Below are 72,089 nucleotides of genomic sequence, written 5' to 3' on the forward strand. Positions count from 1 at the left end.
GAAAAACCACAACAAAAAACCCTTGAGCATGAGGGTATATCTACACACTGTCATCCACAATGGGCTCCCAATGATTAGAGATCCATTTATGAAGATCACCAAGACTAGGCCAAAAACCCCTAAAATGACCAATAAGCCCTAAGGCAGAAAAAATGAACTCATTATGATCGACCTCTTTCTCCACTGACTTTGACAAAGATACAGTAGTAGGCTTGGCCATTGTAGCCACAACCACAACCGAAGTTGAAGGGGCCCAAATATCTCTACCGTGATGCAACAACAACCCTCTTGGTAGTGAAGAAGAATCCACCCAAACCAAAACTTCTTTATTTCATGTTTTTTGCACACCTGCCCTCTGTTCAGGAATTGCATGGGGTTGAGATAGGGGGCGGAAACTAGATTCATGACTAACAAGGACATTTGAAGCAAAAGCCCCAAAACCCTATCAAAAACTTGACAACCCAAATCTGCCATGATTCTGAGATCTGCCATCTCCCCCTTCACCATAGACACCCAACTGACAACACCACGCTCAGGAGGAAATCCACCATGACTCGTAGAAACCCTAGCCCACGGAGCCACATGAAATGACATCGCAATCTAATTAGTATAGTTAGTAACATGTATCCAGTTAATTATTCATTATATAGTTTGACATTCATATATAATTGTATCTAATTACCTATTCATTATATAGTTTTACATTCATATATATATTTGTATTTGGTTAATTATTCATTATATAGTTAGTAACATGTAAGCAAATATTTCGAGCCAACTTGTTTTCTTATCATGGCTACTTCTGAAGGTGCAGATATCCCAAATGCCTTATGTCTGAAATGTAGCAAAAGGAAATGTTTCTCATCTCAATTTACAACTGATGAATTCTTGTGTTCTTACCAAATATCATCAAATGGGTAATTTCTGACTTGTTTGTATTCTTAATGAAGTAACTACACACTTTTCTAGAATTTTAGAATATTAATACGGACTACTCACACCTCAATCAACAATGTCATCATTAACATATAGTCTTTTAGTTCCACAAAATAACTTGAACTTTGATCCAATAAAGACCAAAAGGAAAGAATTTCCACTATCTAGATTACAACACATTAGGGAAGATGAATGTTGTACAATAATTCTAGTTTACTTTGTTTGCAAATTTTAGATAAAGAAAATAAAACCTTATCATTCAAATTTAATTGTAGAAGATTTTCAAAATACTTATAGAAAATAAAATCATATTATTTAGATTTAATTGTAAATTGTTTTTAAAATACTAAAAAATACAAGGTTATATTAGAGGAGCACGAGCTATAAGGAAAAGATAGGCAATTCATTAGATGCTTAAATAACAGAGTCGCAAAATAGAACTGTGTATCCAAACATATAACTGTAAAAAATTGATTAAGGAAAACATTTTTTTTTCTAATGTAATTTGTGATTGCTACAAGAAGAGACAACACCAAACATTCCAGGACCTATTTTTATCCATAAACTATAATCTTCTATGTTAATGTATGTGGAGAAGCCATTAGTAAATTTAACCCTCAAAGACATCTCATATGTTTGGGCACATTCTAGATGACAACCTTTTAGTACCATATTTTCTTCTTGTTCAATATCAACAAATATTTATTAATTTAACTTTTCTTTTAGGTGTCAAATGGAGATTTTACCACATTTCAGCATCTGGAAAGTCTAAACATGCAAGAGCCCACCTCAAAGAAATATATATACTCCATATCACACATCTACATATACATATTGAGGTCTCCATGTAAATTGTGGTTCATATCAAGCAGTTGATAGCTTTGAAAGAGGGAGGAAGATCAATAGAAGGAAGGAAAAAGATAAAAGGTCCTTGTGCATGTGTTAATTCTAATTATGGGTGTTCAACTAATGGAAATTGTACCTATTCTAATTGCAGGTATATAATTGATTTTTTTTTTGGTCAAATGATTTTATAGATTTAAGAGACAAAGATATAATAAAGGATCACAAAATCACCATCCTCAATTTGTTGTATCTCATCATTTTTCTGATCAAAGTTTATCTATTTGGTAAGTAATCTAGGAATAAAAAATTCATTATCATCTCTGAAGCAATGGCTTGGAAGCAAGAAAAGAAAATCAAAACAAAGGATATAATTAATTAAAATATTTAAGAAAGAGTGAAAGTTAAAATCTTACCTATGTTAATGCTTTTGATCAAGACAAAATTGAAAATCTACTATTATTCATTGAGAAGAAGAATGATAGAGAATAACATACATTTGATGTAGAGATGAGGGTCATTACTTTAAATAAAAGAAAGAATGGGGAAAATAGATTGTCAGAAAGAACAAAAAGAAAAAAACAATGGGAGTTTAGATGATTGATGTCAGAACTTCATCTTTTATTTTGTCTTTTTGTTAACTATTGCCCTAAATTTTTTCCAATGCAATATTTTCTCTTTGATTTTGCATAACAGATGAAGACGTTTGGGAAGGAATTAGTAGAGAAAAACTACACCAACCACCGCCATGAGGGGAAGTAGCACCCAAGAAAAGAGATGCAAAATTTCTAGTCATTTGGAGGCATTTCATGGTGTGGCTTAACTGCATAACTCATCTTGAGTGGATTATAAATAAGGTTTGGAAGGATACTTTCCTCTTGATATGGAAGAGAATCATCTTGGATGGAATAACAAGTGTTGGTGGGAATGTCAAAGGAAATGAGATCTTGGTAAAATGTTGGAAGGGATTGGATATTTTTTGAATTTTGATCTTGATCTATTTTAGGACTTGTTTCTTCATACTTTAGATTATCCTCTTAACATGGGGTAGGAGCTGGGGTAGGAGTATGGGGTTTTTTTTGGAAGAGTTCAATATCTTGACACAAGAGAAATGGATTTTGAATACAACCCTAAGGGGGTTTTCTTGGAAAATGGGCATATGGTGGCATTGGATATAGGATTTCTAAATTGTACAAGGGATTTGCATCAAGAAAGGTATTAGCTTGGATTTCTATTATAGATATCCCTTGGGGATAAACTTGGAAGATGTCATTATTGGATGTATTGTTTGATGGAGATAGTGTTTGTGAATCTTTAGGGGATGAGGGAATGGTGGGAGACATGGAGGCTACTTGAGGGCCAATTTATTCATTGGAGATAGATATGTCATTTGTTTGATTATTTTGGAATGAACCATTGATAGACATGGGTATATGATTTTTATGTTTCTTTGAAAATGTGTCTTGGAGAGCCATTGTGAGAATGTTTAGTACATATGCAATTATTTTTTTGAAACATATGTGAATTATTTTGAGGCTTTGATATGGTTGGGTTTTGATTTTGGATTTGGTTGAAAGGGATTTGGTTTTCATTCGGGATTAGGTTTTGATTTGAGATTTGGTTTTGATTGAATGGGTTATGATTTGAGATTTAGTTGAATGTGTTTTGATTTGAAATTTGGTTGAATTGGTTTGAGATGTTTTATTGTGACATGTCGGGTGGAATGTTGAATTGTGGGTAGAAAGGATTTTTGTTTGCTAGTTTTTCCGGTGATGTGGAGGTTGTGGCTCTACTAATTTGAATGTTTATCATTTGTTGTTTTAAGGTTTCCATTTTTAGGCCAACATTTTTGTGGGAAATGGTAGAATATAGATAGTGTTTGTTGAGTAATGGTAGGTGTGATTCAAGTTGGTTGATATGATTGATCAATTGAAGGGATAATTTCTTCTCCTTCCCTACGAAATGTGTAACACCAATCCATGATGTTTGTTTGAGTATTTTGGAATAGGATCAAGGATGTTTGGGAAAAATATTATGGTACTTTGGATGTGAGGTTGACAGTCATCTTTGATTGATTGTTTCATTTTTTGTGATTTTGTGGACTTTTTTGTGGTTTTGATGTTTTGAAAATGCTTGGAAACAAATCCATGATAATGCAAATGAGCCACATTGTGTTTATGGGGATTTTCAAGTTTTGACAATGAAAATTGAACTAATACAATGCAACCTTTAGTTTTTGAGACTTTGAGATTTTAAGAAACAAGGCCCTGCTTTGTGAATGCAACTAACAATGACAAAATGCAATCCTATGTTTTTATTTTTATTTTTGAGGTTTTGAAAAATGCAACTAAGGGAAAGACTATGCAATCCTATGTTTTTACAATTTTTTAAAATGTTTGAGATTGGAAACTAAAAGGACAAAGTCAAAGTGACCAAAAGAGAATCTAGACCTCAACAGGATGAAGATGATGGATTAAATTGATAAAGTTTTCCCTTTCATTAGAATATTGAGCTACGGGCTCAACTTGTTGATGGAATTGATAAAGGATGGACACTAAGGTCAAGACACTCTAGAAATCACTAAATATTTGACTCGACACTTATTTCCCTATGTTTTTGATATAATTTTGGATTTATGGATGCAAGGATAAAGTAAAATTAGTATGATGAAAAACTAGAGATTAAGATGCAAAATTAACCTATGAATTGCAAGTTAAACAAAATCTAGGCTATGACAAATGATAACCTAAACTAAAGATGATGATCTATGTTATGCATTAAAAATTTATCTAAATTCACTTTAAGCTAATGACTTGATGATGGGTTTTGAATAACATGAATTCTAACCTAAGGTACAAAAACATAAGCCTCTGAGTGCCGACATGGTTTTCAAACAATTATAGTGATCTTAGAGATTTGATAGCCTTGTTTGATGATCCTTTTGGTTTTGACTCAGATGCCTAATTTTGCTAATAAAATGTGTAGGTTTTAGCCATAGATGTGATACAAGATCTTACAATTGTGTCATACTTATAGACAAATGAATTACCAATTGGTTCAATTGGATTGAAGGATAGTTCAATTACATTGTTTTTAGGAACAATTGTGATGTTTGATAGTTTTTATTAGATCCTAGTGTTTTCTAATCAAACAGAAATTGCATACAATCTTAAGACATAAAATATAGTATGGTTGTTGACTCATACACTTTGAAATTCAAAGTTGTATAATAAGGGCCTAAATCAGCCCAAAGTTTCAACTAACTCTACTGATATAGCACAAATGAAGATAGTTCAAACACTCTTTACAACCCAAGTGTCAAGTAGGGAATATCAAGAAAGATTAGGGCCACACTTGGTATCTCAAGATGGTAGTGCATGACATCATTATCTTTTGAGAGGATGGGTAGGGGGCACCATGGTCAGCAGCATGATCCAATCACCCTCTTTAAGGAGGCTTCAATTAGCCTATGTAACCAAAAAAAATTTATCTCAAATCAAGGAGATACAAATTATAAGTATCTTCAAGGTACGTTCCACATCCCTTTTACCAATCTATTCGATGATAAATAATGATAAGGCTTCTAAGAACAAAGGCTTATAGTTAGATTTGGGGACACTTATGTGCATACATTATTGGTGTGACACTGAAGTCTCTAGTCAACTACTCCAGGGCCTATACATCCCCTTCATAATTGATACACTTGATATGTAATCATGAGATTGAGCTACAATTTTTTCTCTCACCCTTTTTATATAATGACCCAAATGGAATACTACTCAAGGTCAAGCCAAGGGGTGATAAAAATCCCAATGAAGCCTCTCCTCAGAAATAATGTTATTATTTATCTTGCACACAAGTTCCATAGATGAAAAGTGAGAGGATAATTTCATAAGAATCTTAGGATACATAACACACAGTGTACAAAGCACCAAATAATCACATAAGAATTAATTCCCTTAAGAGATCATAATGTGATTTACATTACCAAACAAAAACATGAGAAATAAATGAAAATGGAATTATGCAAGATCCTAAAACACAAAGATTAGTAGTTTTAGTTTTCAAGTATTTATCCTTCAATCACCACAATGCTACAATAGACCATGACTACCACAAAATCTCCCAACTAGAGAATTGAAACAACAAGCAACAAATAGCAAAATTGTGAATTTCAATGAATTTCTCACTAGCCAAATGTGTGATATAAAGCATCAAATGTGTTAGAAATAGAGATAGATGTGTTTATGTTTATAGACAAATGGGTGACACATATCCCCAAACCAAAGACTCAATCAGATTGTTGACCAAAAAGATTTATTTGCAAAATTAGATTCATTTTAACCAAATTGATTTAGATTCATCCCTAAATTGTGAAAGTTTGATTGATTTGAAACCCTAATCAGGCTAGATTGTAAAAGATTTCCCAATTGATCCTACTAATTAGACTAAATTAATAAGAGAATTAAAAAAAAAAAAAAAGATTTGTAGTCAATTCAACCTCCCGCTTAAACTATATTTGGGTCAATTTATCCAATTAGGCTGAGATTATGAATAAATTTTTTGATCAATTTAAATGTCTAATTAAAATAGATTGAAGTTGTGATCCATTTGACCTCCTAACTAGAACAGTATTTGTAGACACCCAAAAATGGTCAACGCTTGCGGAGTCATACTTTAACATTTGCGCATTGCCTCATTTTAGGTTTTTGCGTCGCATTAACATTTCTCCTATGATTCGCACTTGGTCTTTATCATTTGCAAGTATAGAGTCATTCTTCTACATTCTTCATTCATCTCGCTCTCAAATTTGGTCTTGTCGACAACACTATCCAGTCATGATTTTGATCGATTTTATCTTGTCGCATCAATGTGCGTGCTAATTTGTCATCATTTTGGACATCGTCAATCCTAATTAGGGTTTTGTCCTCTTATCAATCTTGTCAACAATCCTTATCATTTTCAATCTTGTCATTTTGCGATCAATTTGTCATTGGTCGTTGTCATGTTCGATCTTGTCATTTTGCGATCGATTTGTCATCGATCGTGGTCATTTCCAATCTTGTCGTCTTGCAATCTATTTTGTCATCGATCCTCATCCTCTTGTCAATTTTATCATTTCGTGATCATTTCGCTATCGATTGTTGTCATGTCAATTAGTCATTGTTCCTCATCAATTGGCGCATTTTGTCAATTAAATCATTTATTAATTCAAAATCATGATCAAATCAAATCGACATTAATTATCTTTTGTCAAGACCTAATCTTCTAAGGTTTTATGATTTATTCATTTAACCTAATTTGTCATTTCTTCCTCTAGGATTAATAAATTATTTATTTATCCTAAGTCTTCTCATCGCAATTAAATATTCATTTAATTGGCTAATTATTCCTCTTTTTGTGAATTAATTAATAAATGACAAATTATTAATTAATTTACCTAATTTCCTAATTTTCCATCATTTCTAATTCCTAATTTCCACCTATTTTCTAATTTCCTAATTCTAATTTCCACCTAATTAAGTTGTCTTTAGTGCTCCCTAATTTTGTGCTTCATGCGTCATACTCTTAGCATAGCAAGATGTCATAGGGTTCTAGTCCTCTAAGCTTTGCATTGGCAATATGTCATAATTTATGACATAGAAGGTGTCATAACCTTCTTCTTTTCACTCATTTTTCCCATTTTGAAATCAATTGCTTCTAATATCCATTTCATGCTAAATTTGATCCTATCTCCAATTTATCTATAAATTGGATGATCTTCATCAATCAAGGAATAATTGATAATCAAACTATCGATTTCTAATCAATCACATTTCGAGTACTCTTGATCAATAATCTTGTCTACTTGCTTTCAATTATGTTTGTGCACTTGTAGGTGAGATCCACAATAAAAACTATTTGAAGAGGAAAGAAGAACAATGGAGCCGCATGGAAGAAGCATTCAAATCGTCATCTGGTTTGCATAATATTTAGTTTTGTATGCTTTGTTTTCATGTCTCTATTGAGTGTTGTTTAGGATAGATCATTGCAATGAGTGCTTTCGTGATTGAGCTAATGATTAGTATTTTGATTATGCTTGTGATGATTTCCTATTTCCTAACGTACAGTATCAATTTCCACCTAATTAAATGATAAGATTGTCCATATGCATTAACCCATTATCATTAATTGATGTAGAACAAATGTGTTAGATTTAGAAACAAATGCATTGTAGTTAGGATTTAAAACATTTTTATCAGGCAAATGTGTTAGATTTAGCAACAATTATGTTAAACATAAAAGAAAATGTGTGCCACATCAAAACAAATGCATTAGACATAAACTACCAGTCGATTGTGTCATTGTATGCCTCACATGTGTCAGCAAAACCTGCAATCATCCAAAATTCACAAATCGATTAGATTCAAACTTGTCTTCATGTTAAGTTCACCTGAAAATGTTGTACATAAATTTGGAAAACTTGTAAAGAACAATTAGCAACTATGAACCAAGTTATAAGAAAAATAACCTAAACAATCAACAAAAGATGAATTCATAATGAAATCAAATACAAATCAAAGTGATTATTCCTAGCATCGAATCCATGACCTCCATTGTTCTTCTTATCTCCTTGCAAGTATGATCTTGGATTTTTATTAATGTACATAAGACAATTTGGAAGTGAGATGGTGATTTGATAACATGAAGATATATAAGGCATGGTTAGATTGAAAATGGGGATTTGATTGGCTTATATAGAATATTTAAATTTTGATCAATGGATAAGATCGATTTATATTTCAAAAAATCAATGGTTAGGATTGAATGAAACTCAAAGTTTCCATTTGGAAGTGGAGCAATCAAGGAGAGAAAATGAGTTAATTGAAAATAAATAAAGGAACTTTTTATTTTGTACACAAAGCTACCATTTGAAATTGGAGGAAATAAAGATTCAAGTGGAAAAGAAAATAAAAACTAGAAAAGTCAAGTGAGAGGGAAATTAGCAAGTGGAAGAGATAAGTGGGAAGTGAAATTGGCAAGTGAAAAAGTTAAGTGGAAAGTGAAATTGGCAAGTGGAAGAGTTAAGCGGGAAGTGAAATTGGCAAGTGGAAGAGTGAGATTTGGTTAGTTAAGTGATAAGTGGAGAGAAATATTGGAAAGTTAGTGAGTTAAGTGAAGTCATAAATAAATAAATAAAACTTATTTATTTCACCTACACATGGTAATTGAATAGATTAAAAAATTATTTAATTAAGGAGATTTAAAATTAGGGATTAAATAATTATAAATAATTATAATTATTTAATCATGGAGGAAAGATTAGTTAGGGTAATTAAATAATGAAGATTGCTTATTTTAAAAGAGGGATCAAATAATTTAAATAATTATTCAATCATAGAAGAATAATTAGGTTGGGTGATTAATGAATCAAGGTTATTTGATTAAAGAGAGATAATGATGAACATTAATTAAATAAATGGTTTAGAAGAAAAATAATTAAAAAATTAAAAAATATTTGATTATTAGAAGAAGAATATTAGTACTAATTAAATAATAAAAATTATTTAATCAATTCAAATGAAAAGTTAGTGAGAAATGTCATTGAAGACTTAGGACAATTTTGAGTGTCTACACATAGTATATACATTTTTTGTAACCCTAACTAAAGATTGCAAGATATAAAATTTGTATTTGTAAGTTCCTATATCACTATGAATAGCATTCTATTGATTCTACTTTTCAATGCATTGGTCATTTTTTCAAGAAATAAAATTAAGAATAGCCTTCATTTTACATTCAATGGAAATGATTAGGATGGAGCACTTGTTTAAGGCAACTCGTGAATGACATTTTAAGTGTTTGTTATGTTGTTTATGCAATATATCTACAGTATTATGAGAAGTGTATAATTTATTATCTATAAGAGAATGATCTTTATGTGTGATTTTGTATGACAAATAATGTAATTTTAAAATTTATTTCCTTTTCCTCAGTTACATTTATCATTCTTGTTACTATTGGTAATTTTTACTCATGTTTTGATTTGCAATCAGAAAATCTTAGTCTATGGATTTGGGGTTAATTGGTAAAATGTTGGGTTCTCATCGAGGAGACCCAAGTTCAAATCAATACACAGGCATGTAATGTGGAATTCTAAGTTGTGACTGTTTGTCTTCCTCATTTTGCTTATAATGTGGATGTAATTTCTAAATAAAATGGAATTCTAAGTAGTGGGTATGTGCAGGATCATGAGGGGCCAAAAAGTGGTAATATGAAAAAAAATGCCTTTTCCATTTGCCCAAAAACATGAAAAATTCATGTTGACTTTTTTATTGGCTTCGATGTCAATACATGTAGCCATGAAAAAAGCCAAAGCATAATGGATATTTGATATTATCAAATAATATTGGATATCCTATATTATTTAAGTTATATATCATATAATATATAATATAATATAATATATATTATATTATAATATATAATATATTTATATGAATACTATATTATATATTATATAATATATAATATATTTTTTTTATCGATAAATAAGATATTTATCATTAATAGTTCCAAAAAATAACATATGACAAAAGTATCATAAACAGCATGTCCAACTTCCTAAACCCATAACTCTATGCTATCTTCTCGAATGAGCTACCCTCCCATAGCAGATATACAATATACATCCATAATTCAAAATAATAAAAAACATAAACAACTCCCTATCATGGAGCAGGTACGATCTCTTTGCCTTTTCTTCTAGGCATCCTCATCGTCCCTCTCTACCTCCTCATTGATGATGTCATTGTCCTTCTCCTTAGGTGGGAATCCAATCCATAGTTCTTGCTTGAGTAGGCTCATCCTCTCCTTCCTTGGTCAGCCTCATTTTTATTTGGTTGGGGTGGAGCACTCCAACTAGGAAGGCTTAGCATCCATGATGCCCCACTTTGCCACTTCCATCCACACTTCTTGTCTTTCCCAAGCTCATAGAAACTCCTTGAAACCATGCATGCCAACTTGTACCTCCACCCTCCTATCCTCCTTATTACAATTGGCACTCTAGAAAAAATATGGACGCAGCAGGGGGTTTAAATCACTCGCGTGGAGCTAAACAACATTCGAGCACATGAAGCCCATGGCATCTCTTGTCATGTGGAGGAAGTTGTCTAAACCCTCACACCACTCCTCCTTCACACACCCTGAATCAGCCATTTTGCATCCTCTTTGCTCTCAATTTCCAGGCACCACGTGACAAACATGGATGCTACATCAGCGTTCATCCAATACTTGAACTCTTCCTTCAAGTATTCATCCCTGAAGACCAACTTTATCTAGGTGAGGAAAGTATGTTCCATGAATAGGAAGATGTTTGATAGTCTCTCATCTATAATCTGACCCCAAAAGGCCATCATAGGTTGTAAAACTTTGAGGGAGAAATTTGGTTCCATCATCCCTACACTTCTTTGCCTTGTCTTGCTCAAATCCTACAGTGCGAATTAAGAAAAATGTGTTGTCTATGCCTTTTGGCTCTTAACAAAGGCATGGACAAGAAGTTAAGTTTGCCAACCTCAAACAACTAAATTAGAGAGAAGATACAACAACCTCCTCCACATGTGTGGGAAGGTGAAAGGCACCCCCACCTTTGCTTCTCCACCCTAGATGAGGCTGCATCCCAACATGCCAAAGTGGACACATGTGTACTTTCACATGCCTAAAATGTCCATCCTTTGTCCATCACATTTACTCCCTCACCCCAACTCACTTGGCCACTTACCATTACCACATCTATCCTTTGGGGTGGAAGATTTCCCACTTGATTTCTCCAACCTAGAGTTCAAAAGCTTACTTGACGCATTTATCAGCCTCTTGGTTTCTAGTTCTCAACATATGTGAAATCTTAAAACTTTGGAATTCTTTAAGGATATTCCTGACCCACTTCACCTCCCTATCAATCTTCTAGTTTGGGGTTACACCATGACTTAGAGCCTATATTATGACTTGTGAGTCTCCCTCTAGATGCAATTTCATCACCCAAATTTTTTTACCAAGCTAAACTACCAGTGAGGCCACCTTGATCTCTACTTCATTGTTGGTACCTTGAGGCAGTCATAGTGAGCCTCTAGCTAGAGTCACCCCATTACTATCTTTAGCAATACAACCTACACTTGAGGGGCCCAAGTTCCCTTGAGATGCTCCATCAAAGTTTATCTTGATCCATCCCAGCTTTGGTGGAAGCCACACAATAGGCAACACTGCAGAAAGAGGAGGATTATCCCTTGAAGCCCCATTAATGCGGGGGAATTTAATAAGGGGCCAATTGGTCTGAATAAAGCTATCCCAGTTGCCATAAATTAAATTTCTTCCCTTGGATCTTCTAGTTTTCATGCTAACCAATTCTGAGATAGATCTCTCAATTTTGATCCATAGCTGATCATCACTTTCCTCAGAGTCTTGGAAAATCTTGCAATTACGTTCTTTCCAAACCTCCCATAGAAGTGTTGATGGGTCTATTTCCCAAATGCTAAAGTAAATTGAATTATGGTCTGAAAATATCCACCCTTGGTGCCATGATTTAAGGTCAACATTTACTGGAGTTGAGCATCCTAATCATTTCAGTAGCTTCATCCAGCATTCACATGCAATTGGGCAATGTAGTAATAGGTTTTCATAGGTTTCCTCTTCCTTCTTACACATGACACACCTGAACAGACCTTTGAAACCCATTTTGTTCAAGTGTTCCCCCATCAGAATCTTGTCTCTCATGGAAAGCCAAGTAAAACTTCCAACCTTCGGTAGACAATATAAATTCCAGCATACATAGGTTGGCCAACTTTCATCTTTTAGGTCCACATCAGCCAAGCTATATCCTACTTTGATAGAGTAGTTTCCACTTTTCAAACCACACCAGAGAAGTTTATCATCTTCCTCAAATAGTTTAATTTGTCTATTATTTAAGATATTCTTGAATTGGTTTGTGGCTTCATCATTCATCTCTTATTCCCCACATTCTGCCACATCTAGTTTGTGAAGTCATGTTCCTCATTCAACACCACATAGTCAGCCACTTTAGATCCCCACTTTTGAATTGCCACATCCTTAATTGCTTGTAGAGATTCATCATTTCTTAGTATTGGATATCCCTCCCAATAGTCCTCCCATAAGCTTGCTCGTATGCCATTGCCAATTCTCCATGACACATGGTTTGTAATAATAGAACGACACTCCAAAAGGAAGTTCCATATGGAGGATCCTTTACAGGGATTTCTAATTGTGAGGATTTGATTAGCTTCTTGGATATCAAGATACTTATGTAAAAGTATCTTAACCCATTTCTGGGATGACTTAGTGTACATCAATCACATTAATTGTGCTCCCATTGCTAGATTAATGATATCCATTTCCTAATTCATGCCCTACCTGCTTGTTTGTCCCTGCAAATCTTGTTCCACCCTAAGAGTGGAATCTTTTCCTACTCCTCTATGCCACTCCAAAAAAACCTACGCATACCTTTCTTGATTACCTTAATAAACTTAGTTGGGATCTTCAAACATGATATCAAGTACAAAGGGATTTCTGCAATAACTACTTTTAGCATAATTATACAACCTGCAGATGATAACCACTTCCCTTTACAAGTCTCCATTTTATGCGAACATTTTCTACTAAACTGTTCTAGAATGAGGACTTATTAGCTCCTTCAAACAGAGGCATTCCAAGGAATCTCCCAGGTAATCTCCCTAATTTGATACCTAGTGATCTTGTTATGTCCCTCTGCACTTCTTTGGGAGTGTTAAAGAAATAGGTATTAGATTTATGCCAATTCAACAGTTGGCCTAACACATGACAGTACTTACTCAACACTACTTTGATAATGTTTACCTCACACACTGTTGCTTCACCTAATAGCAGGGTATCATCCACAAATTGAGTATCAGTGACAGCTTATGTTCCCCTTGCTATGAAAATTCTCTTCCATCAGTCATCCATCCTGCTTTTGGTTATCATTCTACCTAGGGCCTCCACCATGATGATGAAGAGAGAAGGATAAAGTGGGTCTCTTTGTCTGATGCCCCTTGAGGATGAGCATAAACCCTATGGGGAGCCATTGACTAGAATTGAGAAGTGAGGAGTCTCCATATAGATTCCAACCAATCTAATCCAGTCTAGATGAAATCCAAATTTTGACATTACTTTTAGGAGAAAGGGTCTTCGCACGTGATCATAAGCCTTCTTGATATCTATTTTGATCAACATCTGATTTGTCTTTGCTTGGCGAACAAAATGGATGCCTTCATGGGCTGTTATAATTCCTTCAACTATATATCTACCTGGCATGAACCCACTCTGCTCTTTTGAGATGATGGTTGGTAGTGTTAGGATTCCCAAAGATCAGTATCTAACCAGTAGGTAGAATTTCTTAACTTAAAACATGTAGAACAAATTAAAACTATGTATCGGTAAGCAGAAAATAATGCAATAAATAGAGATAGAAACAACCACATGAAAAACACACCATAACACAAAGATTTAACAAGGAAACCTGGTGTGGGAATAACCTCGGTGAGATTTGTGACCCACAATATTCACTTACTGGCCAATAAGAGAATATTACTACTACAAGAGAGGCCTGCACATGCAAGAAGGCCAAGTGCCTAGAGCTCACTGCTCAAATACAAAATAGGAAGTCTCACTGACTTACAAAATGGATTATATAAATCTAGTGTCTTGTACTACTTCAGAATAGCATCTATAATACCAAATCCAATACCGATTTTTTCTCTGCTTCTTACATAAACCCTTAACCTATAATTCGCATAATAGGTCTACCTTATTTCACCTAATTACTTTCCTCTATCCATACTTAATTGTTCTACAATGATCTCTTATATACATGAGTCATTTTACAATTTGCCAAGTCGACTTACAATGATTTTACAATAATAAGCAAAATAAATTACAACAAAATTCCTATCGGCCTCTATGCCGGTATGCTTCCTTTCACTATCGGTGTCGGTAGTCTGAGTGTCGGTGTAGAGTCTAATCTTGCTAGTGCCAGTGGATTTCCTTGTCGGTGTCATAGGATTGTGTTAGTGAACAGATTTGTCCTTTTTACAAATGATCAATCTTGAACTCTGTTACCTTATTTTAAGAACAAGTGTTTCACTAAACAGTTGGGTAAGTGTTGTTCAAATCACTTCCCTCTTAATTTTTGCATAGGTACAGCTCCCTATCTCAGTTTTTCAAGGAATGCTCTAAACTATTTATTTTTGAATAGTAGCTTTTAACCCGAAAGCATGTAACGCTGCCTATTTCATTCTTGGATGAAAGGCTGAAATTTCACACATGTTTTAAAAAGAAGAAAGCAATTTTTCCTATCTTTTCAATAAATGAGATGACGGCAACTAAAACAAAGTTCAGTATACTATTTCCACAAGTTTAATAAAGAATGAGCAGATTTAAGAAATTAAATCTATCCCTAAACATGAATCTTCTCTAAAAGTAAACAAACATTCAAAGGAAAGAACATCAGAAGAATAATAAGTTTCTGTAATGGAAAGAACATTACTGTTATTTGATCAGATAAACATATGCAAAGACATGCATCTATTCAGATTCAAAACACACGGATTTTCCTTCTCCCAAGAACAATATGATCAGTCTATATATATATATTCTTATGCAACAAAGGCACGAAAATACATCTACAAATCTGCTTCCATTCCAGGTTTTGCAGTCTGATTCTTCCTCTGATAAAATAGAAAATACACAAAAATGAAGCCAAAAACTCTAAAATTAGTCACCAAATCTAACCCCTATACTATCTACTTTTCCTTAATTTATAGTTTATAATAGGAGAGGTCTCCCTGAAAACTCGACCACCCCCCATAAATAGTTATGAAACCAACAAGAAGTATTTTGGGATAGATGTCCTGAAGTCTTTGCATAACCATGAGAAATTACAAAAATAAAGGAAACTAGCCCTAAATTAATGCATTATGCCATAATTCCATCATCATCATCCTCTCCGCTTTTGTGGGCATTGTGAGTGGTTGTGAGTTCTTAAACAATGGATTGGCTAAGAACTTTCATTGCGTTGAGCTTTTCCTTCGCCACCTCTTTATTCCACCTGTGTTGCACCATCTTCTTAGAATATTTCGACAACTGATCATTTCCAATGAAAGTCATAGACTCAATCCTAGCCACCCTAGTTATATCTTCCGGCGTGAAATTACCCTTGGCCCTGATTTTCTCCATGTTCATCTGAAAAGATCTGATTGCATCTTGTGTGCTCAACTCGCAAATTCCCAACTGCCAATCATGGTCAAGATTAACCACCTTATTATCATTGACTATGCTACATTGGAGATCCTGGAGTTCATAAATAGAGGTCTTTGCATCGGTAATCATAGACTTGAAGGTAAGCACTCGCCACATTATGGTTTTCTTTAGCACAAAAAGCTAGCATTCATCCACAACCAGCTTGATTGAGTGTTATGTCAAAAACTTGGTAACTCCATATTCTTCTATTTTGGCAAACAGAGGCAAGATATTCTGCCATTTGTGCTCCTCCTTCTCCCATGGCACAAGCTGATTTTGAATCTTGGAAATAAGACCCTGTATTTCATCACATAGTCTCTAGGAGTCGGTAATGTACTCCTCGTCGTCCTTGATTATCCCCTCAATCCATTTCTCCACAGCTTCAGCAATACTCTTGGCCCATTGAACTTGGTTCATTAGATTTCTATTTTCTGGTGAAGTTGGGTCGAAATTCTTTATAGCATGAGATATTGGAAGTGCCCCAAGGCAACCAATACTATCTATGAACTGGGCTAGAACATTTATGTGTTGCTTCAGTTCTTTCTTTTCTCATCCATCCTTTTCCGACCTAGTGAGCATTTTCTTTGCTGACACTTGGAAGAAGTGGTTGTCTATGTCTCTGCTCATGTTTCCCAATTCAACCTTTGTGATCTCAAAATCATTAGGGCTAGCCTCCTTGTTTTCATCCTTGGGTTTATACGAGGAGATTTCAGCAACCCATTTTCCAGTTTCCTCATCATTGTTCAGGTGAGTGGTAGTCTTGAACCTCTTCGGCTTTGCATTCTTCTCTGTGTATTTAACAACCATTTCCTGAATTGGAATAGTCATAGGAAGAAAACTCCTTTTCTTGTTCACTGAGGTGGTCAACCACTTAGGAGTTGCACTAGAATGAGTAGTTCCTTCGATCATCTTTGAAGGTGGGGTCATAGCCACAGTCACCGTATGAGAATCCAGGGCACTAGCAACTTTGTCATCCAAGTCTTCAATTTCAAATATCTAGGCATCGAGCACAACATCTTTCGCCCCTGTATCCTTTGCCTGATCCATCTTTCTTTAGGTGGCACTTCATGACCGGGTATGCCGAGGAGTACAAAAATCCAAAGTTGAATTAGACCTGTGTCTAAGCTAGGCCGATTTGTTATCCTTACCTGCACGAACAGGAGCATTGTTAGAAAGATGCTTTGGTGAAGGTAGAGGATCCTTATTACTTCTCGCAGAATGAGACTTAACGCATGACTTTAATGCTTTCTTATTGGCCACCCATGCCACAATTCTTTCTAGAACTCCTTTGGTCCTTAATTGTATATCATCATTCTCTTCCTCATCCTAGTTAATTGGAGACATTTCAGATTCTACATGGGCTAAGTACCCTGGTTCGAATAGTTCTAGATGATCCTCTTTAAGCCCCTTAGTATCCAACTTTATTTGCAAAGAGACAACTTGTTCTAACACCAATCTCATGTTTTCCCTTTTGAATATTTCAAGTTCATCTGTACAATCTTCCTAGAAATCTTCTAACTGTGGCATGGGAAGATATGGCATTAGACCAAGACTTCGAGAAAATCCTTTGTTATCAAAACCTTTCCTTTCAAAATACAGAGAAAAATTTAAATTCTTGAGGTCTGCTCCTATACTCAGAGCGTTAGACATTGAACTACAGGACAACACGTCCAATTGTATGGGAAAATGACCTTCCCATTTGTCCCTGGGCTGTGCCTTTTTTAATACAGAGGTTAGTTGCCTACATACTTCTACTAGAACAAAGCAATCTGAACAGAAGTGAGGGAGCTTGAAGGGTTCCTCTTCAAAACCGCCCACCCATATGTAACAGAAGCATGGAAACTGGATATAAAAACTACCAAACCTCTTTATCAAAGTTTGTGCATCATTAGAAATTATTTTGGCTTTCGTATTCTTCAATTCATGACACAAATAACCCAAGAAAGTGTTGTGCACCCTTCTGAAATCCTGTTAAGCTTTATCCTTTTGTAGCATAGGATAGAACTCATATACGTGAACATCCTCCTCAATGAGCTATTTCGGTATTTCAGCCAACTCTTTAACATAAGATAAACAATACAAGAGATATGAAGACATAAAGAAGTTTTGTTTGAACTATTTAGCCAAACTCAGTTATTCTCTCATTGAATCAGCGATCAATTTAGCCCAATCCAAATACTGCTTTCCTTCTAAAACCAGCTGCACATAACAATAAATCTAGTCATCGAAGCTATAAGCCTCACCAGATCCTCTGGCTTGGTGCAACAAAAGCATTATGTCATGAATATGTGGCAACATGTGATTCTTATTAGGATTCTTGGGTAACCTTGAACCACCTCTTTGAGGAACCTTCAACCAAAATTTTGCTACATTGTTTCGGTGTCCAGTTCTGTCTACGTTGAACTCAGTGATTGACTGAGCAGGAGAAAAGTTGGAGAGCTGGTAATTAGGTATCTTGAAGACTGAGTAAATTACTTCACGATTTATGGCAAGAAGGGTTTCACCATTGTCTCTCCTAATGGTTTCAGACACTGGGTCGTATCTAGCAATACATTCTCGAATCAACTCTGGAAAAGGAATGGCTGGGGGAAAAGCTATGGCTTCTACAAGACCACTACTTAGAATCTCCACACCAAAAGACTTGTCAATTCCCTTGAACACCCTTTCTTTCAACACCTCAAGGTTTTCCCCTTTTAGATCAGTATCGCTAACTATGGGTTCAGTGGATGCTAGGCTAAATACATTCCCAAACAAATGCAGCGTGGACTTCATAATTTTAAACAATAAGCCTAAATTGATTATAGAAAAACTTTTTGTAAGAGAGAAAATGCAAGCAAAAACCATAGGAGAGGAAAAGGAAAGACTCACCTTCACAGTTGAACAACTGGACGATGGCTATCTACAAGCAAGACTCCTATCCAGGAAAAACAAAAACACAGCAACAAGGAACAAATATGGAGTACTAACAATCCTTCATACCTTATTAGTGAAGGAAATGATATGAAAACATTGAATGCAATAATTCCAAATTTCAGTTTGAGTGTGTCAAGTTTGTGGATTAGACCTCGCACGCATGCATTGAATGCATGGCAGCATTTTTGAAGTAATTGTCAGTTCCCGAAATGATTACTTACTTTGAAAAACCAAGGAGTGACATCACTTAAGACATGGTTCTACCTCTTCATATTTGGCAATGAATGCACTATCAAATCATTAAAACCCACGGGGCCCACCAACATCAAACACATATGAACATCCTAAATAGACTTCATGGGTATTCAAGTGGTTCAAGATGTACGCCACGCTCAAGGAGAATTTTGCTGAAACAAATAATACCAAGTTGCTGACCACTTGTGCTATATTGAACATGTTGAAAATATTTGAACCTCTTGAACTTAGTTCAATGAGTTCAACACCCGACGAATAATAAAGTGACATATCACCGAACAAGGAACATTTTTAAGAGAGCCGCTGCAAGACACTTAGAGAAAACATTAGTATGAAAAACCTTCGTGAACAACTTGGAACCTATGGAACCTAAATGAACTTGTTGAACCTGGTTCAAAATGGTTCAATGTGTTCACAGAGCTCAACCAATTATCTAAACTTGACTTTTATGATTAGAAAAAGGATTTACAGATGTGCTAAGGACTTGAACTGAGGTATCACTAGAAGAATTAGGACTCCAACTGAAAAACTTAAAGGATGACTAGGATGTAATCCTTGAGAAAACTACACATGACCTTTGAGTTTGCCTTTTTAGTGGGAATGGCTTCTACCCACTTGGTAAAGTAGTCAGTTGCTGTCAAAATGTACATATGACTAGCACTGGAATGAGTGTTTATTGGTCCTATGAAATCAATGCCCCACTATTTGAAAGGTTCATCTATTACTACAGGCCTTAAAGGCAGAGCTGCCAAATGTGGCTTTCCAGAAAAGAGTTGACATTTCTCACACTCTTTGACATAAATATATGCATCCCTAAACATGTTAGGCCAATAAAAACAATTCCTCAGAATTTTGAAAGCAGTAACAGATGATGAGAAGTGTCCCCCACAAGCTTCACCATGATAGATCTCCATGAGTTTTTGCTATTGAGGTTTATCTACACACCTTAAATATGTTCCATCTAAACCTTTTTTGTATAAAACATCCCACCAAATTACATACTTAGTAGCTTTTAACTTAAGATTCCTTTGTTCTTTTACTGACAAATGACTTGGGCAGCTACCATAAGTTAAATAATAGACCACATCAGAGAACCAGGTATCCTGCAATCCAACAAAAAGAGTTAATGGCAATTTGGCTTTAGTTTCCACCTCATTTTCTGATATCAACCTGCATAAGCCTTTTCCTTTGACTGTCTTCATAGGGTGAATATCTAAGTCATATTCTTGAATTTTTGTTACCCAAGTTGCTCTCTTATTTAGTCCAACCTCTTGTTGAGTTAAAATGCTTTTTACTGTGGAATCTAGGACAAAAACCAAAGAGTGGGAATGCAGAATATAGTACCGAAACTATTTCACAACTTTAACTACAATATAGGCATGTTTCTCCAAGAGTGAGTACTTAAGCTCATGCTTCTTGAGCGAGATACTCATGAATGCTATAGGTGCCTCGGCCCTAGATTCATCCAACTATAATAGTATTCCAAACATCATATGCTCTGATGCATAACAATACAAAATGAAGTCCTTTGTGAAATCTGGGTTAATGAGAGTAGGCGCATTTGCAACTGAACCTTTGATTTTTTCAAAAGTGTCTTTGGCCTCTTTAGTCCATTTGAAAGGATGTTGTTCACTTAACAAGTTGATGATGTGTTTTGTGGTCTCTGCAAACTCTAGAATGAATCTTCTTAAGAAATTCACTTGACCAAAGAATGACCTCACTCCAGTTCGGTTGGAAGGTAAACTAAGATGTTGAATTGCATTAACTCTCTCAAGATCGATCTTGACTCCTTCCTTTGAGACAATGCGTCCTAACAATTTGCCCTCTGTGACATAGAAAACTGATTTCTTTGGGTTCAAGGAGATTCTGTGCTCACGACAATGCTGCAAAACTGCACTCAAATCCTTAAGATGGTCCTTCCTTTCTTTTGAAAATACTGTGAGATCATCCAGGTAAACAATAATAATTCTATCTCGGAAATCCTTAAAAGAGGAATCCATAGCTCTTTGAAAGGTGGCTCTGACATTTATTAAACCAAATGGCATGCGGTTATATGCGAATGTTCCCCATGGAGTGATGAATGTTGTCTTGTGTTGTTCATGCTCTGCTACACCAATCTAATTGTAACCAGAAAAACCGTCCAACATCAACATCATCTCTGACCTAGACACCATCTACAAAATGTGGTCCATATTAGGTAAAGCGTAGTTTTCCTTTAGACTCGCTTGATTCAGATTACGAAAATCAACACAAATATGAATTTCCCCATTCTTCTTCCTTACGGGCACAATGTTGGCTACCCAGGTAGAATGATGAATTGGATATATGATTCTGGCCTTAAGCATTTTATCAACCTCTTTAAAAATTGCAACCACCATTATGGGGTTAAAATTCCTCAGTTTTTGCCTAAAAGGAGAGGCACCTGGCTTCAACGGAATCTGATGCTAAAAATGCCCATTTCTAAACTCCTTCAAGTCATCATAGGACCAAGCAAAGACATCAATGTATTTTTTTAGCAGTGTGCCAAGTGCTCGCTTCTCGTCCATAGAACAACACTTGCCAATTGTTACCTCTTTTGTGTTGGATTCATCGCCCAAATTTATTTTCTCGCAATTTCCTTTTCTATCATCCTTGGGAACTTTCTTGCCTATGAATGCATCATCTCTAGTGAAAAACCTCTTTAGAGTCACTAGCCCTTTCAGAATTTTGTTACCTTTGAGCTGAATAAAACTATTTGTAGGATCAACCTCTAGATCTGCACTAAACTCTTTGCAGACATTTTTAGAACCTTCAAAATATGATTGAGAAAATGACTGAGCACATTCTAGGAAATCTTTGATTTGTGCATCCGCATCAAACACTTGCCAATGATTTACATTATCAGGGACACTGGGCCTATAAATCATTTCAATCCTATATGAATTATCCTTAAAGTCTAGATGCGGTAATAAAAGTGAAGCTGAAATGGCCAACAAATCTACCCTACTATTTTGTTCCCTCGGAATGGCTTCAATCTTGAAATCATCAAATAATTCTAACTCATCCCAAACCCTATTTCTATAATGCCTCAATTTGTCATTCTTAACTGTATAAACATTTCTCACCTGTCTGACAATCAACTCTGCATCACCTTTAACTTTGAGCAATTTGATACCTTTACATCTGGCCTCATTTGATCCTAATAATAATGCCTCATACTATGTAGTATTATTAGTATTCTTAAAATCCAACTTGAAAGAAAATAGGAAAATATTACCAGTGGGTGACAACAAAACTACCCCTGCTCCAGAGTCAGAATTGGCATAGCTTCCATCAAATTCCATCTGCCATAACCCACCAAGTTCATCAACAACCTCTTCTAGTTCCCTTTTGCCAGGTGCAAGAATGAGATAGTTTCCAAACTCGCATTCTTGAAACAAAATCTGGGCTTTGGGGTTGTCTGAAGGAAAAACAGTGTACTTATTTTTAGGCTCGGGTTCAAGCTTGATTCTTTGTTTTCCAAGGGGAATAATGGCTTCAAACCAGTCCATTTTGATTTCACCTCCAAGGTCCTTGCAAAAAGTTCTACTCAAAAGCATTCGGTAACTCGCGGGAATATTAGCAACCAGGATAGTTAATCTTACTCTTTTATCAGGGCATGCTACTAGCACTGCCTAGACATCTTTTACCTGTCCAATAAGAGGAACATGTTTCCCATCCATCAATAAACATCTTCCAAATGTTTTAGTGAGGGTCAAACCTAGAGACTTAGCCACAGGTGAAGGCATTATGTTGTCTGATGCTCCTGAATCTATTATGCAATTGCTAAGCTTCTGACCATTCAAGAGAAGGGATATGTAGAAAGGTTCTGGTTTTGGAATCTCAACCTCTAGCCCATTTTTTGCATCATGAAAAGCACAAGGATCAGCCAAGTTATCTAATGAGCACAGGATGAATGAAGACTTTTTAGCAGCAGCTAAATCACTATTCTCCACACATCCATGTACTAGGGACTCCGAAGAAGAATCTCCCTTAACATATTTGACTAGTTTACCTAGTTCTTTTGGGTTTAGCTTCAAATACTCAGTAGTAGGAAGTTGAATAGTAGAAGCTTTATAGAACTCAATGATGTCAAAGGAGGAGGAAGAGGAAGAGCTATTGTTATCTTCATGGTTCCTTTGCAAAATCCTACCTTCAGGGATCTTTGAAAAGCTATTACTTGGAAGATCTTTACCTTTGAAATTGCTTCCAGAAGGATTCACAAAAGAAGAAGCCTGGGAAGTTCATTGATTCCTTGTTAGAATCGCACATAAAGGACCTTCAAGGGTCACCAAAATGTTGCTACCTTTTTTTGAATCTGACTCATACTCAAGGTAGAATATTCTAGAGTTGCCAGGTACCTCTTGAATTCTTTCTGCTTCAGTGAACTCACCTAATTCATCTTTTGTGTTTTGCATCTGAACATGTCTTATCATATCAGGACAAGAACCCCCATCATGATCTGTGGTGAGATGGAATGAACACATGACACCTTTGTTAGGAGGTGCCTCTATTTGTAATCTTTGTGAAATAGCAGGCAATTGCAACGGTCGTCCATAGTTATATTGATTTGGAGTTTTCCTGCTTATATCCTAATAAGGCTATGGATAAGAGCTTTCAGGCTTGGGTATCTACCTCTTCAGAGTAGTCATATCATTGACAAGCTACTGAACAACTGGGTCAGTGGAAGAGGTAGAGGCCTGAGATTGGCCTTGAGGGGTTTGTATATCTTTCCTCCATTTTCTAGCTGTTATCAGATCGTCTTCAAGATATATAGCCTCATTTTGTGCAGTCTCTAGATCAACTGGCCTACTTCTTCTAAGGTGGAAACCCACATTAGGTGGCATGGAATTTATGAAGAAACATTGCTGATTATCTACAGTTGGTCTTTTGGCTTGAGGAATTTTGTGGATAATCTTATTATACCTAGCTACATAATCTCTCATTGGCTCATGAATTTCCTTTTTCATTTGTGTGAGTTGAGCCAATAGCAAATGTTCATCATTGACACTTTTGAACCTTTTCTTAGAAGTGGTTTTCATCATTTGCCAGTCAGTTATGGATCCTGCTCGCAGATGGCTAAACCATTCTGCTGCCCCTTCAGTGAGAGTTTGGGCAAAAAGCCTAACGGCCACATCCTCATATTGGACTACTAGAATTCCAGTGGCCACATTAAAAGAATTCAAGTGCTCTTCAACCGAGACTTTTCCATCTCCATTATAATTAGGTAAAACATCCCTCGCCCCTTTTGGAAGTGGATTATGAGCTACGAGGGCAAGAGGTCCAATAGCAGCACCCCATGGTTGAGCCATAATGAACACAGGATAAATGTTTACAAGGGGAGGGGCTTGAACTCTAGTAAGCATTAGTGCTTTCCAAAGATTTGAAGAAGAAGGTATAGAAGTAACTCTAATAGGAGAAGAAGGTCTTCTCTTCGCTTTCCTTTTAGGAGTAAAGTTTGTGACAAATGATAGCCCTTGCAATTCTTCGAAACAATTATCAACTATTCCTTCTCTCCTTTGTGCTCTAGTATATGGACGAGAATCCAGTGTTATCACCCTTAGGAATGCTAAGCTCTTTCAAGCGAAACTCAATCTCAACGGTTTTCCTGAATTATTGAACTGTGTCTTTGACAAAGCGAACTCTATGAAATTTTGCCAATTATGGGCTCAATTTTGTTATGTCTTCGGCATACCGGTCTACTAAATATTTGGTTTTCTCTTTGTTTCGCTCCCCAGCAGAGTCACCAAAAATCTGTTAGTGAACAGATTTGTCCTTTTTACAAATGATCAATCTTGAACTCTGTTACCTTATTTTAAGAACAAGTGTTTCGCTAAATAGTTGGGTAAGTGTTGTTCAAATCACTTCCCTCTAAATTTTTGCATAGGTATAGCTCCCTATCTCAGTTTTTCAACGAATGCTCTAAACTATTTATTTTTGAATAGTAGCTTTTAACCCGAAAGCGTGTAAGGCTGCCTATTTAATTCTTGGATGAAAGGCCAAAATTTCACACATGTTTCAAAAAGAAGAAAGCAATTTTTCCTATCTTTTCAATATATGAGATGACAACAACTAAAACAAAGTTCAGTATACTATTTCCACAGGTTTAATAAAGAATGAACATATTTAAGAAATTAAATCTATCCCTGAACATGAATCTTCTCTAAAAGTAAACAAACATTCAAAGGAAAGAAAATCAAAAGAATAATAAGTTTATGTAATGGAAAGATCATTACTGTTATTTGATCAGATAAACATATGCAAAGACATGCATCTATTTAGATTCAAAAAACACAGATTTTCCTTCTCCCAAGAACTATATGATTAGTTTATATATATATATTCTTATGCAACAAAGGCATGAAAATACATCTACAAATCTTCTTCCATTCCAGGTTTTGCATTCTGATTCTTCCTTTGATAAAATAGAAAATACACAAAAATGGAGCCAAAAACTCTAAAATTAGTCACCAAATCTAACCCCTATACTATCTACTTTTCCTTAATTTATAGTTTAGAATAGGGGAGGTCTCCCTGAAAACTTGACCACTCCCTGTAAATAGTTATGAAACCAACAAGAAGTAATTTGGGATAGATGTCCTGAAGTCTTTGCATAACCATGAGAAATTACAAAAATAAAGGAAACTGGCCCTAAATTAATGCATTATGCCATATTTCCATCATCATCATCCTCTCCGCTTTCACAGATGTCCTGAGCGGTTGTGAGTTCTTGAACAATGGATTGGCTCGAAACTTTGATTGCATTGAGCTTCGCCTTCACCACCTCTTTATTCCACCTATGTTGCACCATCTTCTCAGAATATTTCGGCAACTGATCATTTCCAATGAAAGTCATAGACTCAATCCTAGCCACCCTGGTTATATCTTCCAGCGTGAAATTACCCTTGGCCCTAATTTTCTCCATGTTCATCCAGAAAGATCTGATTGCATCTTGTGTGCTCAACCCACAAATTCCCAACTACCAATCATGGTCAGGATTAACCACCTTATTATCATTGACTATGCTACATTGGAGATCCTGGAGTTCATAAATAGAGGTCTTTACATCGGTAATCACAGACTTGAAGGTAAGCACTCACCACATTGTAGTTTTCTTCAACACAAAAAGTTGGCATTCATCCACAACCAGCTTGATTGAGTGTTCTGTCAAAGACCTAGTAACTCTATATTCTTCTATTTTGGCAAACAGAGGCAAGATATTCTACCATTTGTGCTCCTCCTTCTCCCACGACACAAGCTAATTTTGAATCTTGGAAATAAGACCCTGTATTTCATTGCATAGTCTCTAAGAGTTAGTAATGTACTTCTCACCATCCTTGATTATCCCCTCAATCCATTTCTCCATAGCTTCAACAATACTCTTGGCCCGTTGAACTTGGTTCATTAGCTTTTTATTTTCTAGCGAAGTTGGTTCACAATTCTCTATAGCATGAGATATTGGAAGTGCCCCAAGGCAACCAATACTATCAATGAACTGGGCCAGAATGTTTATGTGTCGCTTTAGTTCTTTCTTTTCTCGTCCATCCTTTTTCGACCTAGTGAGCATTTTCTTTGCCAACACTTGGAAGAAGTGGTTGTCTGTGTCTCTACTCATGTTTCCCAATTCAACCTTTTTGATCTCGAAATCATCAAGGCTAGCCTCCTTGTTTTCATCCTTGGGTTTATACGAGGCAATTTCAGCAACCCATTTTCCAGTTTCCTTATCATTGTTCAGGCAAGCAGCAATCTTGAACCTCTTCGGCTTTGGATTCTTCTCTGTGTATTTAACAACCATTTCTTGAATCAAAATAGTCAGAGGAAGAAAACTCCTTTTCTTGTTCACTGAGGTGGTCAACCACTTAGGAGTTGCACTAGAATGAGTAGTTCCTTCGATCATCTTTGAAGGAGGGGTCATAGCCATAGTCACCGTATGAGAATCCAGGGCACTAGCAACTTCGCCATCCAAGTCTTCAATTTCAAATATCTAGGCATTGAGCACGACATCTTTCACCCCCGTATCCTTTGTCTGATCCATCTTTCTTTGGGTGGCACTTTGTGACTGGGTATGCCGAGGAGTACAAAAATCCAAAGTTGAATTAGACCTGTGTCTAAGCTAGGCCGATTTGTTATCCTTACCTACATGAATAGGAGCATTGTTAGAAAGATGCTTTGGTGAAGGTAGAGGATCCTTATTACTTCTCATAGAATGAGACTTAACGCCTGACTTCAATGCTTTCTTATTGGCCACCCATGCCGTGGTTCTTTCTAGAACTCCTTTGGTCCTTAATTGTATATTATCATTCTCTTCCTCATCCCAGTTAATTGGAGGCATTTTAGCTTCTGCATGGGCTAAGTACCCTGGTTCGAATAGTTCTATATAATCCTCTTCAAGCCCCTTAGTATCCAACTTTATCTGCAAAGAGACAACTTGTTCTAACACCAATCTCATGTTTTCCCTTTTGAATATTTCAAGTTCATCTATACAATTTTCCTAGAAATCTTCTAACTGTGGCATGGGAAGTTATGGCATTAGACCAAGACTTCGAGAAAATCCTTTGTTATCAAAACCTTTCCTTTCAAAATACAGAGAAAAATTTAAATTCCTAAGGTTTGCTCCTATACTCAGAGCATCAGACATTGAACTACAGGACAACACACCCAATTGTATGGGAAAATGACCTTCCCATTTGTCCTTGGGCTGTGCCTTTTTTATTACAAAGGTTAGTTGCCTACATACTTTCACTAGAACAAAGCAATCTGAACAAAAGTGAGGGAGCTTGAAGGGTTCCTCTTCAAAACCGCCCACCTGTATGTAATAGAAGAGTGGAAACTAGATATAAAAACTACCAAACCTCTTTATTCAAGTCTGTGCATCATCAAAAATTCTTTTGGCTTTTGTATTTTTCAATTCATGACACAAATCACCCAGGAAAGCATTGTGCACCCTTCTGAAATCTTGTAAAGCTTTATCTTTTTGTAGCATAGGAGAGAACTCATATATAGGAACATCCTCCTCATTGAGCTATTTTGGTATTCCAGCTAACTCTTTAACACAAGCCAAACAATACAAGAGATATGAAGACATAGAGAAGTTTTGTTTGAACTGTTTAGCCAAACTCAGTTGTTCTCTCATTGAGTCAATGATCAATTTAGCCCAATCCAAATACTACTTTCCTTCTAAAACCAGCTACACATAACAATAAATCTAGTCATCGAAGCTATAAGCCTCACCAAATCCTCTGGCTCGGTGCAACAAAAGCATTATGTCATGAATATGTGGAAACATGTGATTCTTATTAGGATTCTTGGGTAACCTTGAACCACCTCTTTGAGGAACCTTCAACCAGAATTTTGCTACATTGTTTCAGTCTCTGGTTTTGTCTACGTTGAACTCGGTGATTGACTGGGCAGGAGAAAAGTTGGAGAACTGGTAATTAGGTATCTTGAAGACTAAGGAAATTACTTCATGAATTATGGCAAGAAGGGTTTCACCATTGTCTCTCCTAATGGTTTCAAACACTGGGTCATATCTAGCAATACATTCTCAAATCAACTCTGGACAAGGAATGGCTGGGGGAAAAGTTGTGGCTTCTACGAGACCACTACTCAGAATCTCCACACCAAAAGACTTGTCAATTCCCTTGAACACCCTTTCTTTCAACACCTCAAGGTTTTCCCCTTTTAGATCAGTATCACTAACTATGGGTTCAGTGGATGCTAGGATAAATACGTTCCCAAAAAAATGCAATGTGGACTTCATAATTTTAAACAATAAGCCTAAATTGATTACAGAAAAACTTTTTGTAAGAGAGAAAATGCAAGCAAAAACCACTAGAGAGGACAATGAAAGACTCACCTTCACAGTTGAACAACCGGATGATGGCTATCAGCAAGCAAGACTCCTATCTAGGAAAAAAAAAAGCATAGTAGCAAGGAACAAATGCGGAGTACTAGCAATCCTTCATACCTTATTAGTGAAGGCAATGATACAAAAACATTGAATGCAATAATTCCAAATTTCAGTTTGAGTGTGTCTAGTTTGTGGATTAGACCTTGCATGCATGCATTGAATGCATGGTGGCATTTTTGAAGTAACCACCAATTCTCAAAATGATTACTTACTTCGAAAAACCAAGGAGTGACGTCACTTAAGACATGGGTCTGCCTCTTCATATTTGGCAATGAATGCACTATCAAATCATTAAAACCCATGGGGCCCACCAACATTGAACACATATGAACATCCTGAACAAACTTCATGGTTGTTCAAGTGGTTCAAGATGTATGCCGCGCTTAAGGTGAATTTTGCCAAAACAAATAATACCAAGCTACTGACCACTTGTTCTATATTGAACATGTTGAACATATTTGAACCTCTTGAACTTAGTGCAATGAGTTCAACACCCGACGAATAATAAAGTGACATATCACCAAACAAGGAACATTTTTAAGAGAGCTGCTGCAAGACACTTAGAGAAAACATTAGTATGAAAAACCTCGTTGAACACCTTGGAACCTATGGAACCTAAATGAACCTATTGAACCCTATTCAAAATGGTTCAACGTGTTCACAGAGTTCAACCAATTATCTAAACTTGACTTTTATGATTAGAAAAAGGATTTACAGATGTGCTAAGGACTTGAACCGAGGTATTACTAGAAGAATTAGGACTCCAACTGAAAAACTTAAAGGATGACTTGCTCTTATCATGAGGAATAAATGACATAGTAACAGATTGTAAGGTTTCCATCAATGACAAAACCTTCAATTACTTACAATGGCTCATTGGAGTTTGCATATGCCAACAATCTCCCCCTTTGGCATTGATGGCAACACTCATGAGAAAATCCAAAAAGTGTAGTCCAAAAATATGTTACCAAAAATATATGAGCTCCCCCTGAGCAGATAAGTCTTTTGCTGATTAATTTCTCATACTACTACTCCCCCTTTGGCATCAATGACAAAGGTTGTCAAGGTGTCAATAGAGTTGTAGTTTTCTGTCTCAACCTTGTAACTGGGTGGTTACAATTTGAAAAAGATCCACCAAAACCAAATTTATGCTTCCCATAAACTCCTTACTGTCTTTTATTGCTGCCTCTATTATTTGAACTGTATCAGTGAGGTGTTGCATATGCTCTGCCGGTGTTTTCTGTCCTTGTACTAATGCCTCAAATATTTCCTTCCTCAAGGATGCTAGATAGTCTAGTCTTGGTCTTAGTCTTAGTCTCAGATTCTTAGCCTTGTTTATTATTATCTCCTTTTCTCTTTCTAACTTAAGTAATTCTTCCTCAAAACCTGTTATCTTTTGTTCAAAAACTGATAATGTATCAGGTGAGTTAACAAAATTGTCAGCAAGTTTATTGATTTCATCCTGTATCTTGCTCATTTTCTTATCTATGTCAACTGTTAGAAAGTTTGTCTTACAAATGTATCTATATAGAGTTTTAAATTCCTTTAATAAGTTGCATAGTTTCGGTAGAAGTGTGTCAAATTCCCTTGTACACTTCTTTATTTGATCCCCAAAGAATTTCTATTTTTCATTTTCTAACTTCTCTTTGAATGCCTCTTCCTTTATTTGCTCAACTGTCACTGTGTTGTCAATAATGTACTTAGACAAAGTATTGAGTTGACTCAAAGAATCCTTATTATCTATGTTACATTTTGGAGATACCATCTTCAAAATTGGGATTGTGTCATCTATAGCTTTATAAGCTTGTGAACTACAATCAGTTATTTTCTTCAAAGAATCTAAGAGAACTTCAGTTAGATTGGTTGATTTAAATGTTGTAGAAGAGGAACCAACATACTAAATTTTGCTGGTGGGAGCACTATCCTTGCTAGTAGTGATCTCTGGTAGGTCAGTCTATGTTTCCATTTCCTTTACAGTGGTTTTCCTTGTTCACTAGATGTCAGTGGCACTGATTCTACATTTGCTTGTTGCTTAGCTTGTATCTCTATTTGTGTCTCTACCTGTTGATCTGTTTGTTTCCCTGTGTTATCATCTTCCACTTTTCCTAGCCATGTCTATCTTACCGATTATGTCCTGGTCTATCATAATGTTGACTTTTTGAGTATCAACATCAACTGTGTATAGTACCTCTGAATTAGGATTAGTATCCTCTTGTGATATATTCATACTATCATCTACTGGTTGGTCTTTAGTTGTTGTTACCTATGGAGTAATCAGAGGTGGTGGGGATAATTTATCTTTTATTTTGATGCTAGTTGGTCCACCAACCTTTCCTTTACCCTTATCTTTGTCCTTTTGATAGACTTTGATAGGCTTGGGGTTCCTGTACTCTTCCTATTTTTCCTTCTCAACAAGGAATATATCCCATCCATTTTCTATTTCTTCTGTTATCTCATTTACTCTTCATGCCATTAGTCCAATATGTCGGTGGGTAGTAGAGAATATTGATCAGTTGGCCTCTACAATTAGATCATCTATTTCTTTTAGAGAAATAACTGGGTAGACAACAAGTACTTTTTCAACTTTTATTTCTTGTCAAGCTCTACCATAGCTTGTCTTCTTGCTTCCAGTCTCTTAAATAATTCATCTGGTAGTTCACCTACCACTTGCATTAAGAACTTCTTATAGATATCCAAGTGTAAAATGACACTGTTTTCAAGTTGCTCTTTCTCATCTACTGATAGTGTATCATATAACTTTTCTATGTTCTTGAGTTTTCCTTCTTCTGTGATCTCATCTAACAGTCTGTCAATCAGAGCAATATTTTGTTGAGTCTTTTTCTTTGGTGTCAATTTCTTTTTCTTAGGGGTTGTCTTCTTGACCAGAGACCTCACTACCTGTTGTTTTTGTCTAGTTCTTCTAGGCGAGGGTGTGGATGCCAATGAAGGATCCCTTTTCCTTACAACTCTTTTAAATGCTTCAGGCATATCACTCTCAGAGGAGGTAGCTACCAGTGAGAGGCGAGTTTCTGGCTGTTGTGCTTTCAACTCATCTTCAATGATGTCGGTTTTCTTGAGTACATCTTCCTTTATAGCTTTAGCCTATCTAGAGTCTCTCCTCACTGTTGCTTCTACTTTCTTCACTCTTTTCTTGGATTGGATTTGGTTTCCAATGGTTTCTGCACTGCCAAATACTTCTTTCTTGGGTTCCTTGGGTGCTTCCAGAAGGGCTTTTGCATAAGTTTCAATGATGTGGTCATCAGTCTCATAGCCCATTTCAGTAACCCAAATTGTTCTCGGGATAACTGCTTCCATCCAAATCTCATCCCTTTTAATTACAAAGCGTATAACATCCTTGTATTTGTTAACAATTTTCTGTGATAGTCTAATTCTTTTGTTCATTTTGGCCTTTAGTGCTTGAAAATACTCATTGATATTCTTTTCCTTGTTTTCACCCATGTTGTTGAATAGGTCTGATAATTGTTTCCCTACCGGTATGTCAAATCCAAGGTTTTTGTTGCCTATACCAAGCACCTATTTGGTTATGTGTAGCATTAAGAATACAAGTAAATTACCAAACCTAAAAGTCCCTTTCTTATCCTTCTTGATTTTTCCTAAATTATCAATCAACTCATCTTTTAGCCATTCACATACATCAATTTTCACATTATCCTTAACCATATCATGTGCACTTTTTATGCATAAACTGGAAACTGAGCTCACTCTGTTTGCATGAGTTTCTTTGTATCCTAAAATCATGCTAACAAATCTCACATTTATGTCGGTCACATCATTAACCCTTAGGGACCTTCTGTCGGATGTTGCATTAGTTAAGTTCATTACTAGGTCATTTGAGACCTTCTTAGTTTTGTTTGGTCTACTACCGGTGGAGGGTAACCCTGTTACAACTTTCACAACTTCCTTGGTAATTTTATGGACGTAATCTAGCCAAAAGAATGCACCATGTGCTCTACTCAATAATATCCTTATAACTTCCTTGGAGAAATCCGGAATGCTGAGAATTTCTGTGAATCCTAGGGTTTCAATAATTTGGTGTTCAGGTTTTACTTTACCAGAATCATCATAGATAACATATTTTTACATGTTCTTGATTTCTTCATCTCCTAATTCTTCTATATGGCAATGGATATAAATTCTAGGGTCTTCTGCATAAACAACTCCTTTTGGAATTTGGGAAAATGCACCAACATTGTCATCCTTTTTAGCTATCTCAGGAACTAGCTGAAATATGAGCCTAGGGCATTTGATTACCTCGACTATAGTAGGGTTTGCTATGAATTTAGGTGCAGAGGAGGATGCCATGATTATAAATACCTTTTTCTACCTTTGGAAGGATTGATTGCTGAAATGCTTTGCCTCTTTGCTCGAAATGCCTTAGCTCTGGAAATTTCGCGCTCTTTGAATATTTGAATGCTTGGTGAAGTAAAATGGAGCCAAAATCACAAATTTATAATGTCAATTTGTCACCTAACACATTTAATGCATGTCAGTTAAGTAATCACTTAACTTTGTCTACCGGTATAGAAGTAATTATTAATTTTATTTTTTAAACTTCTCATCACCAACCGAGGGAATAATAGCATATGTCTCATTTGATTTCCAAACCCTCAAAGAAACTTTCTTCAATTTGATGAAGAGCTTCCTACCGGTGGAGTACTACTCTATTCTGCTGGTGGAGTGTTGATTGGTTCTACCAGTGGAGGAGTATTTCCAACATTATTTAGGTCTAAATTTTTAATCCATTGTTTTGAGAATTCTTGCTTAACCTCTTCAACTTTTTCTTTTCCTTTCAAACTGGAACTTTTGTTGTCTGTCGATGATCCTTTACTTCTGCAGAATTTTGCAATATGCCCAATCTTGTTACAAGCATAACAAGTCACATTATTTTTCTGAATAGCTTTTCCATAACCTATGTTGGTTTGTGTTCTACATTGATTAGATAGGTGTCCAAATCTTCCAAAAATATAACATCTCACATTCATTCTGCAATTTTTAGAATTATGACCATTTTTGTTGCATTTGGAAAATTGACTGGTGGGTGTATTGGTATTCTGATAATTTCTAGATCTACATTGGTTTGCTCTATGACCATACTTATTACAGTTATAGCATTTTCCATTGAATTTGTAAGCAGTAGGTTGTCTTACTGGTTTATTGTGATTCCATGTGTTTGCAGTACCGGAGCTTTCACCAACTTTAAAGCCAAGCCCATTAGTGTCACCATTAGGTTTCTAATTTTTCAATAAGTCACCAAGTTCTTTTGAGCTTTTCTTGAACTTATTTTTGTGCTGATTTGTAGTATCCAATTCTCTTTCCAAGATTTCTTTCTATCTCATGAGTTCATTTGATTCAGTCTGTGTATGCATCAGATCTGTCTTCAACAAATCATTTTCATAGCCAAGTCTGGTGTTTTCATTTGCTACATCACTTAGTTTTCTAGTCAAATCTTCTTCATTCTTCTTTCTATTTTCAATTTCCTTACAAAATCTCATAGTCATATCCTGTATCTCATTCTTTGTTGTCATGTTTTCTTGCTTCAAATTGTTTATCATATCATTAAGAGTTTCATTTTCATCATTCTCAAATTGCATCTTTTCACAAAGTTCTCTTCTCTTGTTTCTTGCAATAGTAAGATTTTCTTGAAGTGCTTGAATAATATCTTGAGCTGCTTTAAGATCATCTTCAAGTTTGATATTTTTCACTTTTTCTGCATCATAGTCTGAGAGAGCTGCTTCAAGTTGCTTCATCAAGTTTTCCATCTTTACCGGTGTCAAGATCTTCCTCAAGTTGTTAAGCTTCTGAAAATAGAGGACCAAGCTCTGATACCAATTGTTAGGATTCCCACAGATACTGAGAGGGGGGAGTGAATCAGTATCTAACCGGTAGGTAGAATTTCTTAACTTAAAGCATGTAGAACAAATTAAAATTGTGTACCGGTAAGTAGAAAATAATGCAATAAATAGAGATAGAAACAACCACATGAAAAACACACCATAACGCAAAGATTTAACAAAGAAACCCGATGTGGGAAAAACCTCAATGGGATTTGTGACCCACAATATTCACTTACTAGCCAATAAGAGAATATTACTGCTACAAGAGGGGCCTGCACATGCAGGAAGGCCAAGTGCCTAGAGCTCACTGCTCAAATACAAAATAGGAAGTCTCACTGACTTACAAAATGGATTATATAAATCCAGTGTCTTGTACTGCTTCAAAATAACATCTTTAATGCTAGATCCAATACTGGTTTTTGCTCTGCTTCTTACATAAACCCTTAACCTATAATTCACATAATAGGTCTGCCTTATTTCGCCTAATTAATTTCCTCTATCCATACTTAATTGTTCTACAATGATCTCTTATATATATGAGTCATTTTACAATTTGCCAAGTCGACTTACAATGATTTTACAATAATAAGCAAAATAAATTACAACAAAATTTCTGTCAGCCTCTGTGCCGGTATGCTTCCTTTCACTATTGGTGCTGATGTAGAGTTTGATCTTGCTAGTGCCAATGGATTGCCTTGCCGGTGTCATAGGATTGTAAGATTTCCATCAATGACAAAACCTTCAATCACTTACAATGTTTCACTGGAGTGTGCATATGCCAACAAGTAGAATGAGTTTTAGTTTGTTCACCATCACCTTTGCAATGATTTTATACATAGTGTTACATAAAGAGATTAGCCTAAAATCATCAAAGGTTTGCACATCTTCCCTTAGGGATAAGACTAATAATAGTGTTGTTTAGTTCTTTGGAGATATATTTTCCCACTCTCACCTCCTCCACAATTTCCCATAGATCTATTTTAACAATTTCCCAAAAATGTTGAAAGAAAAATGGTGGGAATCCATCTGGGCCTGGTGCTTTATCACCTTCCATTGAAAACACTACCTTCTTGACTTCATCCAAAGAAACCTTACTCATAAGAAATTCATTTTGCTGAGCACTTACCAAGTTAGGGATGACCTCCAATCCCGCCTTTGCATCCACTGGTTCTACACCCCTATTATTTGATAACAAATCCTTGAAGAAGTTGATTGCCTCCTCATTGATTTCTTCATTCCTTGTCAGGATTCTACCATCTCTTCTTTGAATTTCTAGTATTTTGTTGAAGCCTATCTTCATTTTAACTGAGTTGTGAAATAAGCTAGTGTTGTGGTCCCCATCCTTAAGCCAACATTCCCTAGATTTTTGCCTCCAATATATTTCCTCTCTCGCTAGAATCTTCAAAAGTTTTTGGTGTAGCTCCTTCTCCCTATGGAACTCAATCATCGACATTCCTTTATTCATTATATGTTCATTTAGCTTTGTCAACTCCTCCTCTAACTTCTTCTCTAAAAATATATTTCCAAAGTGTAGTCTATTCCAATCTTTGAGCTTCTCTTTGACCAACCTCAATTTTCTAGTTACTCTCAAGATAGTAGTTTCCCTCTCGCTTGGATCCTCAATCAACCATTGATGCAGCCATAACCAGAGAAAACCCTCAAAAGAGTCAACCGGCTTATGTAGCAAGAGTGACATAATGAAAGAAGTAAGAAAACATAACAAATTCATATAAACAGGTGATATTCAAGCCATAGAACTTCCAACAATCATCCGGTAATCATTAGATTATCATCAAAGAACATATGATAGTTAACCAGTTACATGCAAGATACAAGCCAAAAAAAACCCAACTGGGACTCCAACGATCGATCAGATCACAACAAGTGAATCTCAATCCTTATTCTAAGTTCTACTTCCTCTTCCCTTATAAAGTATTACATAACATCATATTTATAATCATCAGAACATATCGGGGTCAACCTCAAAACATTACATTCACCAATGCAGGAAAATGAAATGTGTAAATAGTTTGGCCCTAAGAATTAAGAAATCCTTCCAAAAAATAACCAAGTGATCTATATCAGTAGGAAGGTAGGCCACACACCAAAGAAAATTGGACAAGACCCAAGATGGATCCATATGCCAAGAATTGCATGGGTAATAAAGGAAAACCAATCGGTTAGCACAAGAACTATCCCCGGAACCTAGAAACAACCAAATGGAAGCGATAAATGACTGGAGAAGGACCCACATGAACTAGAAATCTAGAATCAACCACATGAAACTACCAAGAAACTACAAACAATATCTGCCACAAAGAACAAGTAACTACAGGTACATACCGATAAGAATACATAAACTGCGCAAAGAACTAAATAAGAAAGGAAATTTTTTTTGGTTGATATAATATTTCTCATCGACTAGGGATGCTCCTACATTAGACAACCTAGGTAGAAAAAGACATTCCATGAGAGGCAACTCATAAACATCTAACAGGATTCAAAATGAAGATCCCATGCTCATTTATGATCCAAACATCTTCTTTATCTGCCTATCTCTGCTCTATCTCTCCCGATCCTTCAACCAGATTCTCCAACCTATGACTCTCTTTGGCTTTATTTCTTTGCTTCAGATCTGCATATTCTTCCTGTGTACTGCCTTCTTTCTTGTGCAACTTAGGGTTTCTTCTATGACAAGACTTTATCTAGTTTTTCACCATGAACTCTTTGTTGACCGGTTCCATCTATCCATCAAACTCATCTATCAGATCTTTCTACCAACTCATGTCACCTTCTGGTATAATCTCTGCAACTAGTTCCTTCAAACCTTTTGGTATACCCTCTACCATTGGTTTCCTGCAACTTTTCTCAAGTCTTAGATTCTTCACCTCCTTCTCTTTCTCCTTCAAAGAAATCAATGTGAACTTCTACCCATCCTTTTCAATAGTAACTAGGTTTCTTCTACAATCATAAATAGATCCTCTATCATACTACCAAGGTTTTCCCAACAAGACATGACAAACATTTATTGACACAATATCACATAAACTTCATCTCTAAAAGGCTCAATATTGAAACTCACCCAACACTGCTCCTTTATCTCTACCTTATGATCATCTTGTAACCAACTTGCCTCATAAGGACAAGGATTCTCAAGCCTCTTCAACCCAAGCTTCTCAACCATCTCCTTAGATACTAAATTATCAATACTTCCACTATCTACAATGACCTTGCAACACTTACCACCTGATTTGCATATAGTCTGGAAAAGACTCCTCCTCTGAGTAGATCTGGTATCCTTTCTTCTAAACATAAGGGATTCTCCTTACTTCGGTGCATAGTCAGATCTAGTACCATCCAGTTATTCACTTGCCACAAAAATTCTTTCCATTCCTTGCTTACATTCATAGGATCTATGTCTAGTTTCTCCACACTTGAATCATTTGCAAAGAAATTCTCTATCAGTTCTACTGCTGCCCTTCCTTGGTGTCTTCTGTATTGGTTCTTTACTCCACTTAGGTTTTGCACCCTCTTCTTCAGCCAGTTTCTTCATACTATCATTCATTTTGAATTTATTCTTTCCCTTATTCGGTTGTCTTCTTCTCACCATCTCCGCAACCTTCAAAGCATACTGGTAAGCTTCTTCAACTATTGAAACCTTCAACATACTCATCTCATCTTGAATGTTAAAAGAAAGCCCATTGATGTACCTCACCACCTTTTCTCTATCCATCTCTCTATGTCCATATCTGATTACCACCTTGTAGAATTCCTTAGTATATTTCTTCATAGTCAAGTTTCTCTATTATAGGTTTTACAACTGCTTGAAAAACTCTAGTTCATAGTCTCCCGGTATGAACTTGGCCTTCAACCTTGCAACCATCTGTCTCCACTAGTTGATATTCAATTCACCATTATCCACTCTATCTTTCTTCAACTCTTTCCACCACAAGGAAACATGCCCTTTCAACTTGGTCTGTGCCAACCGAACTCTCTGCAAGTCCTTGACATCCTCAAATTCAAAGTAGTCTTCCAACTATCCGATCCAATCGGTCAGATCCTTCGGGTTTAGCATTCTAAAAAAGTTAGAAACCTCAAATTTGTGCACTTTACTTGCTTGCACCACTGCTTTCAGGAATATTTCCTCTCTCTCACCTTCTAGTCCTTCATCTTCCTCAAGCTCTTCACCAGCTTCCTCATACTCATCCTCAAAGTTAGGGTTTCTTCGCAAACTAGCCAAAGCATTCTGGATTTCATTCCTCACTTCATTCTTGAAGTATTCCATCATCTTCTCTATCCTCTAAGGGTTTTTTCTCCTTGACATCATCTCTCCTTCCACTCTAGTGAACTGCCTCAACTCGGTGATCTGACTACCAGTTTCAATTGCCTCCCCTCAGTGATCTATTGAACACCCATACAGCCTGCCTCCAATAGGTAATCTATCCACCTCAAGGAATGCCTCAATTCTTGAAAATGATTCTTCCACCAATCAGTCCATAACCAGCTCTAATACCAATTGATGCAGCCATAACCGGTGAAAACTCTCAAAAGAATCAACCAAATTATGCAGCAAGAGTGACACAATGAAAGCAGTAGGAAAACATAACAAATTCATATAAACAAGTCATATTCAAGCCATAGAACTTTTGACAATCATCTGATAATCATCAAATTATCATTAAAGAACATCTAGTAGTTAACCAATTACATGCAGGTTACAAGCCAGAAACAACCCAACCAGGATCCCAAAGATCGATCAGATCACAACATCTGAATCTAAATCCTTATTCTAAGTTCTACTTCCTCTGCCCTTACAAATGATTACATAACATCATATTTATACTCACCGAAACATATCCGGGTTGGCCTCAAAATATTATATTCACCAATGTAGGAAAATGAAACATGTAAATAGGTCGGCCCTAAGAATTAAGAAATCCTTCCAAAAAATAACAACCAAGTGATGTGGATCAGCAGGAAGGTCGGCCAGATGCCAAAGAATATCAAACAAGACCCAAGATGGATCCATACACCAATAATCGCATTGGTAATGAAGGAAAACCAACTGGTAAGCACAAGAACTGTCACATGAACCCAGAAGCAGCCAAATGGAAGTGATAACTAACCAAAAAGGACCCAAATGAAATAGAAATATGGAATCAACCACATGAAACTGCCAAGAAACTACAAACAAGATCTTCCATGAATAAAAAGCAACTAATGGTACATACCGGTAAGAATACAAAAATTGCACAAAGAACAAAAGAAGAAATGAAAATGTTTTGGTTAACGTAAGATTTCTCATTGACCGGAGATGCTCTTGCATCAACCATTTCTTGATAACATCATGAAAATTCTCATCTCGGAGCCACCTTTTCTCAAATTTGAAAGGAAATCTGATTGGGATTAAATCACATTGGAAGATGAGGGTAATAGGAAAATGATCTGACCCAGGAGTTGGCAGGATGGAGGATACCCATAATGTTTGTATAATATTCCATTTCTTAGAGAGGAGGAATTTGTCCAGTTTCTAAGAAATGCATTGAGCTCTGCTCTGTTTACTTGTCCATGTAAACACCCCATTTCTAAACCCTGCATCAATAACATGATTTCTAATAATGAAGTTATTGAAATTTCCATGTGACTTATTGTGTTGGTATTTTGGATATGTTGATATGGTTTTTTCATTGATGTCAACACCTATCATCACTTGTCAACACTTATCACGAATTGGAGATTTTGGTTATGTTCATCGGCAAGTCACAGACTTATACACACTCACCGCTATTTGGTTCATCGGCAGATTATATTGTTCACCGACACTTACAATGACTTGGAGACTTCTTGGTTACGCTAAAGACATTATTCGATCGCTTGGTTTTGGCGATTTGGTTAATTGTTTATTCAGGTTTGCATATTTGTTGTTACCGGCAAAAAGGTCCAAGATAAGCACCAGTAGACATATCTATTCCAGATCAGCATGATACGTTATGGAGATGACTTATTATTATTGTAAATGCATTAAGTTGACATCATGCATCGGATATTGATTTATTTGTAATTAATTTTATTGTAATATCTTTTAGTGACCCGACCTATTCAAATTGGTCTTAGGTTATAGTATATATGTAAGATCTTATTTGTAAGATCGGAGAGTGGAATGTGAATGCAAAAATAAGAAGATCTATACACGCAAACATCATTTGAAGGTTGAAGGAAGGTTTTTGTGAAGGCAATCAAAACTTAACCAATACTAAATCCAACATATGAAGATGCTATTTTGTGCAGTAAATTATCATTGGATTTAACCATCCAATTGTAGTCAATGTGACTCTCATTTTGTGATTGAGCAGTGTGCTCTAGGTAGCTGGACTTTCTGCATGTACAGAATCCATATTGTACACACATACTATCTGCAGTAGTATCATTTGATTGTGGGTAAGGCTTCCCACCATGGTTTTTCCCCTTACAGGGTTTCCACATACAAATATTTGTGTTATGTGCTGTGGATGTTATTGTCTTTCTGTTTCATGCATTGATCCTTACTGATATTGCAATTAACTATTAAAACTGTCTACCGGCATAAAGTTTGGTTTACTGGTATTAAGCATTAAGTTTTGGTTAAGTTAATTTTGGTTGAATTTATTGGACAACTGATTCACCCCCTCCTCTCAATTGTCTCCGGGACCTAACATATTGTAACCCCCAAATCCTCCCATTTTCTTTGTTGGTTTTTTTATTGTATTAAAATTATCACCTACAACCACCAGATCATTACTTAAACCATCTAGGAAAGAAGAGATTTGAGACCACACCTCCTCTTTTGCCCCGATACCCATAAAACCATAGACATTAATCAAAATTAAAAAGAGACTTTTTGACATTGTTGTAATCTTGACACTTAGCCAGTGTTTATGTTACTCCAATAGTTCACCTTTTCAACCAATTGTAATTTACATAAGGTTAGGAGACTATCAAACACTCCTTCTTTCTCCATCATCACCCCCTCCCATCCTAGCCATGGGATTCTCAAACTTCTGACGTCATTGTCTTTTAGTTTGGTTTCCTGAAAAAATAGCTATGTCCGGTTTCGCATGATCAACACCCCATTTGATCATGCATCTTTTATTAGGGGCATTAAGGCCCCTGACATTCCAAGATAGGACCTTCATGGCTCTCTAGGAAGGGGGCCTCCCTTCCTAAATCTTAATTTCCTATGGCCTACTACACTTCCAACTATGATAAGCAATTCTCACTTAGTCTATTTCCCTCTTCTTTTCTTTTCCCCATTTCTTGGTTTATTAATCCTAGAATTGAATTGTTTGATTGTTTGACTTTCCCTAATATTTTCCTCCTATTCGACATCAAATGGATCTTCTTCCTCCCTTTATGAATGGTGGGGAGACTCAAAACATAGTCATCTCGGTGATCCCCCTCTTACCACCATTTTGAAGTTCTTCTCTATTGAAGAATCAATATTCCTTGATTTCCTCTTCCCTGAAGTAGTTATCTCTTTCATATCTAGATTTTGTGTTGATCTCCTAAGGTATAACTTACCCAGAGTTATCATCTAAACTCTTTCTTGTGGGACTTCCATAATACATACTTGTGGTCTTGGGTCTTTTGTTGGCATCATGAAGTTTGAAGTACTCAAGAAGTTGTCATTGATGGCAATACTAGTTCAGATGCCATCATAACCAATCAGAAAAGGGTTATAGTGGATTGGTAAGGAACAAGGGACTAAAGACTTCCATCGGTAAGCATAGACTAGTTTACAGGAAGCAACCGGTAGATTAAGATGAGCAAAGAAGGTTCACTAATATAAAGAAAACAACTAGCAGCGGATCACAACAGTGAAATATAGATCTATTCAAATTAGAAAGTTTTAGTTAAAGTTAGAGTGCTTGTTAAAGAACCGACAATATTTGTGGCATAAATAGCTAGTCCTATTGGTTTAATCAGTGAGATTTGAGGAACGAACATATTGGCTCATAGAATGATTTTTTGAGTTCATGTTTTGGAGGGAATGTGAGTACCAAGATTGAAGATAGCTATATACATGTTTTTTATTTTTGAATTTGTGTTTTGATAGGGTTGTGAGTGGATTGATGTTGTAAGTTAGAGCAAAGGTGCAGAATAAGCGAAGTGTAGAAGGGTTCCTCATGAATCAGTGAAGCCATCACTGAGCAGAGATTGAAGCAAATATAGAATAGATCTATACGACAGAAAAGTGTCATCATCAGATCAATGACTTGTTGCTCTTTAATAATTGCAACAAAGTAAAATCCCTTAACTAGGTGGACTTTAACAAGTCCCTTTGTAAAATCCCTTAACCGGGTGACATCTTAAATGATGATCCTAAGTCCTTTAACAAGGCTACCTCTAATAGGGTAAAGGTTTTAACAGGCCTTGAAGAAAATCCCTTAACTAGGTGGCACCTAACAGTGTCTTTGTAATCTCCTAACAGGGATGGCTCCTCACCAGGCATACTTAAGAATAGTGTAGATTTTTTGAATTTCTACTCACACCGTGGTTTTCTCCCATTTGGGTTTCCACGTGATAAATCTTGATTGTCATGTGAGTTTAATTTTGTGTGTGCATGTTTCTTATTAATGCTACTTATACTGATAAGTGTTAAAGTTTGAATAAGAGTTTCGATTAAGGTTAAATCTGCAATAAAATGGTATAGTGTTGATTCACCCCCCCTCTCAGTCACTGGTTAATATTAACAATTCGTATCAGAGCTTAAGTCCTCTGAAGAAAATTTTAACAGCTTGATGAAAAGATCATGGAAGAATACCGGTATCAGACGCAGCTTGATATAGCTAATGAGATGATTTCTCATTGGAAGGAGAGACTAAAAAAATCACTTGCTAAAAGGAAGGAACTCGCTCTACAACTTAATGAGAGTCAGGATATCATAGATCAACTCTCTGATCAAAGTGGATATGAAGAAGCAGAAGAGGCAGACTCAAAGCTGATGGAAAAGAACAAGAAGTTGGCTGAAGAAATCACAAATCTAAAAAGAGGGCATGAAAATTAGACCCTGAGAATGATTGAAATATTAGAAGCCAGTAGGTTAGCAGAAGAAAGAAAGAGAAATTAAGATGAAGCATTGTCAAAAGCTAAAAGAGCCAAATGGCTTGCTGAAGAAGCCCTAACAGAGAATGATGCAATCATCATTGAAAAGGATGAAGAAATTTGAATTCTTACTCAAGAGAATATAGTTATATATGAGCATCTACATGGCAAAACAAAGGAAAAGGAGAAGATGATGAAGGAGATTGAACAACTCAAAAATGAGTTGAAAGTTGTAGATGAGAGAAATGAAAAGCTGAGAAAATTTAATGAAAGCTTTGAGAAGATAGATGATCAATTAAAAGCTCAGAGGAGAACAAAGGAGACAACCAGACTTGGGTACTTCGGTATGGGTCCAATGGAAATTGGAGAATCATCTAGTCCCAAGAGGATGAAGGATGATAAAAGGATCAAATAATGAATGAAAGGTATGAAGTTTTCTAAATCCTCTTGCAACTATTATGGTAAACTGGGTCATAAGTCTGATGTCTGTAGAAATCGACCAGTTAGTCACAAGATGCCATTCACCTTTGATGGTTATTGTTATAACTGCCACAAGTATGGAAACACTACTTATGAGTGTAGACCTCGATCAAGTAGAATGTCCAGTAGAAGAAGCTTTAATGGATATTGATTCACATGCAATAATATGGACACAAAGCTAAAGAATGCATGTTCAAGAAAAATGCATCAACAGAAAGGGTAATCAGCTCAATGCCACATGTTGTTGGCAAATGTACACTCCAATGAGACATTGTAGGTGATTGAAGGTTTTGTCATTAATGGAAACCTTAAAATCCTATGACACTAGTAAGACAATCCACCGGCACTAGCAAGGTCAGACTTTACACCGACACACAGACCACTGGCACCGGCAGTGAAGGGAAGCATACCAACACAGAGGCCAATAGGAATTTTGTTTGTAATATATTTTGTTAATTATTGTAAAATCATTGTAAGCCGACTTGGTAGATTGTAAAATGACTCATATATATAAGAGATTATTGTAGAACATTTTAGGAAGGATAGAGAAATGTAATTAGGTGAAATAAGGTAGACCTATTATGCGAATTATAGGTTAAGGGTTTATGTAAGAAGTAGAGTAAAAACTGATACTGGATCTAGCATAGTAGATGCTATTTTGAAGTAGTACAAGACATTGGATTAATATAATCCATTCTGTAAGACAATGAGACTTCCCATTTTGTAATTGAGCAGTGAGCTCTAGGCACTTGGCCTTCCTGCATGTGCAGGCCCCTATTGTAGCAGTAATATTCTCTTATTGGCCAGTAAGTGAATATTGTGGGTCACAAATCCCACTGAGGTTTTTCCCACACCAGGTTTCCTCATTAAAATATTATGTTATGGTGTGTTTTTCATGTGGTTGTTGTTATCTCTATTTATTGCATTGCTTTCTATTTACCGATATACAATATTAATATGCTTTACTTGTTTTAAGTTAAGAAATTGCTTTAACCAGTCAAATACTGATTCACCCCCCCTCTCTTAGTATCTGTGGGAATCCTAACAATTGGTATCAGAGCTTGGTCCTCTATTTTCAGAAGCCTAACAACTTGAGGAAGATCTTGACACCGGTAGAGATGGATAACTTGATGAAGCAATTAGAAGGAGCTCTCTCAGACTATGATGCTGAAAAGTTGAAAAATATCAAACTTGAAGATGATCTAAAAGCTGCACAAGATATTATTCAAGCACTTCAAGAAAACCTTACCATTGCAAGAAACAAGAGAAGAGAACTTTGTGAAAAGATGCAATTTGAGAATGATGAAAAGGAAACTCTTAGTGATCTGATAAACAAGCTAAAACAAGAGAACATGACAACAAAGAATAAGATGCAGGATATGACTATGAGATTTTGTAAAGAAATTGAAGATAGAAAAAAGAATGATGAAGACTTGACTAGAAGACTGAATGATGTTGCAAATGAAAATACAACTTAGTTATGAAAATGATTTGTTGAAGACAGATCTGATGCATACATAGAATGACTCAAATGAACTCATGAGACAGAAAGAAATCTTCTAAAGAGAACTGGATACTGCAAATCAACACAAAGAAAAATTCAAGAAAAGCTCAGAAGAACTTGGTGACTTGTTGAAGAATTAGAAACCTAATGGTGACACTAATGGACTTGGCTTTGAAACTGGAGAAAGCTCTGGTATTGCAAACACACAGGATCATAGCAAACTAGTAAGACAACCTACTACTTATAAATTTAATGGCAAATGCTTTAACTATAACAAGTATGGTCATAGAGAAAATTAATGTAGATCTAGAAATTATCACAATACCAATACACCCACCAGTCAATGTTCAAAATGCAAAAAAATTGGTCATAATTCTGAAAATTGTAGAATGAATAAAAGATGTTATGTTTATGGAAGATTTGGACACTTATCTAATCAATGTAGAACACAAACTGGCATAGGATATGGAAAAGCTATTCAGAAAAATAATGTGACTTGTTATGCTTGTAACAAAATTGGACATATTGCTAAATTTTGTAGAAGCAAGTCCTCACCGGTAAATAACAAAGGTCCTAGTTTGAAAGGTAAAGAAAAAGTTGAAGAAGTTAAGCAGGAATTCTCAAAACAATGGACCAGGAAATCAGAACTGAATGTTGATAGGAATACTCCTCCACCGACAGAATAGAGTAACACTCCACCGATAGGAGACTCTTCATCTAATTGAAGAAAATTCCTTGAGGGTTTGGCAATCAAATGTAAAACGTCCTATTATTCCCTTGGTTGATGGTATGAAGTTGAAATTACCTCTATACCGAAAGATAAGTGAAGTCATCACTTAACTAGCAAGCATTAAATGTGGTGGTTGGCAAAATTAACATTATAAATCAGTGTTTTGGCTCCATCTTTACTTCACCGAGCATTCAAACATTTGAAGAGCACGAAAACTCCTGAGAAAAGGCATTTCGAGCAAAGAAGCAAAGCAATTCAACAAGCAATCTTTCCTAAGGTAGATAAAGGTATTTATAATCATGGCTTCTTCATTTGTTCCTGAATTCATAGCAAACCCTATTGTAGTCAAAGTAATCAAGCGTCTTAGACCCGTATTTTAGCTAGTTCCCAAAATAGCTAAGAAGGATGATAATGTTGGTGCTTTTTCTCAAATTCCCAAAGGAGTAGTTTTTGCCGAAGACCCTAGAATGTACATTCATTGTCACATAGAAGAATTAGGGGATGAAGAAATCAAGAGCATGTAGAAGACTATAATTTGTGATGATTCTAACAATGTGAAACCTGAACACAAAATAGTTGAAACCCTAGGATTCACTGAAATTCTCAACATTCCGGATTTCCCTAAGGAAGTTATAAGGATAGTTTTAAGTAGGGTACATGGTGCATTTTTTCTGGCTAGACTCAGTCCACAAAATCACAAGGGAAGCAGTAAAGGCTATGAAAAGGTTACCTTCCACCAGTAATAGACCAGATAAAACAAAGAAGGTCTCAAATGACCTAGTGATTAACCTAACCGGTGCAACATCTGACAAGAGATCCTTGAGAGTAAATGATGTAACAGACATCAATGTCAGATTCATTAGCATGATCTTAGGCTACAAAGCCACACATGCAAATAGGCTAAACTCAATTTCTAGCTTATGCATAAAAAGTGCCTATGACATGGTGAAGGATAATACAAAAATAGATGTGTGTAAATGGTTGAAGGATGAACTAATTGACAATCTAGGAAAGATAAAGAAAGACAAAAAGGGGACATTTAGATTTGGGAACCTACTTGTCTATTTAATGTTGAACATAACAAAATAGGTGCCCAGTATTAGTAACAAGAATCTTGGTTTTGATATATCAGTAGGCAAACAATTGTCTAATTTACTAAACAACATGGGTGAAAATAGAGAAAAGAATATAAATGAGTACTTTCAAGAATTAAAGGCCTGAATGAATACTAGAGTCAGATTATCACAAGCAATTTTAAATAAGTATAAGGATGAAATATGCTTTGTCATTAAGAAGGATGAGATTTGGATGGAGGCAGTTGTCCCAAGAACCATCTGGGTTACTGAGATGGGTTATGAAACTGATGACCACCTAATTGAAACATATGCAAAAGCCCTTCTAGAAGCACCCAATGAACCTAAAGAAGAGGTATTTGGTAGTGCTGAGACCATTGAGAAACAAATCCAATCAAAGAAAAGGGTAAAGAAGGTAGAAGAAATAGTTAGAAGAGGATCTAGGAAAGCAAAGGCTATCAAAGAAGATGTACTTAAAAAAACTGATATCACTGAAAATGAGTTAGAAGCACTACAGCCAGAAACTCACCTTTCATTGGTAGCAACTTCTTTGGAAAGTGATATGCCAGCTACATTTAAAAGAGTTGTGAGGAAAAGAGAACCTTCACTAGTATCTACACCTTCTCCTAGAAGAACCAGATAGAAACAACAAGTAGTAAGGCCCCCAGCTAAGAAGAAAAAGTTAACACCCAAGAAGAAAACTCAATGAAACATTGCCCCAATTGACAAACTTTTAGATGAAATAACAGAGGATGGAAAGCTAAAGAACATCAATAAATTATATGATTCATTATCAACTGATGACAAAGAAAAATTTGAAAATAATGTAATTCTACACTTGGATATCTACAAGAAATTTTTGATTCAAGTTGTGGATGAATTACCGTCAAAATTGTTTAGGAGACTTGAAGCTAGAAGGCAAGCTGTTGTAGAGCTTGATAAGAAATTAAAAGTTGAAAAACTACTTGTTGTTTATCTTGTTAACTCACCAAAGGAGATAGATGATCTGATTGCAGAGGCTAACCAGTTAGTATTCTCAACTGCACACCAACTTATAGCACTTATGGTTGGTAGAGTAAATGAGGTTGTAGAGGAAACTGCAAATGCATGGGACATATTCCTTGTAGAGAAAGAAAAGAAGGAAGAATATAGAAATGCTAAACCTATCAAAGTGTATCAAAAGGATAAGGGTAAAGGCAAGGTTGGTGGACCACCTAGCATAAAAATAACAAATAACTTATCCTCACCACCTCTAGATACTCCACCGATAGTTAATTCTGACAAACAACCGGCTAGTGAGAGCATGGACACACCACAAGAGGACACAAATCCTAATTCTGAGGCACTATACATAATTGACATTGATACTCAGAAAGTTAATATTGTGGTAGATAAGGATTCAACTAGGAAAATAGATATGGCTAACGAGCCATTGGTAACTGATGGTACAGAAGGTAAACCGGCAGATGATAACTCAGAGCAACAAGCAGAGCAACAGGCTTCATCTTAGCAATAGGTTCACATAGAGTTAGTGCCACCGGCAATAGTAGAGCAACAAAAAACTTTGCTTAAAGAAATGGAAACACAAACTGACCTACCAGAGGTCACCATAAGCAAGGAAATTGCTCCCATCAGTGGGATATAGAGTGTTGGCTCTTCAAGTACAAAATTCAAACCAACTAATGTAACAAAAGTTCTTTTGGATTCCATAAAGAAAATAACAGATTGTAGCTCACAAGCATACAAGGCAATAGATGACACCATTCCAATTTTGAAAATGATAGCACCTAAATGTAATATAGATAATAAAGATTCTTTGAGTCAACTTGACACTTTGTCTAAGTATATTACTGAAAATACTGTGACAGTTGAACAAATAAAAGAGGAAGCATTCAAGGAGAGATTAGAGAAGGAAAAACACAAATTCTTTGAGGAAGAAATAAAGAAGTGCACAAGGCAGTTTGACACACTTCTACCAAAATTGTGCAGTACACTGAAGGAATTCAAAACTTTGTACAAAGATACTTGTAAGACTAACTTTTTGGTAGTAGATATTGACAAAAAGATCAACAAGATACAGGAGGAAATAAATCAACTACATAACAATTTCATAAATTCATCTGAACCACTGTCAGTTTTTGAGAAGAAAATAACAGGTTTTGAGGAGGAACTCCTAAAATTGGAAAGAGAAAAGGAAAGGATAAAAAGTAAGGCACAAGATCTTAAATGGAGACTTAGTCCAAAATTGGACTATCTCACCTCCTTAAGGAAAGAAATATCTGATGCCTTGATTCAAGGAAAAAAAACACTGGCAAAGCAAATGCAACACCTCACCAATATAGTTTAGAGGAAAGAGGCTGCAATAAAAGATAACAAAAAGTTCCTTGAGAGCCTGAATCTAGTTTTGGCGGATCTTTTTCAAATTGTAACCAGTCGGTTACAAGGGTGAAGTAGGAAACCACACTCTATTGACACTTTGACAACCTTTGTCATTGATGCCAAAGGAGGAGTAGTGGTATGAGAAAAAAAATTCAAGTAAATGACTCATCAGCTCAGGAGGAGCACACAGTTTTGGTATTATTCTTGGACTTCAATTTTTGGATACAATTTTTGGATTTTCCTCATGAGTGTTGCCATCAATGCCAAAGGGGGAGATTGTTGGCAAATGCACACTCTAATGAGACATTGTAGGTGATTGAAGGTTTTTTCATTGATGGCAACCTTACAATCCTATGACACCAGCAAGACAATCCACTGGCACTAGCAAGGTCAGACTTTACACTAACACACAGACCACTGGCATCGGCAGTGAAAGGAAGCATACCGGCACAAAGGCCAACAAATTTTTTTTTTGTAATATATTTTGCTAATTATTGTAAAATCATTATAAGCCAAATTGGTAGATTGTAAAATGACTCATATATATAAGAGATCATTGTAGAACATTTTAGGAAGGATAAAGGAATGTAATTAGGCAAAATAAGGCAGACCTATTATACAAATTATAGGTTAAGGATTTATGTAAGAAGTAGAGCAGAAACTGGTACTGGATTTGGCATAGTAGATGCTATTTTGAAGCAGTAAAAGACATTGGATTAATATAATGCATTATGTAAGTCAGTGAGACTTCCCATTTTGTAATTGAGCAGTGAGCTCTAGGCACTTGGCCTTCCTGCATGTGTAGGCCCCTATTGTAGCAATAATATTCTCTTATTGGCCAGTAAGTGAATATTGTGAGTCACAAATCCACCAAGGTTTTTCCCACATCGGGTTTCCTCATTAAAATATTGTGTTATGGTGTGTTTTTCATGTCGTTGTTGTTATTTCTATTTATTGCATTACTTTCTATTTATCGGTATATAGTATTAATATGCTTTACTTGTTTTAAGTTAATAAATTGCTTTAACCGGTCAGATATTGATTCACCCCCCACTCTCAATATATGTGGGAATCCTAACAGATGTTCTAACTGTGACAACTTTGGCTATGTTGCAATGAATTAAAGGATGAGAATGTGTCAAAGAAATAATCTAGAACCATGGAAGACAACTGGTATGGCATGTTTCAACTTCCATAAGATTGGTCATTTGGATAGAGAGTGCAAGAACCAATCCTACAACCGGTCTGAAGATAGAAACTAGTTTACCAAGAAGAAAGGCACAAATGATTTGAAAGGAAAGAAGATAGTTGAAGAGGTGAAGAATGAAATGAAAAGGATGTGGAATAAAAAGGAATAAAGAAAAGAAGAAGAGAAGCAGTTTGAAACTAAGTCATCATCCATCAGTGATGATAGTTCTTCTTCAAGCTAAGAAAATCGATGCTAAAGGGGAGCACTTATTGAAAAATCATGGTTGATTCCCCATAACCAAATTGAGGTAATTCTTATTTGAATTACCTAGATGATTTGACATATTGTTTGTAATTATTCATTAGTGAATTGTTAAGAGTATAAGTGTCAAAGGTTGTATTGTTACCAGTAGGGAAGTTACACGGGTAAATTATAAAATGTTACCATTTGAGTTTGTACAACTTAACTATTGTAAAAGCGTATCAAACAACTTAACTAATAAATAAGGAAATGAAAGTTCATTTTGTTCATCTTGCTTTCATCTATGCATTCGAGAGCTTCTAGTGTGATCAAAGGCTTTCTAAATCTATTAAGTGCTTTACATGCAAAGTTAGTTTGGAGATCAAGTGGTGAATCTTTGGTGATCAGAAGCTCTAGTAGAAATGCTAGAGGAAACTAATCTGTGAATTATGTTCTAATTCATCATGGCAACTTATGTGTCAACCCTTGTGTTGGTTGAGGTTGTTAAAGAACCACAACCTGAGTTCAAGCTGCATCCTATGAATGCTGAAGAAGTTGATAAAATTGATGCCCTATCATCTATGTCGAGTGGTGCTATCCATGTAGCTCACCGGATCATCAAAGAGGATGCAACATATGACATTTGTGAGATGATAAGGAGTCAATTCCTGGTGATTATGGACCAAATTAAGAAGGACAAAAAGAAATCATTCAAGTATGGTCCAATGCTGGTATTTATCTTCTTCTATGTACAAAATTTCTTTTTTAGTAAGGGCAATGTAGTGTGGTCCATAGATAAACCTATCACAATTTAGATAGGTAAAATGATTAGAGAATTAGGTGATATGTTTGGAGAAATAATGTGGGGTTACTTTAAAGAATTCCAAACTAGAATGCATCAAAGAGAAAGAATCCCGATTGGTATAGCTAAAAAATACAAGGACACTATTTTCTTTCTTGTTGATACTATTTGTTTCATCATTCAAGCGGTTGAACCTAGAAATTTCTGGGTACCTGCTATGGGTTATGAGATCAGGGAAGACATTGCCAAAATATATGCAAACATGTTACTGTCTAAACTAGTAGACACAAAAGCTAAGATATTTAGAACTTATGAGGAGGCAAGCTCCACAATTAAGAAGGAACTCAAAGAGCCTATCATTCAAAAGAAAGTGAGGAAAATGATTGAAACCTTGGTCAAGAAATATGGAGGTGAAGCATCTGGTGTCACTACTTCCATCGGTACAAGTGAGAAAATGGGGGAAAAATAAAGCAAAAATGAAGAGCAAATGGATGAAAAGAAGAAAATGTCAAAGACAAGATCTAAGGGTGTTGTACCCAGCAAATCAATGACATATATAAAAGAAAAGGACTGAGATGCTCCTACATCCTCCCAAGGTAGAAGTGGACTAGTAGGAGTTACATATGAAAGAAATAAAAAGAGTGAAAGGTCAATTGACACAAAGGCTAAGGAGAAGCCCAAGAAAGACGAAAAGGAGGATGATAACTTTGACACCCAATTTGATGTGGTAATTAAAGAGGTTAGAAGAAGTGGTAGGAATGTAGCTTGAACTATTGATGAATTGGTCCATGGGATCAAAGAATTTGGGGGTTTAGCTAGTGTTGAGAGAAAGTATCCCCTCTGCAATGAGGAATAAAAAAGAAAAATTGAAGATGCACTCATCTGGAACTTACATAATTTCTGGAAAACCCCCAGTGAACTACATGGATTAATTCCATCAGATCTATAAAATCTCATTGAAGGGAGATGGAAATCTGCCTTGGAAATTGAGAAGGAACACAAAATAAAGGCACTCATGGAAGTACAACATGAATTGGATTACAATAAAGCAACTTTAGTAGCTAAAGCATGTGTACAATGTTTCAAAATCAGGAACAAAATATGGAGAGTGGCTATAGAAGACATTCAAGGTGTGCATGATGAGGTCATTGACATGTGGAAATAATTTTGAGCCAACAAAAGGAAGCTAAGGAGGAAATATAAAAAGAAGTGAAATAAGGACAAGATACAACTCCTCAAGAAAAGAGAAAAGGAAAAGACAAGGACACCACTAATGGGTTTGATGATTTTTTAGTTGAAGATATCATAGGTGATGTTGTGTTAGATATTTCTATTCTAACAAAGGATGCAGAGCCACTGGTTGAGAAAAAATCAACTGTTGAAACTATTGATATTGATAATACGCCGACAAAGGGAACCAATCAAACCAAGCATCCCAAAGATGATGAAGTTACAATTGAGGACATTCCCTATGAGGAAAAACCTCAAAGGCATCTGGTGACAATAAATATTCCCACAACATACTCTATAGGTAACAAACCTCATTTGCCAGAAAAAGGTGCAGAGGAAGAAAACCCCAAGATGATAGACTCATCAATACCATATGTTGATGAAACAAAGGAGAAGGAAGCAGAAAAGAAGGACAAAGAGTTGAAGGAAAAATGAACAACTGGTATTAGTCTAGAGGAGACCAAGGAACCGGAACAAGAGAAGAAGATAGAATATTCTTCATCTGGGCAACCTGAAGGTGGTCAAAAAATAGTGGTAGACACTCCTTTGATAAAAAGGAAGTTAGTTTTAGAAAAGGAAACTGAGAAAAAGAAAGCTAAACTTTCCATATCAGCCAGCTCTGAGGTAGTAGGTGAAGAAGAAGAAGAAGAAGAAGAAGAAGAAATAGAGGAGGATGAAGGGGAAGACTCAGTAATTGATATCAAGAAGATGACCCCCAAATAGTTAATAAAAGTTTCAAAAAAATTGAGAATTCAAGCTGAAAAGGCCAAACTTAAAGCAAAAAAAAAGAAGGCAAGAATTCTTAATATTGCAAAGATAATCTTATTTGGTCTCATTCCTGATATTGTTGTTGATGAAAATGCACCTATCATCGATCAATTGGGCACTCTTGTTAAAGCAATTGGTTCAGAGGCAACCAATCTAGAGAAGGTTGCAGCAAGGCGGTATGAAATCAGAAAAGGTTATCACTTAATGGAACAAATACTAGTTGAAAAAGTTGCTCTTTCTACCAGAACTAAAGAGGTGAAATCAATCTTAAAGGAAGTTGGCCAATTATTGGTTAGATTCTCAAACTTCCCTGATTTGATCAAAGATCTTGAAGTCAAAAGAGTAAAGACTCAACAGGAAATTTAAGATCTGTTGGGTTCCTTTGATCCTTTTACAAGCTCAGTAGCAACTTTCAATAGAAAAGTCAAATAGTTGACTCATGAAATCAACCATTTGAAAGAGGAACAAGACAAATGAGCTCTAAATCTGATAGAGATATAGTGCTATCTTGCCCCTTTCATTGATTTACTACAAGGAAATGTGAAACAAGCAGAAGGCCTAATCAGTAGACCTAACTGCAAGACAATGGATGACATGGAGGATTTGGTCACACACCTGCATGGAAAAATTATCACTATGAAACAAGTAAATCCTACGTGGGAATCTTCTTTGGAGGCTGCTAAGGTCAATTTCAAAGAAATTTTTGACTTACTCTCATAAATTATTTTGTATACTTTGATTCCTTTATTCTTTGTCATTGTTGCAAAAAGGGGGAGAATGAATGTGTAGTAGATTGTACATATGAGAAGGCAGAGATCCACCGATAGAGGAAGAAAAGGAATATCGGATACAAGGGGGAGAACCATAATAGAAGGCAGAGAAGGCAAAGAACAAGGGGAGAACTAGAACAGGGGGAGATTTAGTTCAAGGAAACTAGATGTAAGATAACTAGATGTTTTTCCACCAATGCCAAAGGGGAAGATTGTTGCCATCATGAAGTTTGGAGTACTTAAGAATTTTTCATTGATGGCAATACCAGTTTAGATGTCATCATAACCAATAAAAAAAGGGTTATAGTGGATTGGTAAGGAATAGGGGACTAAAGACTTCCACTGGTGAGCAGAGACCGATTTACAGGAAGTAACCAGTAGATTAAGCTGAGTAAAGAAGGTTCACCGATATAAAGAAAACAACCGGCAATAGATCACAATGGTGAAATGTAGATCTTTTCAAATTAGAAAGTGCCAGTTGAAGTCAGAGTGCTTGTTAAAGAACCGATGAGATTTGTGGCATGAATTGCTAGTCCCACCAGTTTAATCAACGAGATTTGAGGAACGAACAGATTGGCACATAGAATGATTTTTTGAGTTCATGTTTTGTAAGGAAAGTGAGCACCAAGATTGAAGATAGCTATATGCATGTTTTTTATTTTTGAATTTGTGTGTTGATGGGGTTGTGAGTGGATTGAGGTTATAAGTTACAGAAAAGGTGCAAAATAAGCAAAGTGAAGAAGGGTTCCTCATGAATCGGTGAAGCCATCACCAAGCAGAGATTGAATCAAATATAGAACAAATCTATATGACATAAAAGTGTCATCATCAGATCAATCACTTTTTGCTCTTTAATAATTGTAGCATAGTAAAATCCCTTAACCGAGTACAATTTAACAGGTCCCTTTATAAAATCCCTTAACCGGGTGACATCTTAAATGATGATCCTAAGTCCTTTAACAAGGCTACCTCTAACAGGGTAAAGGTTCTAACATGCCTTGAAGAAAATCCCTTAACTAGGTGGCACCTAACAATATCTATGTAATCTCCTAATAGGGATGTCTCCTCACCGGGCGTACTTAAGAATAGTGGTTTTATCCCATTTGTGTTTCCATGTGATAAATCTTTATTGTCAAGTGTGTTTACTTTTGTATGTGCATGTTTCTTATTAATGCTTCTTATACTAATAAGTGTTAAAGTTTGAATAAGAGTTTTGATTAAGGTTAAATCTATAATAAACCAGTATAGTGTTGATTCACCACCCCCTCTCAGTCACCAGTTAATATTAACATCTTCTTCCCTGGTATTGGCAATAATCATCCCCATGTTATTTGTTCATTCCAAACTTGACAAGATTTCTTCAGGAAAAGGTTGTCATGATTTGGGGTTTTCCTCCACCCCTCCTACCTTCTTATAACTAATCAGAATACCCTTAAGGTTTCCCTCCTCCCCTCCTACCATGTCCATAAGACCACCATTACTCATCTCCTCATTCTTCTCAGAATCTCTCTCAAGCTGATCCTCACTCAAAGGATGGGTAGTTTCTAGCTCAAGGTGAGTAGGTTCTCAGTCACTATGAGGACCATCCCTCCATAGAACTTTTGAGGGGTCCTCAGATGGTTCTCCCTCAATATTAGCTTTTTGTTTTCCCTTTTCTCCTATCATGGATTCATCCATTCTATGGCCTTCTTTTCGAAATGCCTTGCAGAATTCCAAGTTAGCTTCTATCTCCACCTTCTACAACCAAATGCCCTCATTAGAGATTAGTTCTAGCTCTTGTGGGAGTGAAGATAATGGTCTCTATAGATAAAAATTATAGTGTAGAAACTGGAGTCAAGTTCATCCACTACTTCATCCGATTTTATGAACTTTCCTAGTTTATCACCAATTCTTCGTAGCGTTTCCTCCTCCCAATATTATCTTGCCAGGTTATAGAGGTGAATCCAAACTATTACTTATTCTAATTTTGCTTTCAAGGGTTTGAAATTTGGTTCCCAATGTTTTAGGTAGGCCCTTACTTCTCCTATCATGTATGGGCCTTTGTTTAGGATGGAATCCTTGGAAGGTCCATCTCTACAAACAACTAAGAAAAAACCATTTGGCAGGGACTTTACAACAACTACTTGGCTCCATGTTTCCTCACACCAACGTATTACTTTGGGTAGGGCTGGCCATTTATTCATCCACTTAATAAAGAATGATCTTTCCCTGAAACAATAGACTGCATATTTCCAATCCTCATCATCAATGTGTAAGGATATGCATTTCCCAGATTTAGCCAGCACGCCATCTACTTTAAGGGAGATTGTATGCTTATCCTCCTTAGAATACCACATCCTCCTCCAAATCCTACCCTCTTGAAAGCCCTTTCCATCCCTCCTTTCTATCTTCCCCTCTGCCCACTTATTCCCCAATACTCTCCTGACAATTTTTGGTTGCTTCAATCTCCTCTCAGCATAGCTAGAGGCTGGAAACCGATCCTCCCAAACCTTGTGCAGGGGCCTCCATGGAAGAAATTTTCCCTTCTGCAATCCCCTACCTCGCCCCTAGAAATATGATTATTGCTCTCTTCGACTCTCTGTCCTTATAATATATAATATATTATTCATATATAACATATTATATATTATTAATATATTTTATCATATATTAATAATATATCTTATTAATATACAATAATAAACATGAAAAAGGTATAGGATATCTGATACCTGTGGGTATTTTAAATAACCAAGCTCTGCCCACTCATGGGTCATTTTTACCCATAGGTTTGGCATTTTGGAGCGATTTGATATCCAATTTTAGCTGATATCTAATTCCTCAAGAAAAATTTTATCAAATCCAAGCATTAGGTATGTTTTTTTTCGATTTCCTTGTCATTTCATCATTCATTTGCATTTTTTAATTTATTTTTCATTTTTTTAGTTATAAATTAGGTTTTTTAATTTCAAAAACACTATGTTGTTTGAAATCTATTAATTAAATCTAAATTTTCAACTTCAATCAGGTAAAATGGCTAATAACAATGAGAATCCATAACCAACAAACCCTCCGCTACCAACCCGCCCCCCCCAATTCATGATTTAATTGGTCAAAGTTTGGAATTATTGAGGAGCATTGTTGATGTCTATAGTACAATCCCTCATCTATCCCTCATGTTAGCCACACTAAATACAATAATCTCTAATGTAGAAATCATCATCACTGAGCACAATATTGTTGTTTTGTGGTGAGAGGCCATGAGGGATCAATATGTAGATGGCTTGTCCTATGAGGAGGTGTAGAACCTCGAGATATCTAAAGCCAAAATTGTTGCCATATTTATTAATCCCCACATAAAAAAACCCATAGATGTCAAAAAACCAAAACTTTCCATCAAATGGTGTCAAAATAAAGCTATGTGAAATAAATTTGGGATCGTTGGTGGATGGTTTTTGATAGGCCACCCAACAACAATCTCAATGTGCCATTTTACTTCATCAAGAAATTATATGTTGAAATTTTTTTAGGCAAGTTTGTCAACTACTTTTATATCAGGCAACTTTAGGGTATGGGGGGAGGTATTCCCAAAGATAGACCTTTGACAATTCGAGTAGTATAGGGCCCATATATTCCCCTCGCATTTCTCACCCACCTCCAATACAACCTTCAGATATTATTGTCGAGGCAACATCATAGAATATATTGGCTATTCACTCTTTAAGTAGCCTTTTGGTTTCTCAGGCCAAGGCACTAGCTCATCCACATGAGGGTGATGCTAGCAATTGATTGGCTGGTGCTGACACATCCTCCTCACATCTACATATTTGTGTGTCACATACTTGTACTATGTGCCATCACAAATGATTAGGTCCTCTTTGACAACCTATTGATGATCCCATCAACAAATTTGATTATGAGGTGCATGATATGGCTAGTGCACTAGATGAGATGATAGAGATTGGAGCACACCCTAGGGCATCCTCGCCTGCTAGAGATGAGGAGGTACCTTCATCATACACTAACAATGTAGTGGTAAAACTTAACTTGTTATTCATACTATATTTTATTTTAAATGAATATTTATAAGAGATGGTATGAAGTACTAATGTTTATATGTATGATCTATTTAATAGTTGATGTATGAGAAGGAGATGTCATAAGTCCAAGATGCCACCCTCTTGACCATTTCACTTGGTCTTCACAGCTATGCGGTATATATTTTTGCATTTAGCCGTTTGCATTTTTTATTGTATGCATTCTTGTCATTTAAATTATCATTAATTAAGTTGTATATATTAAATTACATGCTTATCTTATTTTATTCTTGTAGGACACACCTAGTACAAGTGCAATGTCATACAATCCAAACTCTAGGAGCGCAATCAGAGACAAGGGAAATGTAATTGAGTACAAATTTGATTGAATTAAGATTTTAAATAACTTATAATGATTATATATCTACATAGATTGATAGTTTCACATACTTGTCATTTTTATGTATAGGGAATTGTTGGTTTCACATCCTTGTTGACTACTTCCACAATGCCTGAAGAAGTAGCAGAAGAGATGTGTAAGGTACGTGTTTATTTTTTATTTTTTTTAATAAATATGTTCTTACACTGACAATTATATGCTAACATGTATTAATGTTATGTTTGTTAACATATATAGGTTGTCTATGAAAATATCAACAACATCCCTTCTCTACCATAGGCTTATTCTAGGAATTGTGACCGTTCTAAGAGAAGATGTGGACTTGAGGTAATCAAGAATTCAATTTTAGAGTTCAATTTATATTGATTTTGATGTTAACTTTTTGAATGTAAATTATATAATTATTATCAGTAAGGTCTACACCCTAACTAAGCCTAAACTCAGCTAACCTGTGACACATGAGACTACCTCCAAGTTGTGGGTACCCTATAATGGAAGTAGACATCCAAAGAGGACCGGTTCCCTTAAAATCTCCTAAAACTACAAATTCTTAACAAATAAAAGGGATAGAGTAATGCTTTGGAAATGAAAACCTATTGCTACTGGAGCTGATGCACCAAGTTTTTTGATTGTTGATTAAATAAAAATGATTACAACTTAACAACTAAGAAAACATTCATGCTCACAACCTATCAATGTTTAAGTGAACCATAAACAATTTGCATGAAGGAAGTTTTGTTTCAGTTTCTATGAAGATAAAATATTCATGCAACATTATTTGCTAAAATTACACAACATACAACCTAATCAACACATAAAATTACTTGCCAAACAACATGACATAGATGAATTGAAACCAAAGGATTGAAAATATCATAATAGATTTCATAAAATTTCATACAACTACATGAATTTGACAAGATGACATGCATGAACAACAACTTTCTTATTGACCATGAAGAATCATTGATTACAATGCCATAAAAATTCTTGATAGAAAATATGTTTGAGTTACAAGACAGATCCTTTGTTGTACATACAGAAAGAAAAGAAAGAACTGACTGAAAATATGAAGTGAAATTGCATTTTATTGAAGCTGCTCCTACAATTTGAATTTTGGAATTCTGTCTCCTTTTGACCTGCTAACTTAGTTGGCTTTTTGAGTGTGCTAGCTTCTCCTTTTCTTGAAATTAGGTGGCTAATAGACTGTCAATTTCAAAAACTCATTTTCTAGGTGGATAGAGTTGAAAATCCCTCAAAATCAGGGCCAATACTGGAGTTTATTTGCTGTCAACTTCTTTAAAACTCCCCTAAGTGGATGGAGAACCCTTGGGAGCCTTCAAAATAGGGGTTGAACTACTGGATAAGCCTCAAAAACCTCCTTAAATCACAGATCTTGTCTCTAGGTGACCCCTTAACTCATTTTTAAATTTGAACTTGGGTTCACATTTAAGATTAATTTGAACTTGAAATTCAAATAGATGACATGTCTTTACTTTTGTCACAAGCTTACTCAGAACTGCTACACACAAGTTTTGACAAACCTCTTTTGATGGGACTATGACTATATAATGAATTACTACTTTAATTTTGTGATCACTACCTATTATATCACTCTTTTAGCCTTTATCTCTAATTTTCAAGGTCATCATTGTGTATTGGGGTTGTAAACTTGATCATTGTACTACTTTGATCTATGCATTGGAGGCTTTTAAAGATGCTAAAAGTGCTCAATGACCCCCTCTATTCATTGAATCTTCCTTTGTCATTGCTCTAATTGCTGCTAAATCTGCACCAAAGCATATTGGACTATCATGACATTCACACAAAACTTTCTTTGTTCTGTAATATACTCATATCCCATCTCAACATGTTATGGTTGTGAATTTGTCCTTTGATGGGACTGTTGTAGCATGATGGTTGCCATGTCTCCTTTATACTCCAATATCTACAATAAAACCATTGATTGCACTTTCCATGACTGAGATTGTTTCTTGTGATCACTGTCCCTTCAGGCCTGCATATTGTGTGATTCATGCATACATGATGTTGTTTGTATTGACTTCTATGTCATTGTGATGGTATGATGAATCAATAAGGATCTGGTGAACTGCTAAAAGGGGGGTGAATCAGTAGATATAAAACTAACATAAACTTTTCACCAAACAAAAACAACTTCTCAAGTCAAACTCAAAACTTACAAATTGCAATATCACTGTCAAGTAAACTAGTTGATTGTCATAATAGAATAACAATAAAACAACTCTGAAACTCTTAAAACCTTTTAACCAAAACATCCAAATACTATACTAACACAAGTAAAAGCACATTTAAGATTGTTGTCGGTCATCATGTCATATCTAAGTAGATTTAGCTATTAAGCAAATTAACCATAGAAAATATAACCACAAAAACATTCACCACTTGACACAATGATTTTTATGTGGAAAACCAAATGGGAAAAACCACGGTGGGGATGAATACCCACAAGTATTCTAAACTCTTCTAAAGTTTGCCCTATAAGGAGCCAAGCCTGTAAAAGATTTACAATAAGTCATGTTAAGAACAAATCCTATTAGGGACAACTCGATTAAGGGATTGACTATAGTGCCCTATTAGAAGCAATACCCTATTAGGAGTAACCTCGGTAGAGGATTTGAAATTCAAGCTAATGGATCACCTAGTTAGAGGATTTAGATAACACTAAGCTTGTTAGAGCTTACTTGGTTAAGAGATTTGATTGTTGTGATTGTTAGAGAACAACAGGGGTTTTCTAATCTGGTGAATAGAAATACTCTTCTTGATCAAATCCTTTTCATGCTCCTATCTGCCCTTACACATACTATAGATACATCATTTGGTTCAGCAACCAATCACTCTTATATTCAACCAAAATTGCCAACACTACAACAAAACAACTGCTCGACCTTATAAGAAAAACAATAGGTCGGTAACACATCACAAACCTAAGATCTCATAGAGATTACAAATGAATTGATTCAAGTATGACCATTGTATTACATAGTTATCACTACACATCATTCAAGACAACCTCGACCACTCCTTGATCACCACTTCATCGAACAGTATAACTCATCATGTAGTTGCCATTACATGCAATAAACTTGCTCATTCCCAAGATAAAACCGTTATCTCTATGTCAAAAACAATTTGAAACTCTTCTTATACAACATGCTTACATGGCATAATCATTGCCACTCATAATTTGATCATAAACCAATACAACCGATTCACCAAACTCCATCAGTTAGGGTTTAGCATATCAAAAGGTAGGGTTTACCAGTTGATCTCATTTCTTCTCTAGTAATATTGGTTTCCTTCACAAGCTCACTTACTGATTGCAAAACGATATTATTACAACATCATTAGTGGTTATGATTGACATCAATGACAACATTAAAGTTCATCAATGCAATCTTCATGCAAATGCCAACAATCACCCCCTTTGGCATTGATGGCAATACAAGTATCAATTCCCTCGATTGCTATGATTGTGAATAGGAATCCTAGTTTACATTTTACCATTTATTCTCCTTCAAATGAGTCTCTGTGTCTTCAACTGGTAACTGGCTATAAATCTTCTCTCTATCAATCATATAGTTCTTCTCCCCAATCATATAGTTCTTCTCCCCCTTTGACAACAAGGCCAAAGTGAAAGTAAAACATGCAGTGTCATACTTCACTATTCTGCAACATCAACCTACAACTTGATGCTCCCCTTGTGGAATAACTCCACTCTTCACCAATTCTACTTCAAGATTCTCCACTTAGCTCCAAGACTAATGTATTCCACATCATGCTCAATTGACCTCATGTAGGGGCACAACCCCTAGCTGACCTATAAGATACTCAAAAGTAGTCTTAGGTAGAGGTTTTGTAAAGATATCTACTAAATACTCCTTGGTAGATAAATGTTCCAATAACACATCTTTACTTTGCACTTTCTCTCTCAATAAATGACATTTCAGCTCAATATGCTTGGTTCTAGCATGCAACACTGGGTTCTTTGAGATATTTATTACACTGGTGTTGTCACATAAAATCTTTACTAGATCTATAATCTTCAGCTTGAATCCTTCCAGAATGTGTTTCATCCAGATAGCCTAGGTACAATTCATATATGCTACCACATACTCAGCTTCAGCAGTGGACTGTGATGTACATCTCTACTTCTTGCTACTCCATGAAACAACTCTTTCTCCAAGAAATAATGCACCACCGGTTGTGCTCTTCCTATCATCAACATTACCTTCCTAGTATGCATCTATATAAACCTTCATTTCAAAGATACCTGCATATGGATACCATAATCCATTGTCAATAGTACCTTTCAAATATCTAAATATCCTCTTGGTTGCTATCAAATGTGTCTCCTTTGGATTCTTTTGAAATCTGGCAACTCAACCAGCCACATGAGCAATATCCAATCTGTTGTGAACAAAATAATACAATTTCCCTATCATTGACGTGTACTCCTTTTCATCAACAGATGTGGCTTCATCCTCCTTAGAAAGTTTACAACCTATAACCATTGGTGTCCCAACTAGTTTACAGTCACTCATTCCAAATGTCTTCAATACCTCTTTCACATATTTAGACTATGTGATAAAAATACCACTCTTCATCTGCTAAATTTGCAAACCTATAAATAATTTTATCTCTCCTACTAGAGACATTTCAAATTCACTTTTCATCTCATTTTCAAAGTCATCACTCATGTCATCATTGCCTCCAAATATGATATCATCTACAAACACTTCACTAACCAGTATCTTATCACCTTCAAATTTGAGATATATATTGTTGTCTTCACTGGTTCTCTGAAAACCTATCTTCATCAAGTGTGAATGTAGCCTTTCATACCATGCTCTTGGTGCTTGCTTCAAACCATATAGTTCCTTGTGCAATTTACACACCATAACCTTTGCATCAATCAAAGCATAATCATCTGACTTCTCAATGTATACTTCTTCTTCCACTATTCCATTTAGAAATGTTGACTTCACATTCATCTGATATACTTTGAATCTCTTATATGCTGCAAATGCAAGTAGAGTCCTAACACCTTCCAATATAGCAACTAGTGCAAATGTCTCACCATAGTCTTCTCCTTCTTTTTGTGCATAACCTTTGCATACCAATCTAGCTTTATTTCTTACTACTACTCCATCTTCATTCAGTTTGTTCCTGAATACCCATTTAGTACCTATCACATTTTTATTCACTGGTCTGGGTACTAGTTTCCATGTGTTGTTCTTCCCAATCTGGTCAAGCTCCTCCTCCATATCTTTAATCCAGTGATCATCTCTAAATGCTTCCTTAGTAGTTCTAGCCTCAATAGTGGAGATCATGCAAGAATTCTCTCTAATTCTTCTTTTGGTTAACACTCTAGCATCTTTATCTCTAATAATCTGGTTAGGATTATGATTGAGTCTCACATACCTTGGAATAACATGATCATTACCTTTAGGTTCTTCTTCTTCACTGTCATCATCCTCTTATGAATCTACCTGTTCCAGTTTGAACTAGTACAACAAAATTCACTTCAACAGCTTCTAGATTTACCGGTTTTGGTTCCAAAAATAGAATGCAAGGTTCTTCATCCTTTTTCTACTCACTGGTTTCTCCTAAGACTTCAGGATACTCATCCACTCAAACATCAGCACTTTTAATGATTCTTTGTGTCTAATTTTTATAACATTTGTAGGTCTTACTCTTGGTGGAGTAACCAAGAAATATGCCTTCATCACTTTTAGCCTCAAACTTATTGACATATTCACCTCTCTTGATAAAACATTTACTATCAAAAATCTTAAAATAACTGACTTTAGGTGATCTACCATACCGGTATTCATAAGGAATTTTATCCTTACCTCTCTTTACCAATATCTGGTTCATAGTGTAGACAGTTGTACTAACAGCTTCTCTCTAGAAAGTTTTTTCTACTCCTTGTATAAGCATTGTTCTAGCAGCTTCAACAATTGACCAATTATTCTTCTCTGCAATACCATTCTATTGTGGTGTCCTTGATGCAGAAAGTTGCCTCTTTGTTCCATTGTCTTCACAATATTTAGTGAATTCCTTTGAAATAAATTCACCACCTTGATCAATCCTCAGACACTTTATCTTCTCACCACTTTCCTTTTTAGCTAAGGCCCTGAATGCCTTGAACTTACTAAAGGCTTATGTTTTGTCCTTCAAGAATGTGACCCACATCATTCTTGAGCAATCATTAGTGAAGATCATAAAATATTTTCCACCTTGAATAGTTTTAGTCCTTATTGGTTCACATAGGTCTATATGAACCAAATCTAATAGATGTTCTACTGAAAAAGATTTGGTCTTAAAAGTTGAGGATGTCATCTTTCCTAACTGACATTCCTTACACAAAGAATTCACCAGTTTGTCCAACTGAGGAAAACCTCTTACTGACTTGGACTTACTGACCTTAACAATGTTATCAAAATTTATATGACAAAATCTCTGATGCCAAAGCCAACTATCATCTACTTTAGCAATTAAATAGTTGTTGACTTTAGGATTCAGGTGAAATAGGTTACCTTTTGTATGCTTGTCGGTTGCAATTAGTTCACCTTTTCTCCCTTAGATTTTGCACATTCCATTCTTAAATTCCAAAGGATAACCTCTGTCATTGAGTTGAGCAACACTCAAAAGATTGTTCTTTAATCCTTCAACCTAGTAGACATCATCTGCACTGTTCTTTCCATTAAGAGAAATATTTCCCTTTCCTTTTACAATGCAAGGTGAGTCATTTCCAAATCTCACAACTCCTCCATCAAATTCCTTCAAATTAAGAAATTTACTTCAATCACCAGTCATGTGGTGTGAACAACCACTATTAATGATCCAATCGTTAGAACTATCCATGTGAGAAACTAATACCTTCTAATCAGATTTCTCCACTTTAATGGCTACAAAGACAATGTCTTCATTAGCATCTCCCTTAGATTCCTCATCAGTGATACCACCATCAACTGCAATGAGACAATCTCTTTTGCCTTTTCCTTTGTACTTCTTGTACTTCTCATGCTTATGCTCATTGTCACCATTAGGACAATTGGCTACAATGTCTCCAATCTTGTTACATGCAAAACATTTCAAAGGTAATTTACCTTTGTACTTACCGATACCTCTAGGCAACCACTTGGCCAACAATTCTTCAAGATCAATCAAACTGTCTTCATCATCAACTTCTCTGCTGGATCTAGATTCATAGTTGTGACTGACATCTCTACTTTTCCTCATAGGAGGGTTAGAAACTGAATCTCTAAATGCAGATTCAGATTTTTGAATACTACCATCATAACCATTTACTTCAAATGCAGTAAGCTTACCAATGATGGAGTCAAGAGTTACCTTAGTTTTATCAATAGACTTTAGCTCCTGAATGGCTACAACTCGGATAGCATAGACCAATAGAAGGGTTCTCAACACCTTACTAACCACTATGGCATCTTTCACTTTACTGTGTGTGTGAAAAAGTGGAATAAGTCTATAAGTTGCAGGCAGAACACTTCAATTAAGTCATTACATATATGGTTAGACAGATATAAACATGAATAATAAAACCATAACAAATCGACTAATTTCCTTCTAAAAGATGCGAGTATAAGATTGCTCTCAGATTTGTATAAGCAATACCAGTGACTAGACTACACCAAGGCAAAGGACTTAATCCATATGAGCATGATGTTAAGCTAAATGGATGCAAGATGGATGAATAATTCAAGCAATAATGAATTCAAGCAATAATGGATTCAAGCAATCATGAGTAAACTAAATATAGAAAAAGAAATTAAACTAAGATGCAATAATCTCAAAAAGAAAGCACAATATATTCAATGACTTCAGAGCAGAAACTATATACTAACAATAAATCTCCAGGGTGATTTGAATGAAAGCTGGAGGCTGAATTTATAGAGAATTACAAGAGAGATCAAGAAAAAGAACAATTTAGGATTAATTGAAATAATTGAGAAATCAGATTTAGTTAACCTTGAGATAGATTCCAATTATAGTTTAATTGAAATGCATTCAGATAAGAAGTTCAAAGTTGCATTAGAAATAAGATTTAATTAATTCAATACATTTGTGATAAAAATAGATAATTCTTTTATTTATTCAAGAAAAGAGTCTTTTCAATGCAACTGAACTTCTTTTTCTCAAAAGCTTTGAGATCTAATTTTAGAGAATGATTAATAATTCAATTTAATTGTTTTTTCTGATTTCAAGTTAATCTCAATTTAGAAAAAGAAATAATATCTCAATTTTGATTTCTCTCAATTCAATTCTTTTATTTTATTTTCATTTTGTGATAAATTAATTCCTTTTTTGCATGATTAAATGGAAAATTAATTAATTAATTAAATATGCTAAGATATTTAGTAAATTAAATAGGATAATTGATCAAAATGATATTCTTGGAATGATTTAATTAATTAAATAAATATTTAATTAATATTGAGTAATTGATTTTCCATGTGACATTTGGCGATTGAAGAATTAATTAATTGTTTGCTCAAAATTGATTTAATTACCTTTGGTTAGGACCTTGGTGATGTTGTTGAGATTAGGGGCCCATGATTTAGATGACCAATTTTAGGGTATTACATTTTCCCCTCTTTGAATTAATGTGCGAGTAGTGCGTTGATTCAAAGAATAGTTGATGTCTAGGAGATACCAGTTCTGAACTTGATTGTTCACAAACTAGATGAAAAGTGAGGTGTTTAGCTTGATTTGAAGTGATGAAGTTGAACGTAGTGGATTAAAGAAAAACTAATCCCAAACTTGATTGAACTAGGAACAATAGAGAGAAAAGATACTAAACTTGAACTTGATTGATCAAGAAGCGGATCTTACTGATCTAGAACTTGATTGATCTAGACACAGTGAGTGAAGATAAAATCGATCTTAAACTTGATGGATCAAGAAACGATGAGTGAAGGTAAACTATCCAGCTTGATTTGATGAGATGAAACTGAACACCTGCTTAGATTGAGCATGTGATCAAAGATACTCTTTAAACTTTTGATTGAGTTTAAACAAATAATCAGCTTGATGAAAAGCGATGAAACTGATTAATGTCAAGAGACTGACTTAGATGAAGACAATTATCAGCTTGATTTAAAGTGATGAAAGTAATATACCCCTAGCAATTGATTCGATTCAAATGATCGAGAGATATCAACTTGATATGAAGTGATAAAGCTGAGATGCTCCTTAGCAATAAGAATTTGTTTGATTTTCTTTAGTTGAAAAAGATTTTTGCTCGACTTTTGATGAAGATTTGAGAAATTTTCTTGACTTTGAAGATGTGAGGTCATAAGGTCATGAGTATGCCCCCTCGGGAGTGAAATTGAAAGATAGCGAGGGTACATGATGATATTTGGTAATTGTTGGTGATGATAAGTTATTTGAGCACAAAAATTGAGCCAGAGGAATATTTGAAGATTTAGTGATGATTGATGAGAAATTGAGTGCAAAGTTGATTTCTAGAATAAAATTGAGATTCAGCGTTGATTCATTAGAAATTGAGTGCAAATTGGAGAAAGAGTGAGCTTTTGATGAAAATGCTAAGTGGTCCAAATTTTGGAAATTGACTAGCAAAATGATCTCGAATTTTGATTTCGATCTTGAAAAATGGAATCAGGACAGGCAAATTAGCTAGGGGTACAATTTTCATGTCCATCAAAGCAAGTTGGAAAATTAGGGTTTTGGCTATATATGGGGTAAAAGTGTCATTTTGAATTCATTTTAACCCTCCAAGTTTGAAAATTCAAAAAGCCTTATGTGAAGAAAAATGGTAGTTCCCACACATGTGCATCGATTCGAGTGACAAAGACATCATAGTCGACCTCAAAACTATGAGCCAACGGTAAGTGATCGATCTTAGGCCTGTTATTCATTTCAAATTTGAATTTTTTGTTGAATTTTTCAAATTTTTGGCATGTAGTAGTCGGGCATTCTCATTTTGTCATGCGAGATAGGATCCTGTCTCGTACAACAAACTGATTAAGTTTGTTTTATCATTTAAGGTCATTAGTTTGTCATACTACAACTACCCTTCTGTCGAACGAATACCTTCAAAAGAGCCCATTTTGTCATTCTAGAGCTAGTCATATGTTGTATCAGACTGTTTTGTCGTACGCAGCCTATTCCTGATTCGTACGAGTTGTTGTCTCTATGATGTTTTGTCGTTTGAAAAATAGTAAGCCTTTGTAAAGGTGCAAACTTGAAATTTTGATTTTGTAGTTGATGTAGTTGGATTTGCATGATGTTTTGCTTCTCTTATAGGCTAATTTGAAATGTTTCCTGATGCATCATTGTTTGATTTTTGTAGGTTCAATTGCCCATGTGTTATTTAGATGTGTATATTCAGTGACCATGACATTTGTTCATTAGTTATCTGATCTTGACCGGGCTCATATAGATTTGTGCAGATTGACTCATCTTCTTGAGTTGCTTGATATCCATGTGAATCATCGTATGCTCACTACATTAGTTGAGAGGTTCCATTGAGAACATAATACATTTCATTTACCAGTTGGGAGATGATGATCACTCCCAAGGATGTATACAAGATTATCCATATCCCTTTTGCTGGGGGTAAGGTAGATTAAGATGCAACACAACATCCTGGGCTACTAGCTATGAGACAGGTATTTAGGGATGAAGACACTTTGACACATTCTATCAGTTGGGACATGATGATGACCAGGTACAGTGAGAACTTTCCACTAGCTTGTGTCTTAGCAGGTTTCATCGGGTGCTTTCTTATGCCAGATATGGAATAATAGGGGTTTTTATGTGGATGGGGCAGGATGTTGGAGAGACTTGTGGAGCAGCCCTAGAGGTTAGGATGGGGTTCATGTATATTGACACATATGTATCGTGAGATGCATGAGATTGTATATAGGGATGGGAAGAGTATGGCTGTAGGAGTTTTGATTTTATAGATATGGGCTTGGGAGCATCTCCCAATATGTTGACCGATCATGGATGATGCTAGAGATCCACAATAGCCTATTGTTTATCGATATTCTAGATATATTAGGCAGCCCCATTTGGGCAAGACCGATTATTGGAGACGACAGTTGAATGACTTGATAGTTGTGATATGGAAACCGTATAGGGGTCTGGAGCCTTGGGATGATTGGAGAGATGTGTGCAGAGACCTCTTCATGACATGACCTCTCATAGGAAGATCATAGATAGTGGTCGAGTAGTTTGTTGTTACTTGAGTGATGAGGTAGTATGGTAGACCTCAGGGGATCTCGCAGGAGTTTACTGCATATGTGTGTTATGCAGATGAGGAGAGGTAGAGATGGGCACCTAGGCTATCATACACCTTAGGCATGTAGGAGATGATTGGGTTACAATGGCTGATATGGGATTACCTGGATGATATTGCAGATGTGGGGGTATTTCCCAAGTATAGGGATTGGTTTCAGTAGCACCCTTTCCCAATATTTACTAATCCAGTAGAGCAAGTACCTCATATAGAGGAGGTTGAGGATGATGCCCCTATGCAGGCGCATGGACAAGGATAGAGACAGGTATAGAGAGCCAAGGCTCCCAGGTGGACAGGTGGTGATCTTGGCACTAGTAGCAACAGGGTGCCAGTTGGTGGTAGGCAACAATAGAGAGGAGAGGGTGGATCCCTAGGAACTATTGGCATGAGACTTAGCAGAGTGAGGGTGATGGAGGGTGGTGGAGGGGAGGAGAGAGTAGCTTTGAGATAGGTTAGATAGAGGAGGGAGGAGTAGGGGGGAGCTGGAGGTGGAGATGGAGGTGGAGATGGAGGCAGAGAGCCTGCAAGGGATTAGGGGATGAGAGCATGCCTAGCAGATTTACAATCACAGCTGATAGTAGCACAGACTCAGCTGGCAGAGTGAGACTGATAGCTAGCAGAGATGAGGGCTGAGTGCAATCATCGAATCACAGAGAGGAGGGCAGAGATAGACATTTTGTGGTAGGAGGTACTTCATCAGACAAGTCAGCCAACCTATTATGTTGTGGCTTACAACGTAGCAGTTCCATTAGTGCAATAGGTTGTACCTTATTCTTAGTATATGGCTTGATCAGAGGGAGCTTGGGCACCTAGGCAGCATCCAGGTCGGTAGGCTCCACCTCCTCCACCACCTGGTGATGAGGGAGAGACAGAGAGCTAGATTTTAGTTTTGTAGCTTTGAGATTTTTTTGTAGACACACCTATTTTTGTTAGCCCTTACGATTCTTTCTTCGATGGGAGTTTGTATATGTCAGTTGATATTATTTTGTACCCTAAGATACTAATGATTATATATATGAGATCTTGATTTGACTTCATTGTACTTGTGTCGATCGATTTAT

The sequence above is a fragment of the Cryptomeria japonica genome, chromosome 8 (genome assembly GCF_030272615.1).
Source record: "Cryptomeria japonica chromosome 8, Sugi_1.0, whole genome shotgun sequence".
NCBI lineage: Eukaryota > Viridiplantae > Streptophyta > Pinopsida > Cupressales > Cupressaceae > Cryptomeria > Cryptomeria japonica.